At 44.6% G+C, this 72,089-nt stretch overlaps 2 protein-coding genes across 2 annotated transcripts; both read left to right on the forward strand.

Annotated features, from left to right (window-relative positions):
* Nucleotides 1-778: 778 nt before the first annotated feature.
* LOC129712211 (POU domain class 2-associating factor 1) lies at nt 779-18,085 on the forward strand. The gene is made up of 4 exons (XM_055660468.1): nt 779-797; nt 7,452-7,573; nt 10,897-11,376; nt 16,889-18,085. Exons 1-4 carry the CDS (start codon nt 779-781, stop codon nt 17,177-17,179), a joined length of 912 nt encoding a protein of 303 aa, XP_055516443.1. The 3' UTR covers nt 17,180-18,085.
* Nucleotides 18,086-19,496: 1,411 nt separating this feature from the next.
* On the forward strand, nt 19,497-48,661 carry LOC129712212 (NF-kappa-B inhibitor delta). Its single transcript, XM_055660469.1, has 8 exons — nt 19,497-19,519; nt 25,765-25,870; nt 28,376-28,522; nt 37,200-37,251; nt 38,716-38,885; nt 41,457-41,576; nt 43,964-44,128; nt 44,777-48,661. The coding sequence occupies exons 1-8, from the start codon at nt 19,497-19,499 to the stop codon at nt 44,840-44,842; spliced, it is 849 nt and encodes a 282-aa protein (XP_055516444.1). The 3' UTR covers nt 44,843-48,661.
* The last annotated feature ends 23,428 nt before the right edge of the window (nt 48,662-72,089 follow it).

The following is a 72,089-nucleotide window of genomic DNA, read 5'->3' on the forward strand; positions in this document are numbered from 1 at the left end:
TCCCTAGTGTGTGTAGGGTAGCATTAATGCTGTTCGGCACGGACTCAGTGGGTCGAAGGGCCTGTTTCCATGCTGTATCTGTAAACTAAGCTAAACTAAACTAATCTTCCCCCTTAAACATATCCAGTGATGGCCTCCACACCAGACTGTGGCAAAGAATTCCACATTCACCATCCTCTAACTCAAGGGTTATATGTAGAATACAGCATTTCACTACAGTCAAATCTTAGATGTATATCTAAGAACCCATGACAATAAAGTATAATTTAATCATTGAATTGATTGAAAGGCAAAGTGGTGGAGGAACTCAGCAGGTCAGGCAGCATCTGTGGAGGGAATGGACAGATAACATTTTAGGCCAAGACCCCACTTCAGTCTGATGGAGTTGGGGGGGGAGTGGAGAGAAAGCTGGAAAGTGAGGTGGGTGAGAGATAAAAGCTGGTGAATGATAGGTGGATACAAGTGAAGGGGGTTGGTTGTTTGGCAGGGGGTGTAGTAAGTGGCAAAGTCTTCTTTTCACAACAACCCTTGGTCACTTACTCCACCCACTGGCCTATCAAACCCCCCTCACCTGTATCCACCTAGACTTTGCCCCTCTCTTCTCCAGTTTTCTTCCCTCTACTCCATCAGTCTGAAAGAGTCCTGACCCAGTTGTGTGTTGAAGTTGTCTGTCCGTTCCCTCCCAAGATGCTGCCTGACCTGCCGAGTTCCAGCGGCATCTGCAGTTCCTTGTGTCTCCATTTAGTGTTATGATTCAGACCACACAGGGATATTGGCAATGGAAATGAAGTGGGCAGGTGAGTGAGAGGAAATTGGCAGTGGGATGTTACTGCACCATTTGTTTCCTTAGTATCAACGAAAGACAAATGGATGCTTATTTTTTGTGTGTTGAATATGACACATTTCATATGACAGGTTGGCAGGGTGACACAGCGGTAGAGTTACAACACTTACAGCGCCAGAGACCCGGGTTCGAACCTGACGACGGCTGCCTATCTGCATTATACATTCTCCCCGTGACCTGCGAGGTTTTTCTCTGAGAACTTCAGTTTCCTCCCACACTCTAAAGACGTACAGGGTTGTAGGTTAATTGGTTTGTTGTAAATGTAAAAATTGTCCCTTGTGTGTGTGTGTGTGTGTGTAGGATAATGTTAATGTGCGGGGATCGCTGGTCGGTGCGGTCTCGGTTGGGCCGAAGGGTTTGTATCTCCAAACTAAACTAAAAACTCATTGTTAAACTAAACTGATTAAAGACAAATTTGAGGGGTGGTTGAAGGAAACAAGTTACAGCTTCCACCAAAACAGCAGTTAGGGGAATTCACATCATAGTATTTTGCTGCTCTTACAATCAGCAACCAGTCCCAGGTCTACGAGACCACAGAGGGTGTGGCCCCTAACTCAACCGTATCTGGCCCACCACACAAACTGCGGGCGTTGGGGGGAACTGTTCACCACCTCCTCCTCAAGGGCATTTGGAAAGGTGCATCAAACGTTGGCCTTGTTAACAACACCTACCTCCCAGAAACAAAAATGAAAGGAAAGGTTTCGCAAAGGGTGCAAGTTCACCATTTGAATAGCCTGACCCTGCAGAGCCCAGCTGGGAGGGGGGGGGATTTTGCAGCCAATGTAGTCAGAACCTTTTTGTTTTTATCCAGGGTGGAAATGTTTAACACTAGAGGGCACAACTATAAGGTTAGAGGGGGAAAGTTTAATGGAGGTGTGCAAGGAAGGCTTTTTTTTTTACACAGAGAGTCACGGGGACTTGGAATGCATTTCCAGGGGTGGTGGTGAATCTGTGGAATTCTTTGCCACCGAAGGCTGTGGAGGCCAAGGCAATGGATATGTACAAGGCAGAGATAGATAGATTATTGATTAGTACGGGTGTCAGGGGTTATGGGGGAAAAGGCAGGAGAATGGGGTTGGGAGGGAGAGATGGATCAGCCATGATTGAATGGCGGAGTAGACTTGATGGGCTGAATGGCCTAAATCTGCTCCTATCACTTATGACCTTATGACCTTTCCGCCCACTGATTCCTCACTCTGACTGTCTGGGAACTTGCCTTATAAAATCCTGTTTTGTTTGTTGTTGTAAGTTGGCACAATAAGTCTTATGGGGACCCTACCTGAGAAATCTGTATTCATTGAAGCTGGGAATTCCTACTGAGAAGATTAGAGTATTACATACAATTACAGTGTACGAGCACTGACTATTGTTGCTTGAATGTCATAGCTCAGGTGTGTTTAGAAATTAGATTTTCTTCCATGCTTTGGATTTCTGTGGATTGTAACAGAGAACTCACTGAGGACTTGGCAGGGTTATGATGTTCAAGCTCAGCTCAGCACCCTGTGTTTCATCTTGTTCACGTGAGTTGGTAGGAAACAGAGTGCAGAAAAAGTAGCAATGTTTCGATTCACACTTCCCACACGAGAGCCGTGCGTTCGGAGAGAGCGGTGAATAGATAACACTCCTAAAAAGGGTGGCTCTCGTCTTCTTTGGCAGGTGTGATTTCTAGCTGTTTGGGAACTATAGACTTTAGAGATACAGCGAGGAAACAGGCCCTTCGGCCCACCGAGTCCGCGCCGACCAGCGATCTTACAATCTTACGAAATTCTTAAGGGGTTGGACAGGCTAGATGCAGGAAGATTGTTCCCGATGTTGGGGATGTCCAGAACTAGGGGTCACAGTTTAAGGATAAGAGGGAAGTCTTTTAGGACCGAGATGAGAAAATCATTTTTCACACAGAGAGTGGTGAATCTGTGGAATTCTCTGCCACAGAAGGTAGTTGAGGCCAGTTCATTGGCTATATTTAAGAGGGTTAGATGTGGCCCTTGAGGCTAAAGGGATCAGGGGGTATGGAGAGAAGGCAGGTACGGGATACTGAGTTGGAGGATCAGCCATGATCACATTGAATGGTGGTGCAGGCTCGAAGGGCCGAATGGCTTACTCCTGCACCTATTTTCTATGTTTCTATCTCCCCCCCCCTGTACTTGAGCACTATCCTACACACTAGGGGCAATTTTACAACTTACAGAAGCCATGTTCACCTACAAACCTGTACGTCTTTGGAATATGGGAGGAAACCGGAGCACCCGGAGAAAACCCACGTGGTCATAGATAGAGGGTACATAGTCCCTTCGTCCCATAACATAGAAACATAGAAACATATAAATTAGGTGCAGGAGTAGGCCATTCGGCCCTTCGAGCCTGCACCGCCATTCAATATGATCATGGCTGATCATCCAACTCAGTATCCAGTACCTGCCCTCTCTCCATATCCTCTGATCCCCTTAGCCACAAGGGCCACATCTAAACTCCCTCTTAAATATAGCCAATGAACTGGCCTCAACTACCCTCTGTGGCAGAGAGTTCCAGAGATTCACCACTCTCTGTGTGAAAAAAGTTCTTCTCATCTCGGTTTTAAAGGATTTCCCCCTTATCCTTAAGCTGTGACCCCTTGTCCTGGAGGTCTGACATAACCTCTGACATCCCAACTAAATGATGGCAAAAATGAAATGTGCCACCTGAATCAATTCTCACTTCCATGTGGAGATAGTCCTCCTGTACTCTCCAGTGCCGTGGGTAAATGTCAGTGACAACATTTCAGGTCAGTGACATTTTATCAGAACTATTTCTCTGTATATGACCTTTCAGCAATGGTTTTTGAGGTTAGATAATATGAGGCACTTCTTCTGTGTTGGATGAGCAAGTACTGTATGTAGGCACATTTCCTTTGATATGTACAACTGTGAACCTTCAGCTGATCATTGGCACTGTGTGGGAAGAAGTGAAGGTAACCATGCTGCAAAATAGGGGAGTCTCCACCGCTCACAGCTCAATACAAAGGTTTGACAAACCACATTAAAAGCAGTCATCAGCTTCTTCAAAGGAGGTTATATGCAATTTCCAACCAAACTGCTGCTTCATAAATCCTTCACTCCCACATCTATCTTGCTACTATGCTGCAAAACAGAGGCATGCACGGAGGCACGCAGTGGGAGCGACACGGTGGCGCTGTGGTGGAGTTGCTGCCTCCCAGGTTCGATCCCGACTATGGGTGCTGTCTGTGTGGAATTTGTACCTTATCTCTGGGTTTCTCCAGGACCAGGGGCCACACAGTTTAAGAATAAGGAGTAAGCCATTTAGAACGGAGACAAGGAAACACTTTTTCTCACAGAGAGTGGTGAGTCTGAGGAATTCTCTGCCTCAGAGGCCGGTTCTCTGGATGCTTTCAAGAGATAGATAGGGCTCTTAAAAATAGTGGAGTCGGGGGATACGGGGAGAGGGCAGGAACGGGGTACTGATTGGGGATGATCAGCCATGATCACAGTGAATGGCGGTGCTGGCTCGAAGGGCCGAATGGCCTACTCCTGCACCTATTGTCTATTGAGTTGGTTTTACTCCAGGTAAGCTCCGGTTTCCTCCCACACTCCAAAGACGTGCAGGTTTGTAAGTTAATTGGCTTCTGTAAATTGTCCCTAGTGTGTAGGATAGAACTAGTGTACGGGGATCGCTGGTTGGTGCGGACTCTGAGGGCCAAAGGGCCTGTTACTGCATAGTATCTCTAAACCTGGCAGTTCAGGCAGATGACATTTCAGGTCGGGACCCTTCTTCAGTCTGATTGCAGGAGGGGAGAAAGTTGGAGAAGAGAGGTCTATCAATTCTGAAGAAGGGACTCGATCCTAAATGTCACCTGCCCATTCCCTCCACATATGCTGCCTGACCGACTGAGTTCCTCCAGCACTTTGTTTTATTGCTGAAGATTCCAACATCAGCAGTTCCCTTGTATCTCTTGCAACCCAGCAGTTGTTAGGAAGGTGTGTAATATTTTAGATTTGCCTACCTGAAGCCATCAATAATGGAATCAAAGTTAGACACAAAAAGCTGGAGTAACTCAATGGATCAGGGAGCATCTTTGGTGAGAGAGAGAGAGAGAATAAAAGATAGATCTTTGTCACCAGTGAAGTAAGAGATGGCTCGAGATTTGGCTATGTTACTCCAGCACTTTGTGTCCATCTTTGGTATAAACCAGCACCTCATGGCACATGTCAAGGAAGGATAGAATAGAATAGAATGGAATAGTTTCTTTATTGTCATTGTAACATGAACCATGTACAACGAAATTTAAAAATGTCAGCCAGTCAGTGCACCATTCAAACATTTCTAAAAGCTAACGATACATACAAGATAAAATATTAAAAGATAAACAACTAAAATAAATATCATGAAAATAGCACGCATAAACACCCAACCCTCCATCCTTCTGTCGATTTCACAGTGTACCACAGTCCCTTAGTATGTATCGCCCCTGCGTTCCTTGGCGGCTACATTTAGTGCCTTTATAGCAGTGGGGTAAAATCTGTTTTTTAGTCTGTTCGTCCTTGTCCTTGTAGATCTGTAGATTATTATGTGTAGGAAGGAACTGCAGATGCTGGTTTACATAGAATATAGACACAAAAAGCTGGAGTAACTCAGCGGGTCGGGCAACATCTCTGGAGAAAAGGAATACACCAGATGATGTTTCGGATTGAGACCCTTATTCATTCTGTTCCTTTTCTCCAGAGATGCTGCCTGACCCGCTGAGAAAGTCCAGCTTCTTGTGTCTATCTTCGCTTTAAACCAGCATCTCCAGTTCCTTCCTACACATAATAATGTAATAATTCCTGCTTCATCTTTCGATAATAATTTAAAATATGGCCTTGCAAAGTAAAATGACAGAAATCGGTGCTTTTTTTTTTTTCTTGGGTGATTAAGGTTTCAGATCTTGCGGAGATTACAGTCACGAACATCCTACAGCTGTGGGTGGTGGGTGCAAGGACAGTAAACAACGGCAGTGAATCACTTGAAGCGTGCGTGTGTTTGGTGGTTTCTCACTTAGTCAGCTGCAGGTGCTGTTGTGGGGTGACCCGGCATTGGTCGGCTGGAGGAGGCCAAGGCAGCTGAGGTGGAGGTGATTCACCCAAGAATTAGAACATTCTGGAAATATTCAGGCAAGGTGTGTGGTCAACGCGGTCAAGTATCAGGGCAACGTCTTTTCATCAGAACTGGGGACAGATTAAAAATGAAACCAGGGGTAAGCCATTTAGAACGGAGACTTTTTCTCACAGAGAGTGGTGAGTCTGTGGAATTCTCTGCCTCAGAGGGCGGTGGAGGCAGGTTCTCTGGATGCTTTCAAGAGAGAGCTACAAAGGGCTCTTAAAAATAGCGGAGTCAGGGGATATGGGGAGAAGGCAGGAACGGGGTAATGATTGGGGATGATCAGCCATGATCACATTGAATGGAGGTGCTCTCCACCTTCGGACAGAGTCTGAAGAAGGGTTTTGGCCCGAAGCTTTTGCCTATTTCCTTCACTCCGTAGATGCTGCATCCGCTGAGTTTCTCCAGCACGTTTGTCTACCGACGGACCCCCTGTCTGTCTCACTCCTCCCTCTCTCTTCCACAAACCAGCTATCATCTCTCTCTTCCACAAACCAGCTATCCTTCGCCTCCATTCTCAGTCCTGGCGCAGGCCCTCAACCTGAAACGTCAACAATTTATGAGGACGTTACCCAGAACTTGAGACCCTGGCCTATAGGGGAGAGGTTGAGCAGGCTGGGACTCTATTCTCTGGTGCGTAGGAGGATGAGGAGTGATTTTAAAGAGGGCTCTTAAAAATAGCGGAGTCGGGGGATATGGGGAGAAGGCAGGAACGGGGTACTGATTGGGGATGATCAGCCATGATCACATTGAATGGCGGTGCTGGCTCGAAAGGCCGAGTGGCCTACTCCTGCACCTATTGTTTATTGTCTATTTTATGGAGGTATGTAAAATCATGAGAGGAATAGTTCAGGAGCACGCTCTGAGTCTCTAGCCCAGGGTAGGAGAGGACCGAACGAGAGGGCATAGGTTTAAGGTGAAGGGGGGAAAGGTTATGGGAGACTTTTTCACACAAAGGGTGGCGGGTGCATGGAACGAGCTGCTGGAGGAGGTTATTGAGGCAGGGGCTATCATAGCATTAAATAAGCAATTAGACAGCTACACGGATAGGACAGGTTTAGAAGGATCTGGGCCAAGTGCAGGCAGGTGGGACTAATGTAGATGGGACATGTTGGTCGGTGTAGGCAAGTTGGACTGAAGGGCCTGTTTCCATGCTGTATCCCTCTATGATTAATTCTTGTTCGCCTCTGCTGCGTCCCTCCGGCCATTAGTGTGTTGCTCCTGATTCTGCATCTGCAGTCTCTTGTGTCTCTGACAGTGTCCCACCCGTCTTCTTAACAACACGAGAATCATAAAGGAACACGGTGAATATCCGACAATAACTGGTCTAACAAAATACAGTGCCAAGAGGGAAAAAATTATTTGGCTCAAAGAGGTTGTTGGCCATCTCTACACATTGTAGAGCGTGTTCATGGGGTTATCAGCACATGATATTTTAAAAATGTTCACACAAGATTTATCGCTTCTACTTTTCCAGCTTCTTCTGACCAGTCACAGCAGCGACCTTATTTAGGTGTCCGTGTGAAAGATCCCGTAAAGGAACTGCTTAAAAGAAAGAGAAAGAACGTTGAGAACACTAATACATCTCCCAGCAGCTCGGTGAGCATTTTAGTCATTATCGCATTGATTTGTTAATATGTGCAGTAGGTTCGTTTCCAGCATTTAATCGGGCCCGTGTCATGAAATTACCGCTCGCTGAGGTAGCACGTAGATGCAGTGTTAGGGTTGCAGCCCTGTAGCGCTGGGGACCCGGGTTCAAGTCAAGTCAAGTCAAGTTTATTTGTCACATACACATACGAGATGTGCAGTGAAATGAAAGTGGCAATGCTCGCGGACTTTTGTGCAAAAGACAAACAACAAAACAACCAAACAAACTATAAACACAATCATAACACACATATTCTTTTACATAATAAATAATGGAAGGAAAAACGTTCAGTAGAGTTAGTCCCTGGTGAGATAGGCGTTTACAGTCCAAATTGCCTCTGGGAAGAAACTCCGATCCTGACAGATTCAGATTCAGATTTAGATTCAATTTTAATTGTCATTGTCAGTGTACAGTACAGAGACAACGAAATGCATTTAGCATCTCCCTGGAAGAGCGACATAGCAAACGATTTGAATAAATAATAATAAGTGTCCAGAGGGGGGGGGGGGGATTGGCGGTCACCGAGGTACGTTGTTGCACCGAGGTACGTTGCTGACAACGGAAGCTGTCTGCACGGAGTCTGTGCATTCTCCCTGTGACCTGCGTGGGTTTTCTCTGGGTGCTCTGGTTGCCTGCCACATTCCAAAGACGTACAGGTTTGTAAGTCAATTGGGCATCTGTAAATTGTCCCTAGTGTGTAAGGTAGAACATGTGTGTGGGTGATCGCTCATGGGCGCAGTCTCGATGGGTCGAAGGGCTTGTTGCTACGCTGTATTTCTAAACTAAAGTAAATTAAACTTAAATTTAAACGCCACGGACAATTCTCTTCTCAACCTCTGTGATAGACAATAGACAATAGGTGCAGGAGTAGCCCATTCACTGTGATCATGGCTGATCATCCCCAATCAATACCCCGTTCCTGCCTTCCCACATATCCCCTGACAGCTATTTTTAAGAGCCCTACCTAGCTCTCTCTTGAAAGCATCCAGAGAACCTGCCTCCACCGCCCTCTGAGGCAGAGAATTCCACAGACTGAAGAGAGCAATCCCAGCTTTTCCAACCTAGCCTTGCAACAGAAACATATATCACTGGGACTATTCCAGTGAAACCTTCTCCGCCATCTCTTGAACTTCAGGCCCTTTCTATAACGTATGGTGACCAACATTGGATCCAACAACCTTCAGACTCTGGGGCGCAGTCCTGACATTGCCAGTTACAGAACATAGCAAACATAGCCAGATAGTTACAGATTAAATATCGTTTAATTTCTGTCACCTGCTCCGAGCTAACAACGATCTATTCTACAATTTCCTTGGCCCGCATCTCTTTCGATGTCGCATTTTCACCCTTCCTTATCTTTGTGTCTCCCTCTCCCCCGATTCCCAGTCTGAAGAAGGGTCTCGACCCGAAACGTCACCCATTCCTTCTATCCAGGGATGTTGCCTATCCCGCTGAGTTACTCCAGCATTTTGTGCCTGTCTGCAGTCAAAGTCAAAGTATCCTTTATTGTCATTCAGACCTTTCGTTCTGAACGGAATTCCGTTGCCTTGCAGTCATACATATATTTAAAATAACAAAAACACACAATGAACACAAATTTAACATCCACCACAGTGAGTTCACAAGGCACCCCCTCACTGTGGTGGAAGGCAAAAGTCTTAAAGTCCTTGTCTCTTCCCCTCTTGTTCTCCCTCTGTGAACCAGCATCTGCAGTTCCTACCTACAAAAAAAAAAAATACTGATCGCATTCCTCAGATCAAAATATCTTGTATTTACAGCAACAACATATATGATCATTTTTCTAATTGTGTATTTTTTTTTATGCCAAGCAGATGGTTTTGCCACGTCTTTCAATGACATGCTATTCACAAATAGGTAAGATTCAATGTACATAGTTAATGCATAAATAATATAACTTGAGAGCAAGAAGCTCCTAACAATTTATGGACAGTACATACAGTAAGTCATTGTTAGTCCATTTAAAATTGGCATTGTTTTTATCGCCAGAGACAGCGAGCTGGCATTATTTTAGTTATTTTGTGTTTATATCACATGTGCCAAATATTATGACATAAAACGGTAACTATGGTCATTTGCTTTCTTTTGGCGGCTGTCAATGAATAGAACCGGCTGCCAGCTCTTTTTTTTTATCACCGGGTATTGTGTTAAATAGAATCACCATTAATAAAATGAAAAGAAACTGTAGAATGCTGGTTTATACCAAAGATGGACACAAAATGCTGGAGTCAAAATACGGGTCAGGCAGTATCTCTGGAGAAAATGGATAGGTGACATTTGGGGTCGAGACCCTTCTGGGTTATTCTACCATTCGGTTTACTCCACCAAATGAGTTCCTCCAGCATTTTGTGTCCATCATTTTTAATGATGTCTCCATCAATGTTGCTGATGGGACTGTACTGAGTAATGGACACTTTTGTGGGAAGGTACTACTTCTAGATTGTGCCCTTTGCCTTCACCAAGAACTCCTCGAGCTCCTACACCCGACAGGGTGAGGAATCTTTCATGGATTAATTGGGCATAGGTCTGCGTTAGGTTATTGTATTTTGATTGGAGCTGGTGTCAGGGTTATGGGGAGAAGGCAGGAGAATGGGGTTGGGAGTGAAGGATAGATCAGCCACGATTGAATGGCGGAGTAGACCTGATACCTCTGCTCCTAGAAGTTGGCCATTCCCAAAACTGCACTGGGGTATGTTAGTGTATACAAGTTGATAAATTCACAGGAGCAGAAGTAGGCCATTCGGCCCATTGAGTCCATTCCGCCATTAATTCAGGGCTGATCTATCTTTCCCTTTCAACCCCATTCTCCTGCCTCCCTCCCCCCCTCTCCCCGTAACACCTGACACCCGTACTAACCAAGAATATGTCAATCTCCGCATTAAAAATGCCCAATGACTTGGCCTCCACAGCCGTCTGTGGCAATGAATTCCACAGATTCACCAACCTCCTCTGATCCTAGACTCTCCCACTAGTGGAAACATCCTCTCTGCATGCACTCTATCCAGGCCTTTCACTATTCAGTAAGTTGCAATGAAGTCCCCCAACATCCTTGAAAACTCCAGCGAGCATACAGCAATAATCAATCTGCAAGTCTTAATGAGGTTCCCTCTCATCCTTCTGAACTCTAGCGAGTAAAGGCCCAGTGCTGGCAAACGCTCACCATATACTAACCCACTCGTGTTCAAGAAGGAACTGCAGGTGCTGGGGAATCGAAGGTAGACAACATTGCTGGGGAGACTCAATAATGATGGTATAGAATTTTACAAAGCATAGAATGCATAATTTTTGGAACGTTTGTTGGCATCAGTGTTCACTGCCAATCAAGGCTGAGAATGTGTGTGTGTGCATTTTTAATTTCTTGCTGCTATTTTCGTTCCTATCTTCAGGACATCCGGGGTTCCATGAGACAGATGCTGCTTCATCACCAGTGCAACCTGCTGAGGAGGGAAGCTTTCACACTACATGGCTGCCTCAGCCATCCTCTGCCAGCCTCCAGCCGGTGTCACAGTGGTCACCTTGCCCCAGCTACCCCTCGCACGATGCCGTCAACTCACCGTACATGCAAGACATGTGCATGCAAGCTGCCTGTCCCAGCTACACAATGCTGGGGCCCCCCTCGGTCATGTCGTACAGCCCGCAACCATTGCAGAGCAACTTCCCAGGGAACTGCCAGGTAGGATACGTCTTGGGGTTTCCATGCACTCACACCAAGGGTACAATGAATAGGGAACACCTTTAATGCCTTGCAATCGTAGAGTCGTGTAGTGCACAAACAAATAAGTTAAGTGTCATTGTGTGGGAAGGAACTGCAGATGCTGGTTTAAACCGAAGATAGACACAAAATGCTGGAGTAACTCAGCGGGACAGGCAGCATCTGTGGAGAGAAGGAATGGGTGAATTTTCGGGTCGAGACCCTTCTTCAGTGTCATTTATGTATAATTTGTTTTTGTGCGATTGTCTGGGCTTATGCACTGGTGATGCTGCTGTGAGCAGGGTTGTCACTGGACTAGTAGTTCAGCGCCCTTGTAAACCAGACCTGACTTGACTGAACCTGATGGTCAAGGGACTTCTCTGCAGGATGAAAGACAATTGACATGTCAATGACCATCCATCGCAGCTGGAAAGGATAACGATAAAGGTGGCGCAACCCGGTATAGCGGCTGCCGCACATCGCCAGAGTCCCGGGTTTCGATCCTAACCTCAGACGCTGTCTGTGCGGAGTTTGCATGTTCTCTCTGTGACCGCGTGGGATTCCTTCGGGTGTCCCAGTTTCCTCCCACATCCCAAAGACGTGCGGGTTTATGGGTTAATTAGTATCTGTAAAATAAAAAATTCAAATTATCTCTAGTGTGGGAAGTGAATGAGATTGTGGGGTCATTGTTCCATTCCCTTTGAAGGAAAATTGATTAAAACATAGTCATAGAGGCATACAGTGCGGAAACAGTCCCTTCGGCCCTACTTGCCCAACATGTCCCTTTCCCCTCCCATCCTGTCCTATCCTTTACCTGTCTAAATGTTTCTTAAACATTGCAATAGTCCCTACCTCAACGACCTCCTCTGGCAGCTCATTCCATACACCTACCACCCTTTGCATGAACGTTTGTCACAGTCGATCAAAGTTCACCACATGCCTCTCTGTGTGAAGATACTTTTATTTTCGTGACATCATCTGACCATCAGATGGCAGTGTTAATACAATCGTATTTCTTAAAACAAACCATATGCCTTCCCCTCTGAGCCTCTGAGTATGAATGAAACGTACGCAAAACTCAGCCAAAAAAAGTTCACCCGTACAACTGAACTATGTAGCAAACCCTTCATATAGTTTCTCTGCCGGCTCTTGTGAATGGGGTGACTCAGGGTGCTGGAATCTCATCAATAGACTGTGATAGGGATGCCTGCAGTGCATCAGATCAAGTCAAGTCAAGTCGAGATTGTCAGTCACATCCACCAGCACGCCGAACTTCAGGTACAATTAAAAAAATTGAACAAAGGCACATTGGACTCAGACAGCAGAGTAAAAACCGAAGCTATCCATAAATCATGCACAAAATCTACCGCACCTTGAAAGGAAATTTGTGCAAAAATACACAATTACGAAACAAGTCCATGGCAGTGCGAAAGGAAGATCAAGAGGCTGATAGTTCCAGGACAGGAGCTGATGGTGTGTGATTGTACACTTCTGTCCCACAAGCCCAGTCATTGAGTTTAAGTCAGTTCAAGATTCAATTTAGGAGAGGAATCTTGGTACTTGCAATCATTGACTTCACCTTGTGGTTGATACCAGACTGATTCCTGGGATGTCAGGACTTTCATATGAAGAAAGACTGGATAGGCTCGGCTTGTACTCGTTAGAATTTAGAAGATTGAGGGGGGATCTTATAGAAACTTGCAAAATCTTAAGGGGTTGGACAGGCTAGATGCAGGAAGATTGTTCCCGATGTTGGGGAAGTCCAGAACAAGGGGTCACAGTTTAAGGATAAGGGGGAAATCGTTTAGGACCGAGATGAGGAAAACATTTTTCATACAGAGAGTGGTGAATCTCTGGAATTCTCTGCCACAGAAGGTAGTTGAGGCCAGTTCATTGGCTATATTTAAGAGAGAGTTGGATGTGGCCCTTGTGGCTAAATGGATCAGGGGGTATGGAGAGAAGGCAGGTACAGGATACTGAGTTGGATGATCAGCCATGATCATATTGAATGGCAATGCAGGCTCGAAGGGCTGAATGGCCTCTACTCCTGCACCTAGTTTCTATGTTTCTATATTGGCCATGTTGAAGCATTACCAAACAACTGTCAGGCACTGCAGGTGAACCACAAACGCAACTGATTCTGTGCAACTGAAGATGCCTTCTAATAATCTACTTCCTCATAGAAAGCAAAGTGCTGGAGTAACTCAGGAGGTCAGGCAACACCTCTGGAAAAACATGGGGAGGCAATGTTTTTGTGTTGGGATGCCTCTTCTGTCTGAAGGGCCCCGACCATAAACAACACTTATCTATGTCCATCAGAGATGCTGCCGGATCCCCTCTGAGATACTCCAGCACTTTGTGACTTTAGAGATACAGTGCAGAAATGGGCCATTCAGCCCAACAAGTCTGATTATGACCAGACTGTGATCACCCGCATACTAACACTATCCTGCACACTCGGGACAATTTACAATTATACCCAAATCAATTAACCTACAAACCTTTATGTCTTTGGATTAGAAACATCGAAACATAGAAAATAGGTGCAGAAGGAGGCCATTTGGCCCTTCGAGCCAGCACCGCCATTCATTGTGATCATGGCTGATCATCCCCTATCAATAACCCGTGCCTGCCTTCTCCCCATATCCCTTGACTCCAGTAGCCCCTAGAGCTCTAAATCACTCTTAAATCCATCCAGTGACATGGCCTCCATTGCCCTCTGTGGCAGGGAATTCCATAAATTCACAACTCTCTGGGTGAAAACGTTTTTTTTCTCACCTCAGTCTTAAATGACCTCCCCTTTATTCAAAGACTGTGGCCCCTGGTTCTGGACTCGCCCAACATTGGGGACATTTTTTGCAAATGGGAACATTTGGGATTGCGGGAGGAAACCGGAGCACCCGGAGAAAACCCATGTGGTCACAGGGAGAACGTACATACTCGCGCAGACAGCACACTTGGTCAAGATTGAACCCAGGTCTAAGGAGCTGTAAGGCAGCAACTCTACCGCTGAGCCATTGTGCTGACCTTAAATGCAAGAATCCAGCATCTGCAGCTCATTATGTCTTCCTGATCTGACTTCATTGAGAATCATGAGCTCAGGTATTATGCCATGCCTTCTGTAACACACAGAAGCACTCGGCTCGGGCTTCACCTAACCAACTTGGACCATGGCTGCATGTTGTAACTCAATAAGCTTCTGTCCTGCAGTAGGTTGCAAGCTTGGTTTAGTTTAGAGATACATCGCGGAACAGGCCCTTCAGTCCACCCCAGTCCACACTGACCAGCGATCCCCGCACATTAACACTATCACTAAGGACAATTGTTTAAATTGAGACCAAGCCAAATTAACCTACAAACCTGCACGTGTTTGGGGTGTGGGAGGAAATCGAAGGTCTCGGAGAAAACCCACGCATGTCAGGGGGAGAACGTGCAAACTCCGTACAAACAGCACCCGTAGTCAGGATCGAACCCGTGTCTCTGGAGCTGTAAGGCAGCAGCTTTACCGTTGCGCCAGCGGGCCGCCCTCTGGGATGAAATGAGAATCGTATTATTTTCCTCTCCATTTCACCTTTCACTTTTCGAGATGCAGACACAGCGTGAAAATAAGTAATTTGCCTCCAAATGTTGGTGTAGATGTCTTTCAGAACCAAAAGGAGGGACCAGTGTAGTATAGCATGTTACCGTGGTGATAGAGATGTCAGAAGGAGAAAGCACGGTCTGATTAGTACAAAACAACATTTGCTTACGCCATATTGAAACAGTGATTGAAAAGCTGCTGAGTTTAACTCCATCATAGAAACATAGAACATAGGTGCAGGAGTAGAGGCCATTCGGCCCTTCGAGCCTGCACCGCCATTCAATATGATCATGGCTGATCATCCAACTCGGTATCCTGTACCTGCCTTCTCTCCATACCCCCTGATCCCTTTAGCCACAAGGGCCACATCTAACTCCCTCTTAAATATAGCCAATGAACTGTGGCCTCAACTACCTTCTGTGGCAGAGAATTCACACTCTCTGTGTGAAAAATGTTTTGCTCATCTCGGTCCTAAAAGATTTCCCCCATCCTTAAACTGTGACCCCTTGTTCTGGACTTCCCCAACATCGGGAACAATCTTCCTGCATCGAGCCTGTCCAACCCCTTAAGAATTTTGTAAGTTTCTATAAGATCCCCCCTCAATCCCTGCTTATCATTTCAAATAATGTCAACATGTATCATCACTTAGCTCCTTTTCACTGTGGAAAATGTCGGAGCAATTAATATTGATGCTAATCAGTACGAGTAGCTGCTCTGCTGATATGCTGCAGGTATAAAGATAATAATGCATATTGGTAACACATTTGTAATTTAGAAGCTGCATATGGAAAAATAAATTATCAATCTCAGTCCCGGGACATCAAAATAGCCGTGCAGACCAACCAGGTGCCTTTGCCTTGAAGACACTGTTTTAATGTAGGAAGAACCATGGTCTGTTTACACACAGCCGGTTCCAACGCATGGTCAGACTGCCTGGCTATTTTGTGATGGTCATTGAGTATTTCGAAGGTTCTTGGGGTGGTTGGGTGTGGTGGGCGAGTGAGAGGGAAGGATTTTGCTCTCTTAGGTGAAATAATGCCAGGGGAATTCCTACATCCATCTCAGAAGGCAAGCAGCCTCTCGTTTTACACAAAAGTGCTGGAGAAACTCAGTGGGTGCAGCAGCATCTATGGAGCGAAGGAAATAGGCGACGTTTCGGGCCAAAACCCTTCTTCTCATAGCCTCTCGTTTTATTGCCTTGCCTGACCAACATCACCCCCAACAGCACGCCCCTGGTACTGCAATGGCTCAACACCAGATTGTTGCAACCTGCATCCCCCCCCCCCCCATCCCCCCCCCCCCCCCCCCACCACCCTGTTCCTTTACTCTCATCCCCTCATTTTCCATTTTCATATGTTCACGTCATAGAGGCAGGATTAGGCCATTCGGCCCATCGAGTCTACTCTGCCATTCAATCATGGCTGATCTATCCTTCCCTCTCAATCCCATTCTCCTGCCTTCACCCCATAACCCCTGACACCCCCCATACTAATTAAGAATCTGTCAACCTCCATCTTAAAAATACTCAATGACTTGGCCTCCGCATCCGACTTTCCTCCCCCTGCCCCCTACCTCCCATATCCCTCCCTCTGGACCCAGTGATAACTGAGCCCTGATCATTAATCCGACAGAGGGTAATCAGTGATAGACACAAAAAGCTGGAGTAACTCAGCAGGACTGGCAACATCTCTGCAGAAAGGGAATGGGTGGCGTTTCGGGTGGAGACCCTTCTTCAGACTGGGAAACGAGAGATATAAATGGTGACATGGAACAAATGAATGAAAGATATGCAAAAATGGCAGAGATAGACAAATTCTTGATTAGAACGGGTGTCAAGGGTTATGGGGAGAAGGCAGGGGAATGGGACTAGGAGGCAGAGATCAGCCATGATTGATGGGCCGAATGGCCTAATTCAACTCCTGTAACTTATGAACGTGTGAACTGTCAGTTGATCAAACTGTTTTTGTTTCTCCACAGTCGAGGGCGCCCACACCAGCTGGTCTTCCGCAAATGGATCTCTCAGGCCAGCAGCAGTCCCTCAATCACTCTCCTTGGTGTCAAACGCTCTCGGCTCTACCTGCACCAGGGACGCCCTGTCCGGCAAGCCCCTTGCCGTCTCTGCCGCCCCAGTTTGTGCCTCTGAACATTTCCAGCCCTGAGCCTGGACTTCTGGAGCTGGAGGATGCCAGGAGAACCATTGCCAACATGCCCATTGAGAAGCTGCTGCAACAAGATGAAGACAATGACACGTATGTTACTTTGTACTAGCAGCGGGGAGCCAGAATGTCTAGGTTGAGTAGTGGTAGTGCAGAGAGCCACAGCTATATGGCCATAGAGGAGGGTGCTAGAGACGGCTTGCAGCTTGTAACTCCTACTGATGACATGAATTCTTGTCACAAAAGGGCACAAGGTGCTGGAGTAACTCAACAGATCAAGCAGCATCCCTGGAGAACATGGATAGGACTTCAATCTGAAGAAGGGTGTCGACCTGAAATGCCACCTATCCATGTTGAGTCTCAAGAAGGGTCTTAACCCGAAACGTCACTTATCCATGTTCTTCAGAGATGCTGCCTGACGTGCTGAGTTACTCCAACAATTCCTGCCCTTTTGTGTTTTAATCAGAATCTACAGTTCCTTGTATCTATCTATATACATACTTATCACATTGCTTCTCGCAAGTTTAGGTGGATGGAAGAGTATGAATATTGACTTCTGTGACTACAAGTAATGTTTGCTTTTGGTCTCTCTCCATCCCTCCCCCTTCCTAGTTCTCCGATCAGTCTGACTGACCTCCTGATTAAATTTTATCTCTGTATGCGTTCGTTGTCAACTTCTCATAGCTAGCAATGATCTATTCTACATTTTCCTTGATCTGCATCTCATTTCATGTCTTGTTTTCACACCTTACACATCCTTGCCTCTGTGTCTTCCTTTCCCCTGACTCTCAGTCTGAAGAAGGATCTCGACCCGAAACATCACCCCTTCTATCCAGAGATGCTGCCTGTCCCGCTGGGTTAAACCCCTGTCCCACTATACGGGTTCATTCCACGAGTTCTCCCGTGTTTGCCTTGAATCGAACTCGGAGATTTACGGTAATGGCCGCTCGTCGGTACTCGGGGCTCTCGTGGACATTTTTCAATGTTGACAAATCTTCACGAGTCTTCCCGAGCTTACCGCCTTAGCGCGTCTTCCCGAGTACCTGCCGTTAGCGTTACGAGCCGCTAAGAGACGCCCCCGAGCTCCGACGTGCCCGCTACGTACATACTACGTGCTTACCACGAGTTTGATTTTTGTTTTAAACTCGGGAGAGCTCTTGAATGAACTCGTACAGTGGGACAGGGCTTTTACTCCAGCATTTTGTGTCTATCTTCGGTGTAAACCAGCACCTGCAGTTCCTTCCTACACATTGGATCTCTTGATGTTTGTTACTATATGTCAGCCCCATGTTCCTAACTTTCTATTTGACAACAGTTCATTTATCAATTGGAGCCACGCTTAAGACTTAAGGCAAGACCATCAGCTGTGTGCCATGGTCTGTTTGCTCAACACTGATCTGTCGACAGTGACAAGACCTACTCACTGCATTTTTGTTAATCATCTGTCGGGTTTAATTTACCGAAAGACTGCTTTAAGGAAGCGGCCTGCTGTACAGTTAATGATCTGTCACGGGCATTGAAAAGCCAAGTCAAGTCAAGTCAAGTTTATTTGTCACATACACATACGAGATGTGCAGTGAAATGAAAGCATTTACTAACCCATCATATTTGGCATTCAGCACAAAGACATACATTTAAAACATCCCAAAGGTACATTTCCACTATCACTGGTCTTGGTTGAGTTGAAAATGCATGTCACAGGGTGACCATATTTAGCATTGATTTTAATAGTGGGAGCCTATCAATGCAACACAATGCTTTTAGTGTAGTTTAATGCAGCTTGGTTTAATGGGTTTAGTTTAGTGCAGTTTGGTTTAGTTCAGAATTACAGCTTGGAAACTTATTTGCAGTAAGTGATTATTTTTGAATGACAACTTAGACATTAGCAATATATTTTTTTAATTATTCCAGATTAAACCTCTGCTAAACTCTGGCTACAGTTTAAATTGTTTACATATCAGCCCATGGTCATGTAACATTTGCTGAGGCACTTCTTATAATCTTGCGTTAAAATAAATTAAATATTTTTAAAATAATTCCAAAGAAGTCAAATGCAAATATGTGAAAGTTTCATAACTAGACTCACTGTTGTTGATCACAAAATGGAGAAGTCTTTAGTGAGTCATGTTTGTATCACACGGAAGCAGGCCCTTCGGCCCAAGCCATCCATGCTGACCAGGTTTAATAGCTGAGCTTAACACAAAGTACTCGAGTAACTCAGCGGGACAGGCAAGAGTCAAGACTGTACCAAAATAGAGCAATAATATTTTTACATGCTGCAGCATAGCAGATATGTAAACATAGACCTCAGAGTACTCATCGCACATGTAGAGGCTATGGATACGTAGGTGCTGTTTCCGGTCGGGACACTACAAACGCTGACAAAAAGTGCTGGAGGTCCTTGGCTGATCAGTACCGACTATGGAGGGATGTCGACAGAGACTATTACAAGGTGGGATCTTACCTCACTCTGAAGAATAATCCCGACCCGAAAAGTTGCCCATCCATTTCCCTCCGCAGATACTGCCTCGCTCATGAATTTCTCCATCCAGCACTTTGTTTGTGATTTTAAATATTTCTGGTCCATGGTATGAAGTGTCGGCGTTATATCAGGGTCGCCAAAAGATTTTGAACATTTCAAAATCCAGCGGCGACAAAAAAATGTTGCTACACTTGAAAAAAACAGCGCGCGCCAGTACGTCATCACGCTGCGTCTCTCCGCAAATGTTTCAGTGACCTGATACGCCAGTCAATTATACCGGCAGTCGCCGAAAAAATCGCCAAGTGGGACAGGGACATTAAGAACAATTGCTACTGAGCCCATTATTCATTCTGAAATTCTAAAGGGCAGCCCAGTGGCGCAGCGGTAGAGCTGCTGCCTTACAGCGCCAGTGAGCCGGGTTCGATCCTGACTATGGGTGCTGTCTGTACGGAGACTGTACGTTCTCCCTGGGACTGCGTGGGTTTTCTCCGGGCGCTCCGGTTTCCTCCCACACTCCAAAGACGTACAGGTTTGTAGGTTAATTGCCTAGTGTGTAGGAGACAGTGTTTGTGCACTGGTTGGTCGTTGATGGGCGTGGATTCTGTAGGCCAAAGGGGCCTGTTTCCACGCTAAACTAAACTAAACTAAACTAAATTGATGGCTTTGGGTAACCAGTGTAATTAAAGGATATGAGAAGTTAAATCACGGGCACATTTTCACGGAATAGGCAAACTGATTAAGAGATTAGCCAATACCCATTCCTCAACACCGTTACGTGCCTAATGTCCATAATGCTGGGGTTTTTTTTAATGTTCCAATTTTTTTCACTGAATCTGATGTTCCCAACTTGAGATCATCACTCTGCTGCTCCACGAGCCTAGCTTGCATTTTTGGGGAACAATGGAAGGTCTTTGTTCTGAACATTTGTGAATGCAATACAATCAAAAGGGACTTTTGCTTCAACTTATCTAAATCATTACTGATATATTCCTTTTAAAGATTTTATAGTTGTATTTATGTTTCATGAAAGATTGCCCCTTGTCATGTAGACCAGGTGTAAAAGCCAATAAATGGTGTGTTATTTTGTGGAATATGTCAAATAAACACACAGTTACACACAACCTCCCTGCAGTCTCATGAATATTTGGCACAAAGAGGAAACTCTAAGTAAATCATTATGTAAAATCAATGTCAGCAGATTTACAACCTGAGCTGGCGCAGTTTTATTCAGAACTCGTTTGTAGCAAAAGCAGCAGCCGAGGAAATTTCAATTTAAGCAATTGCATTACTCCAGAATAGAAGGATGGTATGGAGTAACTGGGAAGCCACTGTAAATACCTGTGCTAAGGAACTGCAGATGGTGGTTTACACCGAAAATAGGCACAAAATGCTGGAGTAACTCAGCGGGACAGGCAGCATCTCTGGAGAGAAGGAATGGGTGACGTTTCGGGTTGAGACTGAGAGTCAGGGGAGAGGGAAACATTGAGATAAGGAAGTGTAAAATGTATCCTTTATCCTATATTTGCACACTGCGGGCGATTTGATTGTATTCATGTTTAGTCTCTCACTGGATAGCATGCAAATAAAAGCTTTTCATTGTACCTCGGTATATGTGACAATACTGAACTGAACTGACCTGAACTGACCAGACCTGACCCGACCTGACCTGACCTGACCAGACAATGGAAATTAGCCCTTCCTAACATGCCAAGCAAAAAGGACAATGCCCAATGGATTATCAACAAGCTACCATTAAATGCTGAAGATAGACACAAAATGCTGGAGTAACTCAGCAGGACAGGCAGCATCTCTGGAGAGATGGAATGGGTGACATTTCTGGTCGAGAACATTCTTCAGAAGGGCTGGCACCAAACAGTACACAGTACTGAGTCTGAAGAAGGGTCACCCATTCCTTCTCTCCAGAGATGCTGCCTGGCCGTTGAGTTACTCTGGCGTTTTATGTCTATCTTTGATGTAAACCAGCATCTGCAGTTCCTTCCTACCAATCAATGGCATTTGTTTGAAAGCCCTTCTAGTTGAGCTCATGACGATGGAGGCAAGGGCTTCAGTTTGTGGGACATTGGCAATAGCATCTGACATGGGCTCTACTTAAACGGGGTTGGAAGGAGTGACCTAGGAAAGAAGGAGCAAGTATTGTCGCCATGACCTGACAAGTTGTGATGAGGGAAATGGAGTTTGGAGGGATACAGACCACACGCAGGCAGGTGGGACTAATGTAGCTGGGACATGTTGGCCAGTGTGGGCAAGTTGAGTCGAAGGGCCTGTTTCCACACTGTATCACTCTATGAATCTATGACTATAAAAATACAAGTTAAATTTGAAAAGTCCCACAATGATTACTGATAAACTGAGTGTGAGAGAAAGCAATGGAATTTAATAATTATAGGAAAGCATTAAACAAACTCACTTCTAAGAAATATGGTGATAATCTAAGATTGAAAGATCTGTGTTAGAATGCACAGAGGGACAAAGGAGCAGTGATCTCTCATTCACCAGGACCTCGGCTAAAACGCCCCTGCCCTCCTGTGCCAAATTAAAACAGCTACTGATTGAATAGATTATCTAACTTCTTTTTCAACACTTAATCAGCAGTAATCAAGCACAATGGTGCAACATTAGAGCGGTCACGGTGGTGCAGCGGTTAGAGTTGCTGCCTTACAGCGAATGCAGTGCCGGAGACCCGGGTTCGATCCTGACTATGGGTACTGTGCGGAGTTTGTACGTTCTCCCCGTGACCTGCGTGGGTTTTCCCCGAGATCTTCGTTTTCCTCCCACACTCCAAAGACATACAGGTTTGTAGGTTCACAAAAAAGCTGGAGAAACTCAGCGGGTGCAGCAGCATCTATGGAGCGAAGGAAATAGGCCTTTGTAGGTTGATTGGCTTGGTGTATGTGTAAAAGTGTCCCTAGTGGGTGCAGGAGAGTGTTAATGTGCGGGGGTCGCTGGGCAGCGTGGGCCGAAGGGCCTGTTTCCACGCTGTATCTCTAAACTAAACTAAATTGGAGTTGCTGCCTCACAGCGTCCGAGACCTGGGTTTGATCCTGACCTCGGGTGCTGTCTGTATGGAGTTTGCACGTTCTCCCTGTGACTGAGTGGGTTTTCTCCCAGTGCTCCAGGTTTCCTCTCACACTCCAAAGACGTACAGGTTTGTAGCTCAATTGGTTTTGATAAGTTGTAAAATTGTCCCTAGTGTGTGTGTGTCGGTTAGTGTAAGGGCTTGTTTCTGCACTGTATTTCTAAACTAAACTAAACTAAACTAAAGCTTCCACATTCACCGAGTTCCAGAGATTCACCGAGATCTGAAAGAAGAAACTCCTATGTACCTCAGTCTTAAATAGTTGCCCTTTATCTTGTAGCTATGTCCTCTCATTCAACACTGCACTAAACATGCACTAAAGGTAATTCTTGCATAAAGTGTTATTCTTGCCATAAACATTATTCCTGCACTAAGCGTTATTCCCTTTATCATATATCTGTATACTGTAGATGGCTCGATTGTAATCATATAATCATATAACCATATAACCATATAACAATTACAGCACGGAAACAGGCCATCTCGGCCCTACAAGTCCGTGCCAAACACATTTTTTTTCCCCTTAGTCCCACCTGCCTGCACTCATACCATAACCCTCCATTCCCTTCTCATCCATATGTCTATCCAATTTATTTTTAAATGATACCAATGAACCTGCCTCCACCACTTCCACTGGAAGCTCATTCCACACCGCTACCACTCTCTGAGTAAAGAAGTTCCCCCTCATATTACCCCTAAACTTCTGTCCCTTAATTCTGAAGTCATGTCCTCTTGTTTGAATCGTCCCTATTCTCAAAGGGAAAAGCTTGTCCACATCAACTCTGTCTATCCCTCTCATCATTTTAAAGACCTCTATCAGGCCCCCCCTTAACCTTCTGCGCTCCAGAGAATAAAGACCTAACTTATTCAACCTATCTCTGTAACTTAGTTGTTGAAACCCAGGCAACATTTTAGTAAATCTCCTCTGTACTCTCTCTATTTTGTTGACATCCTGCCTATAATTGGGCGACCAAAATTGTACACCATACTCCAGATTTGGTCTCACCAATGCCTTGTACAATTTTAACATTACATCCCAGCTTCTATACTCATGTCTTGTCTTTCTGCTGACTGGTTAGCATGCAACAAAAGCTTTTCACTGTACCTCGGTACACGTGACAATAAACTAAACTGACTTGCTAAGACTATCTCACTGGTGGAGATACCATCACATTTACTCTCTCAAGCTTCTTCCTCTACGTTTCAATAAAATCGCTCTTTCATCTGAACTCCAGAACAAGACATCTAGACTTTTTTTAAAGCCATTTTTGATTTTTTTTTTTTTTTTTTTTTTTTTTTTAAAACAACCCTCTCACCATGGGAATGAACCTCCTCAATCTCTTCTGAACTACTCCCAATATTAGTATGTCTCTAATTAAATAAGGTAGGCACCAAAACTATACACAGTACAGTCTGAAGAAGGGTCTCGATCCGTAACCTCACCTATTCCTTCTTTCCAGAGATGGTGCCTGACCTGCTCAGTTACTCCAGCATTTTGTGTCTATCTTTCGCTGTAAACCAGCATCTGCAGTCCCTTTTACACAGTAGATAGTACTCCAGGTGCAACCTAGCCCAACAAATTATACAATTGTAACAATGCCTCGTAATTCATCCATGATTGAATGGTGGAGTAGGCTTGATGGTCCAGATGGCCTATTTCTGCTCCTATCACATAGGAACTTATGAAGGAGATAGGAAATACTTCTAAAATAAGGTAATGCTAGTGTCATCTCTCCAAAGCATAATCCTTCACTCCCATCTCTTATTGATGATTCTTGAATCTATCCTTAACTTGTGGTCCTAGGAACATGTGATGACCTTCTTTGTGCCTTTGGTCATCAGTGCCTTTAGGAAGTTGCAAGGAGGTGCATTAGCGCTGGTCCATCTGAACCTTTCAGCAGGAGATCCTTCTTCTGAACCTTTCAGCAGGAGATCCTGACTTGGTTTATACTCTCTAGAATTTAGAAGATTGAGAGGGGATCTTATAGAAACTTACAAAATTCTTAAGGGGTTGGACAGGCTAGATGCTCCCGATGTTAGGGAAGTCCAGGACAAGGGGTCACAGCTTAAGGATAAGGGGGAAATCCTTTAAAACCGAGATGAGAAGAACTTTTTTCACGCAGAGAGTGGTGAATCTCTGGAACTCTCTGCCACAGAGGGTAGTTGAGGCCAGTTCATTGGCTATATTTAAGAGGGAGTTAGATGTGGCCCTTGTGGCTAAGAGGATCAGGGGGTATGGAGAGAAGGCAGGTACGGGATACTGAGTTGGATGATCAGCCATGATCATATTGAATGGCGGTGCAGGCTCGAAGGGCCGAATGGCCTACTCCTGCACCTAATTTCTATGTTTCTATGTTTCCATGTGGCTATCAAACTTTACAATTCCTCCCCCTTCTGTCATGGGGGTGACTGAGACTGAGCCCCCCCCCCCCCCCCACCCCGTCCCCACCTCCTCAATCTTTGCACATCCCCAAAGCCCTGCCGCTCGTCACTTCATTTTCATGTTTCATGTATTTTGTGTTTTTTATGACTGTTGGCGAATTAATTTCCCTCCTGGGATAAATACTGTTTTATCGTATCGTATCCAATCATTTCACAAAATTCCTGTCATGACACCAGTAGGGATCAGCCAGGCAACCAATGGTACTCATTAACGCTGCGTCTCCACCCAATGCGCCGTGAAGCTTTAGTTTGGAAAAAACTGGATTTCCATCCGTTGTTCTCAAAAGTGGTAGCAAAATTAAAGCCCCGCCCCACGGTGCGAGTTCATTCCAAGAGCTCTCCCGAGTTTAAAAAAAAATCAAACTCGTGGTAAGCACGGAGAATGAACGTAGCGGGTACGTTGGAGCTCGGGGACGTCTCTTAGCGCTAACGGCAGGTACTCGGGAAGACTCGCTAACGGCAGGTAAGCACGGGAAGACTCGTGAAGATTTTTCAACATGATGAAAAATATCCACGCGAGCCTTGAGTACCGACGAGCGTCCATTACCGTAAATCTCCGAGTTCGAATCGGGGCAAACTCGGGAGAGCTCTTGGAATGAACTCGTACCGTGGGACAGGGGTTTTAGCAATCCGTCTAACCTGCAACTGTATGAATTGTATGATTATTCTTTTGCAGAATCCTCCACATCTATGCAGCAAAAGGTATGCGGGAACATGCGTACGCAGCCGCTGAGCGGATGCACGAGCTCAGAAGACTTGACACAAAAGAACACCGGGGAAAGGTATAAAAATCTTAATGTGCTCTCTTCAGTTTGCCTGTCTAGAATTTCTGGAAATACTGTTCAGAGTGAAAGTGTATTAAATTATGGGAGGATAGACAAAAATGCTGGAGAAACAGCGGGTGAGGCAGCATCTATGGAGCGAAGGAATATGCAACGTTTCGGGTCGAGACCCTTCTTCAGACTGATGTGGGGGGGTGGGGGGCGCCACAGACTCACCACTCTCTGTGAGAAAAAGTTTCCTCATCTCCGTTCTAAATGGCCTACCCCTTATTCTTAAACTGTGGCCCTTGGTTCTGGACTCCCCCAACATCGGGAACATATTTCCTGCCTCTAGCGTGTCCAAACCCTTAATAATCTTATATGTTTCAATAAGATCTCCTCTCATCCTTCCAAATTCCAGAGTATACGAGCCCAGCCGCTCCATTCTGACAGTTCCGCCATGCCGTGAATTAACCTTGTAAACCTACTCTGTGACCAGAAATTAATTCATATTTGACGACAGTTAAGAGATTTTCGTGTTCGTTTTCTAGATCTGCACAAAACGTAAGAGTCTTCAATTTACAACAGAAGTCTTTAATGCTTTACTCAATGCTGGCAACAAGACAAGTCAAAATGGCTGCGCGCACACACACACACACACACACACAGGAGAAAACTATATACAAAACATCTCCCTTTGTCCTGTGCAGTGCCATCTGCTGCACGGGAGGAGCAACGAGTCCTCCCACCCCACATAGTCCACCAAACATCACACTCCCCCTATCCAGTTTGAACGTCTCTATTCCTGAATGAGTCGCCTTGGGGGAATACCATGATTGCAACCGGACCACAGGCAGATCGGCGGGGAGTTCATCTGGTGGAACTACGTCGAGCCTGAGGAGGGGCAAGTCAGGCACTCCAGTATCCACACGATTTGGCACTGGGGTGTCCGACTGCTTGGTTCTGGTCGGGTTCTGCGCAGTCTTCGCTGGAGGAACGCGGCTTCTTAATTGGTCATCATGCCGTCGGCATTGTCCTTCTTGTCCTTGGACAGTGTACATTTTTGTCCAACCTGACCCATAACTCTTATACGGCGCGCACTCAGCCAACGAAGTCAAAGAAGTCCAAATTCGCCATTTTGAGTTGTCTTGCTGCCAGCATTGAGTAAAGCGTTAAAGACTTCTGTTGTGTGGGGTGGGAGGACCCGTTCTTCCTTCCATGCAGCAGGGGGCGCTGCATGGGAGGAGCAACATGTCCTCCCACCCCCACGCAGTCCACCAAACATCACAGAGATGATACAATTAGAGCATCTAAAACAGTTAAAGGATTTTATGGGGTCGATCAAAAGATGTTATTTCTTCCAAAGGGGATTTCAGTTTCAGAGGGCTTAACATGGTGTAATACTGTACAGAAAACATGTCCAAAAATAATTCTTCACAGAAATGATGATGAAAGTTTGGAATTCTCTTCCCAAGATGTTACTGAGGGTAGGTGCAGTGAAAATTCCATAACTACGATCGATTGTATCTTCAGATTATTCAGAGAAAAGAAATTTCAGACCAAATAAATGGTAAAGATACAAATCTGCTTTGAATTAGCTGGATGGCAGAAAAAGGTCATAGGAGCAGAATTAGGCCATTCGGCCCATCAAGTCTACACCACTAACATTCAATCATGGCTGATCTATCGCTCCTTCCTAATCCCATTTTCCTGCCTTCTCCCCATAACCCTTGACACCTGTACTAATCAAATAGGCTGGCGATGTTGACTGGTCCTGAAAACATAGAACATAGATCATAAACACTAAAACATACAACATTGAACACCTTCATAGCAAAAGGATTTGAGTATAGGAGCAGGGAGGTTCTACTGCAGTTGTACAGGGTCTTGGTGAGACCACACCTGGAGTATTGCGTACAGTTTTGGTCTCCTAATCTGAGGAAGGACATTATTGCCATAGAGGGAGTGCAGAGAAGCTTCACCAGACTGATTCCCGGGATGTCAGGACTGTCTTAAGAAGAAAGACTGGATAGACTTGGTTTATACTCTCTAGAATTTAGGAGATTGAGAGGGGATCTTATAGAAACTTACAAAATTCTTAAGGGGTTGGACAGGCTAGATGCAGGAAGATTGCTCCCGATGTTGGGGAAGTCCAGGACAAGTGGTCACAGTTTAAGGATAAGGGGGAAATCCTTTAAAACTGAGATGAGAAGAACTTTTTTCACACGGAGAGTGGTGAATCTCTGGAACTCTCTGCCACAGAGGGTAGTTGAGCCAGTTCATTGGCTATATTTAAGAGGGAGTTAGATGTGGCCCTTGTGACTAAGGGGATCAGAGGGTATGGAGAGAAGACAGGTACGGGATACTGAGTCGGATGATCAGCCATGATCATATTGAATGGCGGTGCAGGCTCGAAGGGTCGAATGGCCTACTCCTGCACCTATTGTCTATGTTTCTATGTTTCTCTGTTTGCTGCTATTATTTATGCACAACTTCTCCACGCCAACTATGTTGTTACATTCCTAGACACCCCTGATGGTCGCTGTGGTGGCTAACCAGCCGCTAATTGTCCGAGATCTGATTCTGCTCGGTGCTGACCTGAATGCTGTAGATGACAAAGGGTTAACGTTCCTCCATCTGGCTGCTACTTATGGCCACGTGAACGTCATACAGGTAAGCATTTCTGCTGGCTTTAATAACCCAGGCTATTTACCAGAGCTAATGCTATCCATTACAGCGGCGAATGCGTTCACCCAGTGCACTCATTCACCGCGTGTCACGGGGTGGGGCTGTAGTATTACACACTTACCATTGTGGATGTGTGGAAACTGCATCGTGAATGTGCATTTTGTGTAAAATCACTCACTTTATTGTCGGAGAGTTGGTTTCCTTCAGTTGAATCACTTAATTTTGCAAACAGGATTTTTTTTTTGGGATGGTTTAAATATACAGCGCGGAAACAGGCCCTTCAGCCCACTGAGTCCACGCCTACCAACTTGCCCCTGCTGACCAAGATGCCCCATCTACTCTAGTCCCACCTGCCTGTGTTTAGCTCGTATCTCTCTAAACCTATCCTATCCATGTACCTGTCCAAATGTATTTTAAATGTTATTATAGTACCTGCTTCAACTACCACCTCTGGTGGCTCATTCCATACACACACCCCCCGTGTGTGAAAACATTGCCCGCTGATTTCTGTTAAATCTTTCCCCTGTCACATTAAATCTGTGTTCTTTGGATGTTGATTCCCCTACTCTGGGTAAAAGAGCCAGTCCGTCGACTCTATCTATTCCCCCCATGATCTTATACATCTGTATAATAACCATATAACAATTACAGCACGGAAACAGGCCATCTCGACCCTTCTAGTCCGTGCCGAACACGTATTCTCCCCTAGTCCCATATACCTGCGCTCAGACCATAACCCTCCATTCCTTTCCCGTCTATATAACTATCCAATATCCAATATTTGAGATAATATCACCTCTCATCCTCATGCACTCCAAGGAATAAAGTCCTCGCCTGCACAGCCTCTCCTTGGAGCTTGGGTTATTGAGTATCTGAATTCTTTGCACTTTGTGGGTTTTGGTTTAGGTTTAGCATTGTCATGTGTACTAAGGTAAGGTACAATGAAAAGCTTTGCTATCCACACAGATCAGATATACTATGCATAAATACAATCACGTTAAATGACAGTAAAGGTGTGGATGTGCAGTTTATCAAGGAGTGCAAGTACCTTGGAGTTTACCTGGACAGTAAACTAGACTGGTCCAGGAACACTGAGGGACCTGTATGGGAAGGGACTTTCTGAGGAGGCTCCGTTCTTTCAACATCTGCAGTAAGATGCTGTCCTGGGGGTGGAGTTGGATTAATGGGAGGTTGGTCTTGGAGGGAAGGATGCTCCTCAAGCTGCGGAGCATCCTGGACAATACAGCCCATGACACACTGGTCCACCTGAGGAGCACCTTCAGCAACAGACTGGTTCCACCAAGATGCAGCACAGTTCGCCACAGGAGATCCTTTTTCCCTGTGGCTATCAAACTGTACATCTCCTCCCACTTAAGTCGTGGGGTAGACTGACTCCCCTCTCCCTGCCCAATCTTTGCACATTAATATTAATAATAATATTAATAATCTTATTTATATAGCACATTTTTAGTCAACTTGCATTGACCCCAAAGTGCTTCACATAATTACATTACATTACACACAGGCAAAGGTGGGTGAAGTGTCTTGCCCCAAGGACACAACGACAGTATGCACTCCAAGCGGGATTCGAACCGGCTACCTTCCGGTCGCCAGCCGAACACTTAGCCCATTGTGCCATCTGTCGTCCCCAATCCTAGACTTGCCACTTTAATTCCATGTTTCATGTCTCCTTGTTGTATGACCGTTTGCAGACCAATTTCCCTCCTGGGATGAATAAAGTTCTATTGTATCGTATCATAGTAGATAGTGCAAAGGGTGCTTAATATAGTTGTGTTCTATACAGAGTGCAGAATATAGTTCTCGGCATTGGAGTGACATGAGTTCCATGGACAAAATCGAATGCCCACTGTGGGGCAGAGGTGAATGGGACAGTACTCTAACTTATGAAAGGATGGTTCAGAAGCCTGATAACAGAGGGGAAGAAACTATTCCCGAGTCTGGTGGCGCGCACTCTCAAGTTTTTGTACCTTAGTAAGCAGATTATGAGGTTATTTGCATAAGGACTGATTGAAATGTTCTCCTCTGTAAATAACCTGAAGAACACCTGGGTTTCCAGTAGCAACAGAAATTCATGAAGTGGCTGCCAAGAGATTGTGTGTTTTGAAACCAACATCACTTTGGAGCTTTAGATGGCGTATTTTAATGGTTGAAGGGTTTTGTTCAAGTTTATTGTTGGCAGCTTGGTGTGTGAGGGCCAAGTTAAGAAAAGCTGCGGAAATGTGAGATGGATAAAAAAAAAAAAAAGTATATCTTTCTATTGATAGCTAGCTAGTCTATGAGATCCAGGTCGCGTCTGAACTGGTCTGGAAGCACACAAAACACGTGATGGACTTTGTCCTGGAATAAGGGGCAAGTAAGGGCAAGCTGTTTGTGAAACCAAGTTGACGTATATAATCATCAACTTTGTGATAGTTAAAGCAGAGATCTGTTGGTGCAGAGCGAGTGCATTGACAATACACAACTAAGAAACTAAACATGCTGGACCTCACCTACAGGTTGTGCAACATCTGTGAGAGAGACAAACAGAGTTCATGCTTTTGTGAAAGGCAAATTACAGCTTGGCCAACTTTACGTTCAGACTTTAGGCTTTATAGAGGTACAGCGTGGAAACACGCCCTCAGCCCACTGAGTCCGCGCTGACCAGCGATCACCCCGTACCCTAGCAGCATCCCACACACACACCAGGGGGCAATTTACAATTTCAACAAAGCCAATTAACCTACAGACCTGTAAGTCTTTGGGTTGTGGGGAGAAAACCAGGGCACAGTGGGGAAAACCTATGGAGAGAATGTACAAACTACATATAGACAACACCTGTAGTCGGGATCAGAACCTGGTTCTCTGGCGCTGTGGGGCCACTGGGGTTGATTAGTGGAAGTGTTTGAAAAGAAGTTAGATGCGTTTTTTTAATTGGTAGGTGTATTAATTTGGCACAGGAGGGCTGATGCTTATCACCCATGGTCATGATGAATGGGAGGCATTCCTGTTCATTTGTTGCTCTGGGCATTCTGTTACAGATTTTAATCTTAGATTACCACCATATTTTCTAGAAGTGGCTTTGTTCAATGCTTCCCTATAATCAGTAAATTGGAGTGTGGGAATAAACTGAGTGTGGGAGTCTTCTTCCGTGTCCATATTCCATGTTTCAAATGTTGACATCGCTGTCATCGTTAGTCCTGAAAAGGACGCAAGCTTCCGGCGACAATCAATGGGAGCCATCACTTGTTGCAATAGATGGTGGTGGTAGCAGAATTAGCTCAGGATACTTAGTGTCCAGCCCCAGTACGTGGACGCTTCAGCTATGGAAGATGGCGAGGGAGAGGCCACAACTGTGATTCTAAGCTATGAATCAACTGAACTGTGAGTCTGCAATGTACTTGCAATAAATGATTTGTTAGCCCTTAAAGAACATGAAATGAGTTGTTTGGCCTGCCCTGTGCTTGAAACTGCAATGGAAATGGAAATGAAATGAAAATATTTGTAAATGAAAGAAAATTGTTCCCACTGATTAATGGCTACCGAAGGGAAAGGGTTTAATTTTAAAAGAACCAGAGGCTACACAAATAAACATTTCAGAGATCGATCGGTATGATGCCAAATCTATTTCCTGGAGGGTGCTGCCAATAACAGAGAGAAAGAGGCAAATGTCCTTTAACACTCCAATGCTTCTGGGTGCATGTGTTGTATTTCTGGAGCTGCAAGAGCACTCCTGGGTTGTGGTGTGGCGTCTGAACTGGCACCTTCCACATCCATCTTGATGAAGATGGTCAGGTAGTAAAAGACTCTGCATTCCATGTAAATTGATCGAATGATTAATTAAACCAGAGCATTCTTTATAAATAATGGATTTTGAACAGACTTGTAGGACACATTCCTTTGGAAGTTAACGCAAGCAGGGACAGATTTCTAGTTGGCAACCATTTCCTCCGCAGTTAATATTATCGTGAACCATTCTCTGTCGGTGGAATGAATGGTTTCACTGGGAGCATTTATTTGTCTAATTTATTTTATATTTTATTTGCTTTATTCATTTTCGCAAAGTTGCAGCAGCACCGAGCAATAAGCAACTGACACCAGCCCCAACTTCTGTATCTAGCCCCCATATTATTGTTCGTTGAGAAATTTTAAACATGGGTCACTTTGCTAATAATATTTTGAGGCTGGGTGAGGTGGGTGTGGGGGGGAGGGGGGGGGTGTGAAGCAGGTATATCACCACTTTTTTCTTTCTTTCTCTTTTTGTCCTTTTATTATTTTTTTTTCTATTCCTCTCTTCTTTCTTTCATTTATTCACTCTTTGACCTCACGCTTTCTCTTTCTAGCTGTTTCTCCTTTTCTTCCAACTATGGCTAAAAAGTTAAAGTTGGAGCTGTACAATACCTGTATAATTTTATACGCCGTTGGTTCTATGTTTGTACATTTGCTTCTAATAAATAAAAAAATATTTTTTTTTTTAAATGAAAAAAAATTTGAAGGCATTTGAATATAAGAACACAAAGAATAATAGGAATATATGGAACGCAAGGGCGATGCACGGTGATGCAGTGGTAGACTCTCTCCCCCTATAGCTGCCGTGCCAACTGTGCCTTTAAATATAATCAGAGACATTAAGCATAATGATGCAGTGGCATTAAGGACGAGGCCACTCCTTCTTCTCCCCTCTCCCATCTGCAAAGAGGTACAGAAGTGTGAAAATGTACACCTCCAGATTCAGGGGCAGTTTCTTCCCATCTGGGGAGGCACGGCGGCACAGCAGTAGAGTTGCTGCCTTATAGAGCTTGCAGCGCCGGAGACCCGGGTTCGATCCCGACTGCGGGTTCTGTCTGTACGGAGTTTGTACGTTCTCCCCGTGACTGCGTAGGTTTTCTCTGTGATCTTCTGATTTCTACCACACTCCAAAGACATGCAGGGTTTTAGGTTAATTGGCTTGGTGTATGTGTACAATTGTCCCTAGTGGGTGTAAGATTGTGTTAATGTGCGGGGATCGCTGGTCGGTGTGGACCCGGTGGGAGGAAGGTCCTGTTTCCACGCTGTATCTCTAAACTAAACTAAACGAGACTACAGGACAAAACTCCTCAACCATTCAATAGGATCATGGTTTATCGACTTTTTCCTGTAAATCCACTCACATCTTGTCATTCCCTTCTTCAAACTGAAGAAGAGTTCTGACTGGAAATGTTGTGTGATCATTTTCCTCCACAGATGCTGGCTGACGTGCTGAGTTCCTCCAGCAGGTTGATTTTTAATTATGATTCCAGCATCTGCAGCCTCAATTGTCTGCTTTGGACCAAAGATTGGAACATTTTCCTGGGGGGTTTTTTCTCCGTCCTTTCTTATGTTATGTGTTATAAAATACTCCCAATCCTCATACCCACTATAGATTTCACAGCATGATCTCATCAAATCATTCTGCACCGAAACAGGCCCTTCGGCCCAACTAGCCAGTGTTGACCATGATGCCCCATCTACACTAATCCCAATGCCTGCATTTGGCCCACATCCCTCTAAAGGATATCGGCAACATTTCGGGCCAAAACCCTTCTTCAGAAGAAGGGTTTCAGCCCGAAACGTTGCCTATTTCCTTCGCTCCATAGATGCTGCTGTGCCTGCTGAGTTCCTCCAGCATTTTTGTGTACCTTCGATTTTCCAGCATCTGCAGTTCCTTCTTAAACACTCCCTCTAAACCTTTCCTGTCCATGTACCTGTCCCTGTGCCTCTTACTGTATATACCTTGCCTTAATTACCTCCTCTGGCAGCTCATTCCATATAACCACCACCCTCTGAGTGAAAATGGTGCCCTTCGGGTTCCTATTAAACCTTTCCCCTCAAACCTTAAACCTATGTCCTCAGTCTAGACTGTGTGTTCAATCTATAGATTGGGAAGAACTATACCATGTCTTTTTTCCCCCCTCTCCAACGCTGGAAGATTGCATTTTGTTGAAACACGTTTCAATTTGTTGTGGTGCATAAACATGCAGACCAACTCAGCTGCAAGTCTCTGACTCGCTGCCAAAAGCAATCCTCTGTTATTGGAACCAATGCCTTCAAGTGCCAAGAATGATGTTTTTGCAGCAATAAGGTTTGATATGAAGCCAAGTTGATATAGTTCCCTCAAATGTTAAAACGGACAGTAGGTTAAAACTAGACTGTGTTTCGATCCGATGATATTGCACAATTTTTGTTAAAAAAAAGGTACAGTAACAGAAGGGACCTAATTTTAAATGAATCACACACACACACACCTTCAGGCTCAATATTATAGCTCATAACACTTCCAATTACCCTTGTCACTGCTACCTGCTTACTTCAGCCAACGCCCAGCATATAAATGACTTCAATGGAAGTTTGTCATGTCGAGGCTAATCAAATTTCTGGAATAATAACTCATTGCTCTAATTCTGGCTATATTTCAATTTTATTGTCGTCTTAGTTCTCATTAAATCTATTATCGGTGATCTGGCTTCTTTAAGTTTGACTCACTGTAACCCCGTTGTCAGCTGTCATTGCCCAGGTAAAGCATGGTCACAGCTATGGAAAGCCCCAAACATGTCCAATAATTGCTACATTTTACAATGCATGAGATTGCAACGCTTGTTTTATTGTGGTGAGTGTGATACTGGTCTTTTAGTTCCCTTAATCATAGTCAAACAGCGCGAAAACAGGCCCTTCGACCCAACTAGCCACACCAACCAACATGTCCCAGCTACACTAGTCCCACCTGCCTACGTTTGGCCCATATCCCTCTAAACCTTTCCTATCCATGTACTTAACTAATTGTTTCTTAAACATTGCAATAGTCCCTGCCTCAACTGCCTCCTCTGGCAGCTTGTTCCATACACACTCCACCCTTTGTGTGAAAAAGCTACCCTTTGATTCTTTTCCTCTTCACCTTAAACCTATGTCCTCTGGTTCTCGATTCCCCAACTTTGGGTAAGAGACTACCCAATCTATTCCTCTCGTGATTTTATACACCTAAATAAGATCAACTCTCATCCTCCTGTGCTCTGCGGAATGGAGTTCCAGCCTGCTCAACCTCTCCCTGTAGCTCAAGCCCTCGAGCCCTGGCAGCATCCTCATGCATCTTCTCCGAACCCTTTCCAACTTGACACTGGTGCCCAGAACTAAGCGCAAGACTCTAAATGCGGCCTCACCAACGTCATGTTGCACCAACTCCAACATGACCTCCCAACTTCATCTACACCCAGCATTCTGACTTGTGTGTTTTCATCGGGTTCTCAAAAAAACACACTCAGGATGTTGTGTCAGGAGATGCCAGCATTGTCAGAATCCTCTGTGGTAATCCAACCAATACATTTATTTGTGGTATCCCGTTTTAAAGTGTCATTCAATCAGCAAATGCAAGGGATTAAGAAACAAGCTGTGAATTGCAGATCCGTGGAAATTTGACAGCATTTCCTCCAGCATTTTGTGTCTATCTTCAGCTAATATAAGAGGTGGGATTATATTCGCTTTTGGCATGGGCAGAAGCCTGGTCTGGAATTTATCCCCGGAGCAGCAAAGAGAAAACAGCATGAATGGAACACTAAATTACAAGTACATTTATATTTAGAAGACTGGAATACAAAAACAGAGATGGAATGCCGAGCATCCATAACGCGCTGGTCAGGCCACATTTGGAGTACTGTGTGCAAATTTGGGCCGCATATCTGAGGAACGATGTGCTGTTTCTGGAGAGAGTCCAGAGGAGGTTTATTAGAATGATTCCAGGAATGCGTGGGTTAGCATATGATGAGCACTTGACAGCACGGGGCCTGTACTCGCTGGAGTTTAGAAGGTTGAGGGGAGACCTCATTGAAACTTACAAAATAATGAATGCATAGATTGAGTGGATGTGGAAAGGATGTTTCCACTGGTGGGAAAGTCTAGGACCAGAGGTCGTAGCCTCAGAATTAAAGGGCGCTCTTTTAAAAAGGTGAGGGGTAACTTATTTAGTCAGTTAACCGGTGGAACTCATTGCCACAGAGTCAGTGTGTATTTTTAAGGCAGAGATAGACAAATTCTTGATTAGAACGGGTGTCAAGGGTTATGGGCAGAAGGCAGGAAAATGGGATTAGGAGGCAGAGATCAGCCACGATTGAATGGTGGACTAGACCCGATGGGCCGAATGGCCTAATTCTACCACTATAGTGTGAACTTGTGCAGACACAAGGAACTGCAGATGATGGCTTATATAAAAAAAAAACACTGAGTGTTAGAGTAACTCAGCGGGTCAGGCAGAACCAGAGGGGAGAAAGTTGGTAAACAAAGGTGAGTTGAAAGGGTGGGGCAAGAGCTGGCCAGTAATAAGTGCATTCAGGTGAGGAGGGGTTCTTGGCAGGTGGGTGGAGATTGGAACAAGGGGTGGAGGTGAAATGGAGACCGAAGGCCGATGGGGAAAAACAAGGGGTCATTTTTGTCTGCCATGGTCATGATACCTCGAAGCACATTCCTTCCTACCTTGCGAGAGGTGTGGGATCAAATCTCAGGGAAATGCGATTACATTCTAGTTACAGCAGAAAGCCTCATCATATTTCTGGGGTGTGAGGATGTGTAGTTTGTATTCTGCCTGTCTCTGCAGAATGTACAAGGAAGTGTCTTTTGACTTATCATTTGTGATCTGAGTCAACCCTGTCTGCTTTTGCAGATGGTCACAGCAACGGGAACAATGGTGGACTTAGAGGCACGGGACTTTGAAGGTACGTAATTGCTGCTCCGTCATTCATGGTTTGGCTTCATCGGCTGTGTGAAACCCACATTGCTGTTCAACGAGGTATGATCCTGGTTAGAAACGCTTCCAATGCAATGCAGATCTACAACCAAATAACAAACCACGTTCTGGAGATGCTGGAATCAAAGTGCTGGAGGAACTCAGCGGGTCAGGTCAGGTCAGGCTGCATCAGTGAAGGGAATGGACAGACAACATTTTGGGTCGGGACCATCTTCAATGGGTTTTGTTTTTACAGACGTCCGTTAATTGATTTTATCTGTAATTTGGAGAATGCACAAAGATCACAGGATTGGTAGCCATACCTCCACAGTATTGTAATGAATGGCATTAAAAGTACAGAAGGCTGAATGTCATAGAATTGTACAGCAGGGAAACAGGCCCTTCAGCCCAACTCTTCCGTGCCGGCCAAGATGCCCCATCTAAACTAGTCACATTTGCCCAGGTTTAGCTCGTATCCCGAGAGCGAGAGAGGTGGTCTTTGGGATGTGGGAGGAACTGGAGCACCTGAAGGAAACCCACGCAGTCACAGGGAGAACATGCAAACTCCACACAGACAGCACCCGAGGCCAGGATTAGCGATTGAGGTGACTAACTTGCAAGGTCACAAATAGATCAGTTGTGTCGACCTTACAAGGAAGTGTCCAATTCTGCTTAAAAAAACAAATCGTTTTTAAAAAAAAACCATTCAAGAGATATCCTTGTTGCTCCACACACCTCAACCGACAATGCAGCTTCCCTACAATTGGAGTCTTTGTTTTAACGTAATGCCATCTGTGATGTTATCTAATCTGCGATAGTTGACCGATTGTAGCCATCTTAGGCTGCCAAAAGCAATTCTATTAAAATATAATTCCTCCTACCATCCGGGAGGCGCTACAGGTCTCTCCGTTGCCGAACCAGCTGGTCGAGGAACAGCTTATTCCCGGCGGCTGTCACTCTACTCAACAACGTACCTCGGTGACTGCCAATCACCACCCCCCCCCCCGGACACTTATTATTATTTATTCAAATCATTTGCTATGTCGCTCTTCCAGGGAGATGCTAAATGCATTTCGTTGTCTCTGTACTCTACACTGACAATGACAATTAAAATCTGAATCTGAATCTAACGCTCCCAGCCAGCTCGCACTTGTCTGCAGGTGCTGATAATTAGTGGCAATTAAATATTGATGCGCAAGACATTATCAGATTGTGGAAACCTATACAACCTCTCCTCCTCCAAGATATCACTGGGAGCGTAACAATGGCTAAATAATTCATGGCACAGTGAAAGCCAATAATTGCCCCAACGTCGTCAGTTTTCCATCACATGCTCGAACATGCGGCTCAGTCGGTTTAGTGGTTTTGATGTTGTTGTCATGTTCATGGTTTTGTTGCTGTTTGCCTGCCTGCCTGCCAGCCATGGAATTAACCTCCCGTTCTTGTGTTTCAGGTCTCACCCCTTTGCATTGCGCAGTTATCTCTCACAACTCCGTTTATCGGGAACTCTTTTATGATCCTGACCTGATACCACAGAGGCAAGATGAGCTGCAGAGTAAAGCTAAGCAACTGGAGGCCTGCATACGGCAACTGATAGAAATGGGAGCCTTAATAATCAGCCAGGTAACTTGTTTAGAAGAACTACCCAACTAAAAAAAAAAGATAGACTCAAAATGCTGGTAAGTAACTCAGCGGGTCAGGCAGCATCTGTAGAGAAAAGGAATATGTGATGTTTCGGGTCAAGACTGACAATAGACAATAGACAAGCAGGAGTAGGCCATTTGGCCCTTCGAGCCAGCACCGCCATTCAATGTGATCATGGCTGATCATCCCCAATCAGTACCCCGTTCCTGCCTTCACCCCATATCCCCTGACTCCGCTCTTTTTAAGAGCCCTATCTAGCTCCCCCTTGAAAGCATCCAGAGAACTGAAGAAGGGTCTCGATCCGAAACGTCACCCATTCCTTTTATACTTGCTGGCACTTGCATGGGGAAGTTTTCTCAAATATTATGTTGTTAATCTGTATACACTCCAGCCAGGCTAGAAACAAAGGTTTCTTCACTGTTTTCCAAACATTAGCCTTTTTGCAGTCATCATAACATGGGCAATTTACATTGATTGCCAGTTTTATTTGGAGAGGTGTCTCTAAATATTTTTTTTTTAAATGAGATTTTAAGTTTGCTGCAAATGATGATGGGGATAGATGTGTGAATACACAAAGTCCCTTTCCCAGGGGAGGGGAATCAAGAACTAGAGGGCATGAGTTTAAGGTGAGAGGGGAAAGAATGAATAGCAACCTAAGAGGTAGATTTTTCACACTGAAGATGGTGGGTGCATGGAATAAGCTGCCAGAGGAAATAGCGAAGGCAGACACTATAACAGCATTTAGACGACTCTAAACGACCCATTGGGTCCCAGTTATGGTGACCCGTGGACCCATTTGGCCCCCGTTGTGATAGAAACATAGAAACAGAGAAAATAGGTGCAGGAGTAGGCCATTCGGCCCTTCGAGCCTGCACCACCATTCAATATGTTCATGGCTGATCATCCAACTCAGTATCCGGTGCCTGCCTTCTCTCCATACCCCCTGATCCCTTTAGCCACAGGGGCCACATCTAACTCCCTCTTAAATATAGCCAATGAACTGGCCTCAACTACCTTCTGTGGCAGAGAATTCCACAGATTCACCACTCTCTGTTTGAAAAATGTTTTCCTCATCTCAGTCCTAAAAGATTTCCCCCTTATCCTTAAACTGTGTGACCCCTTGTTCTGGACTTCCCCAACATCGGGAACAATCTTCCTACATCTAGCCTGTCCAACCCCTTAAGACTTTTGTAAGTTTCTATAAGATCCCCTCTCAATCTTCTAAATTCTAGAGAGTATAAACCAAGTCTATCCAGTCTTTCTTCATAAGACAGTCCTGACATCACAGGAATCAGTCTGGTGAACCTTCTCTGTACTCCCTCTATGGCAAGAATGTCTTTCCTCAGATTAGGAGACCAAAACTGTACGCAATACTCCAGGTGTGGTCTCACTAAGACCCTGTACAACTGCAGTAGAACCTCCCTGCTCCTATACTCAAATCTTCCTGTATCTAGCCTGTCCAACCCCTTAAGAATTTTGTAAGTTTCTATAAGATCCTCCCTCAATCTTCTAAATTCTAGCGAGTACAAGCCGAGTCTATCCAGTCTTTCTTCATATGAAAGTCCTGACATCCCAGGAATCAGTCTGGTGAACCTTCTCTGTACTCCCTCTATGGCAAGATATACAAGATGAGACTTTTAATTATATAGAGATTTAGGCAGGTACATGGATAGGAAAGGTTTTGAGAGATATGTGACTAGTGTGGGCATGTGGGACTAGCGTAGCATGGTCAGCATGGACAAAATGTTCCTGTGCTGAATGACTCAATGACCCAACTATTCTAGGAATGTTGCACCAGAAGGTTTAATTGTTCCTGGGTACACAAAATTGTCGGAGAAACTCAGCGGGTGCAGCAGCATCTATGGAGCGAAGGAAATAGGCGACGTTTCGGGCCGAAACCCTTCTTCAGACTGTTCCTGACTAGTGTTAACAAGTTCTCCCTGCATCATTGCCTTGGTACTGCACAAGATTTGTACTCGGGATGGCACCTGAAGCCACAACCTCTGGGAATTGAGTAGGTTACCATCAAGGCTTTTTCACCCAAAGGGAAGACAAAATTGCTGGAGAAACTTAGCGGGTGTGGCAGCATCTATGGAGCGAAGGAAATAGGCAACGTTTCGGGACGAAACGTTGCCTATTTCCTTCGCTCCATAGATGCTGCAGCACCCGGCTGAGTTTCTCCAGCAATTTTGTTTACCTTTGATTCTCCAACGTCTCTGAAGTTCTTTCATTCACACAAAGGGTTGTGGGTGTATGGAACAAGCTGCCAGATGAGGTAGTTGAGGCTGGGACTATCCCAACGTTTAAGAAACAGTTAGACAGTTACTTGGATCGGACCGGTTTGGAGGGATATGGGCCAAGCGCAGGCAGGTGGGGCTAGTGTAGCCGGGACATGTTGGCTGTTTCCACACTATTATTACTCTGTGACTCTAATGGTGAGGCTGACGCGTAGCATTTGCAACAATGCACTGAGACGTGTAGTGTTGCTCTGAACCAGGAACATCCTCAGCAACAATTGTCCAAGTCAACTGTTCTCCTTTCTCTAAACAGGAGGTGAAGAGCAACAAGACCGTGGTGCACTTTGCCGTTCAGGAAGGGAACCTGCTGTTACTGGATTACTTCCTCAAACTCAGTGACATCTTCTGCTCACCCGAATTTATCAACATGAAGGTTTGTGATGTTAGCAACGTCCACTCGTAACATGATATGACTATAGTGGGACAACACTTTGGTTAGATTCTTTAATAGTTTAATGTTTAAATAAAAGACTTGTAATTTATATTTTGGCCAGCGCAGGTGCGGCCTCTCAACGCCAGAGACCCGGGTTCAATCCTGACCTCGGGTGCCATCTGTGTGTGTGTTTGTGTGGAGTTTCCATGTTCTCCCTGTGACCGCATGGGTTTCCTAATGGCCCTGTCCCACAGTACGAGTTCATTCCAAGAGCTCTCCCGAGTTTAAAAAAAAAAAATCAAACTCGTGGTAAGCACGGAGAATGAACGTAGCGGGTACGTCGGAGCTCGGGGACGTCTCTTAGTGGCTCGAAACGCCGCTAACGGCAGGTACTCGGGAAGACTCGCTAACGGCAGGTCAGCACGGGAAGACTTGTGAAGATTTTTCAACATGTTGAAAAATGTCCACGAGAGCCCCGAGTATCGACGAGTGGCCATTACCGTAAATCTCCGAGTTCGAATCAGGGCAAACGCGGGAGAACTCTTGCAATGAACTCGTACCGTGGGACAGGGCACCGGTTTCCTCCCACTTCCCAATGACGTGTGGATTTGCCTCCGGTTAGCTTGGAATCTGTTCTCCACCCAAGGTGTTTCAATAGACAAGAGGTGCAGGAGTAGGCCATTCGGTCCTTCGAGTCAGCACCGCCATTCAATGTGATCATGGCTGATCTTTACCAGTGGGCATTTATGTGATATCCACTTATGATGGGTCTGAAATACTGAAATTACATCAAGGCCACACCATGCCAGATTTCCGCAATGTTAGAGTGAACTAAGAGGTTTTCCCATGTCCATAGTTTAGTTTCGTTTAGAGATACAGCGTGGAAACAGGCCCTTCGAGCCCACCGATCCCCGCACACTACACACTCTAGGGACAATTCACATTTATAACAACAACCTACAAATCTGTACATCTTTGGAGTGAGGGAGGAAACAAAGATCTAGATTAAAGGTATCTGTTCCTGACTAGTGTTAACAAGTTCTCCCTGCATCATTGCCTTGGTACTGCACAAGATTTGTACTCGGGGTGGCACCTGAAGCCACAACCTCTGGGAATTGAGTAGGTTACCATTAAGGCTTTTTCACCCAAAGGGAAGACAAAATTGCTGGAGAAACTTAGCGGGTGAGGCAGCATCTATGGAGCGTAGGAAATAGGCAACGTTTCGGGACGAAACCCAAGGGTTTCGACCCGAAACGTTGCCTATTTCCTTTGTTCCATAAATGCTGCCTCACCTGCTGAGTTTCTCCAGCATTTTTGTCTATCTAGATTAAGGGGCTCTACCTGAAACATGGTCGTTCCATTCCCCTCCGCAGGTAGACACAAAATGCTGGAGTAAGTCAACTGGACAGGCAGCGTCTCTGAAGAGAAGGAATGGATGACTTTCCGGGTTGAGACCCTTCTGCCTCCTCAGTTGCTGCTTGACCTGCTGAGTTCCTCCAGCAGCTTTTCTTTTCCCTTGCTATACATTCCAGCATCTGCAGTCCCTTCTGCCACCAAAACCTAATGACTGCTGCAAGGCTTGTTCAGGCAACTGAGCCCAATAACTTGCCTCAATTATTTCCGAGGTGATTAAATAGCTTACATTAAACATTCATGCAAGTTAGGCTCATGCAGGAGCAATAGGAGCAGGGAGGTTCTACTGCAGTTGTACAGGGTCTTGGGTGAGACCACACATGGAGTATTGCGTACAGTTTTGGTCTCCAAATCTGAGGAAGGACATTATTGCCACAGAGGGAGTGCAGAGACGGTTCACCAGACTGATTCCTGGGATGTCAGGACTGTCTTATGAAGAAAGACTGGATAGACTTGTTTATACTCTACTCTAGAATTTAGAAGATTGAGAGGGGATCTTATAGAAACTTACAAAATTCTTAAGGGGTTGGACAGGCTAGATGCAGGAAGATTGTTCCCGATGTTGGGGAAGTCCAGGACAAGGGGTCACAGCTTAAGGATAAAGGGGAAATCCTTAAAACCGAGATGAGAAGAACTTTTTTTTCACACAGAGAGTGGTGAATCTCTGGAACTCTCTGCCACAGAGGGTAGTTGAGGCCAGTTCATTGGCTATATTTAAGAGGGAGTTAGATGTGGCCCTTGTGGCTAAGGGGATCAGGGGGTATGGAGAGAAGGCAAGTACGGGATACTGAGTTGGATGATCAGCCATGATCATATTGAATGGTGGTGCAGGCTCGAAGGGCCGAATGGCCTACTCCTGCACCTAATTTCTATGTTTCTATAAAATACAAAGTACTTGAGAAACTCAGCGGTGTTAAGTAAGATTTAGTAACTTAACATATAGAAATGACAATTTATTTTTTGCTTTCTCCTAGGCTCATGGTAATACCGTTTTGCACATGGCTGCTGGTCTTCACAATGAGAGAAACCAGGAGAAAATAATTAAACTGCTTTTGTACCACGGGGCAGACCCCAGCATCCGAAACCTGGAGAATGACCAACCCATCCACCTGGTGCAGCCAGGGGAACTGGGAGATCAGGTGAGGAAGAGGATTAGGGTGGCACGGCGGTAGAGTTGCTGCTTTACAGCCCTTGCACTGCCAGAGACCCAGGGTTCGATCCTGACCACGGGTGCTGTCTGGGTGGAGTTTGCACGTTCTCCCCGTGACCGCGTGGGTTTTCTCCGAGCTCTTTGGTTTCCTCCCACATTCCAAAGGTGTACAGGTTTGCAGGTTAATTGGCTTGGATTAAGTGTAAATTGTCCCTGGTGTGTGTAGGGGAGTGTTAAGAGTGGGGACTCATTAGGGTTAAGATTCCCTTTGGGAATATCGTGCTCATCCCTGCTCTATCTAACTCTCTTTTGAATGCATCCAGTGAATCGGCCTCCACTGCCTTCTGTGGCAGAGAATTCCACAAATTCGCAACTCTCTGTGTGAAAAGGTTTTTCCTCATCTCAGTTCTAAATGGCCTACCCCTTATTCTTCTTACGACCAAGTGCACTGCAATGCTGCCACCTGTTTGGCTTAAGAACCCTGTGGAAATATACCCTTCTCCCAGATGCACCTTCTATTGAAAGCAGCAGGTCTTTGACCTTGACATTGATTTGCTTATTGTCTATGCGGCACTGTAATTCAGCATGAGAAATGATTTTATTAAAGCTTATTGTGAATATGTTTGTGCATTTACAGATAAGGCATCTCTTGAAGAAAGGACGGGTTGGCTCGGGGTCAAACCCCCGCAATGCCACATCCTAGGAATATGGTTCATTCTGGACTCGGACCTTCCCGTCTTCATCACTCCTGTGGAATGAATGTGTACCTTATATTAGGAATGGTTTAACATGTACTCACCTGCTAAGCTCATGACTTTCACTGCTGATGTAATGTTTCACATCCAACATCGTGAGATAACCATCTTGCATTCTCTTCCTCGTCCAGTATTCCCACAGACTTGTGATTCTTACAGTATTTTGCCATTTCTTTAACTCCTTTCAGAAGGAGATCTCCACCTCCTTTACAACCAATGAAGTGTCCCTTTTAGTTTGGTTGGCAGACAGTAGCAGAGTATTTCAAAGGACAGATGTGTTTACTTATTCACTTATCGCCCAAATACAAGACATCAACGAAGATAGTATAATTGTACCTGAGCTCTTAGCTCTAGCTACTGAGAATTCGAGTGGCACGGTGGCATAGATGTAGAGTTGCTGCCTTACAGCGCCAGAGACCCAGGTTCAATCCTGACTAGGGGTGCTGTCTGTACAGGGTTTGTACGTTCTCCCCTTGACCGTGTGGGTTTTCTCTGAGCTATTTAGTTTCCTCCAAAACTCCAAAGCCGTTCAGGTTTGTAGGTTAATTGCCTTCGATAAAAATTGTAAATTGTCCCTAGTGTGTAGTGTGTGTTAGTGTAATGGGGATCGCTGGTTGTCTAGGATTTAATGGGCCGAAGGGCCTGTTTCTGCGCTGTATCCCTAAACTGAACTGATTGACTCGTCGATGAGCAAAGGAACTGATCAAGAACTAGCTTTTTCTTTACCAAACAAAGATCAAATATTGATTCTTAATTTTCTATCGGGTGTGAGCCAGAACAGTCTAACGTACCACTACTGAGCTTGGTGAGGGCATAGAATTATTCCGATGCCTCATTCCTGAATTGCAAAGATGTGCACACATTGCAAAGATGTGCATAAGGACATGACAAGAACGCAACCACATTCTTGATCATTCTCAGTTTTCTGAACATGTTCTTGCATCAGTAAGTCTCAGCTCTTGAATTCCATTGCATGGTAAACTATGCTTGAGGATAACACTCTATTAATATTGATTGATTGAATTTAGTTTAATTGAGAGATACAGCATGGATGGAAGGACCACAGAGTCCATGCCGACCATCGATCACCCTAGTTCTATGTTATTCCATTTGCCCATCCCTCCACACACACACTGGGGACAATTTACAGAGGCCTGTTAACATTCAAACCCACACAGATAAATCAGCTGGAATGGATGCAAGTCCTGGTTACTAATTAATACATGTCCAGTAACATCTCATGGTAACAAAGGTATTAGTATTCCAACTATAATACCCTCCCTGGTGTATCAAATGTGTTATCCTGAAAACTGGATATTTTGCACAATTACAGATATTATTGCCCAGAATATAGGTGGTGAATTTAGCAAATTAATTCGATACACTGCCTTAACGATTCCTCCTTGTATTACAAACACTTTATTTTCAGCCGGTGTGTTTCACTGATAAATAAGTACATTCAATTCCTTTCAAAGTTCAAAAAAAGACTTTCAATTACAGGTAATGTGAGACTGCCAGAAATCGCTTCATGACAACTTCATACAACGGTCCCGTTTAAATCATTTCAGAAACTTTCTTAAGCCAGATGAGAAATGTGATATGGATTTTCTCAGCTCATACCGCCAATGTTCTATCTTTACACCACTAATATTTATCAGCTCCATAACGGGGCTTTTCCGATTTTGGGCAGATGCCAAGAATAGTTTTACAGTTTGAGATGGTTCAAGAGAGCGTAGCACACCAAAACATCATTGGTAGGTTTGGGATACCTTCATCCATTATGTGGATGCTTATAAACAATTGGGTCTCAAGCAAGGAAAGATTGGTCTCAAAACTTGTTTTCCTTGTTATTAGATTTCCAATTTATCTGCCTTGTTTTTGGTTCATTATTTATACATGGGACCATATTTTCTACAACTTACGCCATGAATTTTCTCTTTGTCAATGTATTTGGGGACTAAGCAGCGCCCTTTTCTACAGATCTGTGACAGATGTGTGGATCAGGTTAAAGCGGAACTTTTAAATTATAATTTCTGTGAAATAGATCGTTGATTGTCAAACAATCTGAGATGTGAATAGGTTGGAAGGAACTCCGGATGCCGGTTTACACCGAAGATCGATACAAAATGCTGGAGTAACTCTAGCGGGTCAGGCAGCATCTCTGGGGGGAAAGGAATAGGTGACGTTGCGGGTTGACAAACTTTGTCAGTCTGAGAAGAGGGACAAAGATCAAATAAATGACAGGAATGCAAAAGGATCCATTGTTCAACTGTCTCCACAGCCAGCAATGGACCATTGTGGGCTCCACCTTTCCTTGATCATTGTTGCCGGCTTTGATTTGTCCTTTTGCAAATCTTTCATACATTTGTTCTTTGTTCCTCTTCATACCTTTAGTTTCTCTAAGACGAGACTCTCAGTCTGAAGAAGGGTCTCGACCTGAAAACGTCACCTATTCCTTTTCAGCATTCCAGAGATGCTGCCTGACCCGCTGCGTTACTCCAGCATTTTGTGTCTATCTGAGATATGAATATATATTTTGTATTTTGTTTTGTGTAGATCTGATTTAATTACACTGCATCAGTGTGTTTTGCTTGCAAAGGCTGTTTTGCTTGCCTGCATTTTGCTTTAGGATATCGGAGAATTCAGGTTTAACACCGTACAAGTCCGTTGTGCTTTATGATTCTTTAAAACAATATAACGGCAAGCAACGAATAATCTGCCATGGCAACATTGGTATAATTTTGCAATAATAGATAAAATTGGGAACTGGCTCGTAAATCTGCAGATAAAGAAAAGTGTAAAGTAAGCTTTTAGTCTCAATTCCCCTCTGTCCATCCTGAAAAAGATGGGCCGATTAAGCTGCTTCAGTGCCATGAAATCCCAAGATTTTAAATTTTCTCTGATGTTTCCAATTAATCTTTTGGAAGGTGTTTTTATACTTCCAAAGTCGTTCCTCTCAGCTCCAAATTGTTTCATGGAGATAAGCTCCATGGATGTATCCCGTGGGTATTCCTTGCCATAGGTCCAGAAGAGAAATGGGACATTTGGTCAGCCTCTTCCGTTCTGCTCCAACGTATGGAAACAAGATGCTTATTATTATTTGTAAAACAACTCGACTTTTGCTCTGATCCTCAACGTTGAACGAACCCTGCCCGGAAATAATGTTGTCAGGAATCAGTTGAGTAGAAAGTTGTCTATGTTGAATATCATGTAGTTCAAGTTCGAAATAACCAATTTCAGTGTGACCAAATGACCAATCTAAATCTGGTAATGCCCACAAATGGCCAATGAGGGCAGGAGTGGGTGCACTTGTCAAGTTACTAATTAAGTTACTAGTCATTTCAAAATGAGCTTTGTTCTATTTCTAACCTTTCTGAGAATGCTATATATTGACACCCGATCTCAGAACTAAGCTATTCTTCCAATAACTAATTTCAGGATAATACAGTCATCCCAGGCATGTTGTGTCTTTTAGAAACATAGAAACATAGAAAATAGATGCAGGAGTAGGCCATTCGGCCCTTCGAGCCTGCACCGCCATTCGATATGATCATGGCTGATCATCCAACTCAGTATCCCATACCTGCCTTCTCTCCATACCCTCTGATCCCTTTAGCCACAAGGGCCACATCTAACTCCCTCTTAAATATAGCCAATGAACTGGCCTCAACTACCCTCTGTGGCAGAGAGTTCCAGGGATTCACCACTCTCTGTGTGAAAAATGTTTTTCTCATCTCGGTCCTAAAAGATTTTCTCCTTATCCTTAAACTGTGACCCCTTGTTCTGGACTTCCCCAAAATCGGGAACAATCTTCCTACATCTAGCCTGTCCAACCCCTTAAGAATTTTATAAGATCCCCCTATAAGATCCCCCCCCCCTCAATCTTCTAAATTCTAGCAAGCACAAGCCGAGTCTTTCTTCATATGAAAGTCCTGACATCCCAGGAATCAGTCTGGTGAACCTTCTCTGTACTCCCTCTATGGCAAGAATGTCTTTCCTCAGATTAGGTTTGTAATTTGGTCACACTGAAATTGGTTATTTCAAACTTGAACAACATGATATCTAATTTGGTGTTAGCCCAGCAGTATTTGCAACTGTTGCTTGCCACAGATGAATAAGTTTTGATCATTTGTGTACAATGATGTTGCAAAGCGAATCGGACATTGCCCTTGGATTTGAGATATCATCACCTTTTCTTGTATTTATTCCTGAATCCTGGAAAAAAAAAAAAAAAATCTGTCATGGCAGGCTTTGCTATTTGCGTAGTTGGGAAATAGTTCAAACTTGAGTTTGTTATTCTTTATTAGAATATGATTTATTGTGAATGCACAATGTAACATTTTTGCTGGTTTAACTGGCCTTTCATCTGTATGCCTTTTAATAATGCATAATAAATTTGGGCATTTTTCAAGGAATTCCTGAGTACTGTCTGAAAATTCCTTCCCCTACCACCTCTCCGTATCTACACTTGTAAAATGCACCACGGTTCTTCAGCCAGACCGCTAAATATCACCTCCGAAACCTGTAGGTCTACAACCAAGAAAGGGAAGGGCACCGGCTGCAAAGGAGCAACATCACATTCCGGTTGCCCCCACCAACTCATGCATCATCCTGCCTTGGAAATACATGGGCACTGGGTCTGAATCATGGATCTCCCTGCCTAACAGGGAGGGAGTGGCACTGTGGCACAGAGTTGCTGCCTCACAGCGCCAGGAACCCGGGTTCGATCCAGACTATGGGTGCTGTCTGTATTGAGTTTACACATTCTCCCTGTGACCACGTGGGTTTTCTCCGGGTGCTCCGGTTTCCTCCCGCACTCCAAAGACATGCAGGTTTGTAGGTTGGAGAAACTCAGCGGGTGCAGCAGCATCTATGGAGTGAAGGAAATAGGCAACGTTTCGGCCCGAAACGTTGCCTATTTCCTTCGCTCCATAGATGCTGCTGCACCCGCTGAGTTTCTCCAGCTTTTTTGTGTACCTTCGATTCTCCAGCATCTGCAGTTCCTTCTTAAACACAGGTTTGTAGGTTAATTGGCCACTTTAAATTGTCATGAGTGCGCAGGTGCTCACTGTTCAGCACGGACTCGGTGGGCTGAAGGGCCTGTTTCCACGGCATATCTCTAAACCAAACGAAAACTAAGCAGAGGTGGAGGTATCCTCTCCAGAAAAAATATAACAGATCAAGAAAGTAACTCGACATCACATTTAGTTTATTGTCACATGTACTAAGGTGCAGTGAAAAGCACTTTTGTTGCATGTAATCCAGTCAGCAGAAAGAGTATACATTAATACAATCAAGCCGTCCACAGTGTGTGTATATATAGATACTGGGTAATGTTTAGTGTAAGGTAAAGTCCAAAAGGGATAGACAATAAATGCTGGCATTGCCAGAGACACCCACACTTTAAACATAGAAACATAGAAAACAGGTGCAGGAGTAGGCCATTCGGCCCTTCGAGCCTGCACCACCATTCAATATGTTCATGGCTGATCATCCAACTCAGTATCCTGTACCTGCCTTCTCTCCATACCCCCCGATCCCTTTAGCCACAAGGGCCACATCTAACTCCCTCTTAAATATAGCCAATGAACTGTGGCCTCAACTACCTTCTGTGGCAGAGAATGTCACAGATTCACCACTCTCTGTGTGAAATTTCTTTTTCTCATCTTGGTCCTAAAATGATGATGATGATGATGATGATGATGATTCAATTTATTGTCATTGTCAGTGTACAGTACAGAGACAACGAAATGCATTTTTTTTAGCATCTCCCTTGAAAGGGAGACACAGGGCGTCGCGGTGTGCCCGCGCCTGCCGCCGTAACATTCCATTACAGGCAAAGGTGGGTGAAGTGTCTTGCCCAAGGACACAACGACAGTATGCACTCCAAGCGGGATTTGAACCGGCTACCTTCCGGTCGCCAGCCGAACTCTTAGCCCATTGTGCTATCTGTCGCCCCTTATATAAAAGACTTCCCCCTTATCCTTAAACTGTGACCCCTTGTTCTGGATCATCTTTAATTCACTTTAATTTCATGTTTCAAGCATCTTGCAGATTACTTGAGATTAATAAAGTTCTATGGTATTGTGTGCGGGGCGATTGCTGGTCGGCACAGACTCGATGGGCCGAAGGGCCGGTTTCTGTGCTGTATCTCTAAAGTCTAAGGATTCCAAAAATAAAAGATTAAAATTGGATTGTGGAGGACTGGTACTTTTTTTTTGTTGTGTTTTGTGTTTCAGTTTCTTGCCAAATGTTGATCTTAGGCAAGATTTGTGTGAAGTCTTGCTTTCATTTTGTTCCATCTTTTCCTGCAAGGAATTTAATCCTCCCTCAATCTTCCATCTTCCTGTATATAAATTAACCCTCCAGTGTTTTCGTTTTTAAAATACAATGTGGAGGCAGGTACTTTGGCCCATTGAGTCTGCGCCGACCAGCAATCACCCGGGTAAACCATGTTTCTATGAACCTACAAACCTACACATCATTGGAGTGTGGGAGCATTCAGATGAAACTAACGTGGTCACAAGGAGAACATGCTAACTCAATACAGACAGCACCCCTAGTCAGGATCGAACTCGGGACTCTGGCGCTGTAAACTTAGGAAACCTGAACTTTGCGCCCTTTCCGCGCGGTTCCCGGAGGTTCCTGGAGGTTTTTGTCAGTCTCCCTACCTGCTTCCACTACCTGCAACCTCCGGCAACCACCTGCAACCTCCGGGAACCGCACGGAAACCTTGGGTGGGGCGCAAAGTCTCCAGAGGTTTCCGTTCAGGTTTCCTAAGCGGGACAGGGGCATATTAAGGCAGCAACCCTAGCGCTGTGCCCCATGCCAGCCCAGTGTACAGACGGTGTACTCATCTCAGTCTTGGCATTCTCTCCTGTCTCCTCCCAATTTGCCTATTTAGTAACTTTCACATTTATATATTACATGTCTGTTCAAACCACGAAAAAATGCGCTGTTCATACGGGGCCTGAACTGATAGTACAAAAGTCAGCCAGAGGACAGCATTTGTTATTCGAAAATAAATAAAAAATTCCTGCAGCAGAATTTCTTGAATATATTCCAAATGTTCTGAACTGAATTCCTGTGAATTTCACATTTTGAGATAGTGGGGGACATGTGTTTACATAATCCGCTGGGCTGCTGCAAGTGAGAATTTTATTGTTCTGCCTGGGACAAATGACAATAAAAACTCTTGACTTTCTCTCTCTCGGGCCAGTTACTTCCCTCTTTGTTTGAACAGAGCTGTTGGATTGTGCGAGGAGTGCTGCCTTACACCTGGAGTTAATATTGAATAATAACCGCCAGTGTGTGGAAATCTGTAGTTACATGCAGGGACTCAACAGTCAGCTGAGAAGTGTATTGTGCTTTGTCAGTTGGTCGTGCTATCTTCTATGATGATTGCAGCTTCCTTGGAACTGTGTGGATTTAACAAAGCGTCAATTGTTTATGTTAACCACAAAAGCAAACTCCACACTGTTGTCACAACACCACCGAACATTCCCGAGGCAGAGTCGGAGTCAGTGGCCATGTTGCATCAGGTGGTGAGGTGCTCTGTGAGGTCCAGCATTGAACGTTGCTCCTTGCTCCTCCTACGCTGATACACAACAGCATACAGACACCCTGAAACATTTGCCAAACACTTCAATTCTCCTTCCCATTCCCACACTGTTATTTGCACTTTATCAGTTTATTTATTCATGTGTGTATATATTTATATTATGGTATATGGACACACTTATCTGTTTTGTAGTAAATGCCTACTATGTTCTGTGTGCTGGAGCAAAGCAAGAATGTCATTGTCCTATACAGGGACACATGACAATAAACTCACTTGAACTTGAACTTGAACTTGAACTTGAACACTGACCTTTCTGTCTATGACTCTAATGTATTTATATTACATCTTTAAATAAATTGCCAAACTATTCATCTCCTTACCCTTTTAAATAACAATGTTTTACATTGCAATTTTATATTTTAGGGCTAAACTGTATCAATGAAAAACACAGCCCAAGCAACACAGTTCACACTGTCTTGTGAAGTGTCAAAACTTCAAAGAGGTTGTTTGTTGCTAATCCGCCAGCAACTGCACTGCCCTGATGTATATAAACCAAAAATGTATTTTCACACCTGTTTTGCATAACACATGAAATAAATAAAATTCACTGTTCGAGATTATATTCATAAAAACAAAACAATCTTATCTAGGTCATGCATAGACTTTTATGCATAAAGTTACTTACTGCTCTTAGAAAATGTTTGCTGGTTGCGTGAGAATTCTGGATGTATAAATACTGGATTAATGGGAGTTCATTGTAGGTTACAAGCTGACTAGAAACATAGGCAGAGTGCTTGAAAACCAGGAACAGACATTGTCTCTCAAACCGATGGACATTAACTGGGCTGCTCCTGGATGTAACATATAAGATTGTTAAGGGCTTGGACACGATAGAGGCAGGAAACATGTTCCCGATGTTGGGGGAGTCCAGAACCAGGGGCCACAGATTAAGCCATTTAGAACGGAGACGAGGAAACACTTTTTCTCACAGAGAGTGGTGAGTGTGGAATTCTCTGCCTCAGAGGGCGGTGGAGGCAGGTTCTCTGGTTGCTTTCAAGAGAGAGTTAGATAGGGCTCTTAAGGATAGCGGAATCAGGGGATATGGGGAGAAGGCAGGAACGGGGTATTGATTGGGGATGATCAGCCATGATCACATTGAATGGCGGTGCTGGCTTGAAGGGCCGAATGGCCTACTCCTGCACCTATTGTCTATTGTCTATTGAAGGGAAAGATTGCATCCAGAAACTTGCACATGTCACATGGCTGCTGACCATTGATCCTTAATCCCTATCAAGGAATATCAGGTGTCCAACTATTTATTATCGGAAACCTGAGTTTATATATTGAGCTTTATTGTCACATGTGAAAAGTCACGGTGAAATTCTTCACTTACATGCCCAAGGTATGCAAATAGTGGCCCATAATGGGCACTAACAAAGTTACAAACCCCCCGCGCTAGATCCCCCTTTGTTCTCCACCCCTCCCGCTGCTCACGGTAGTCCCCCCCCAACGCGGGGTCCCCACTGTTCCTCCCCCGACAACGGCGTCCTCACTTCCTACGAGTCCATCCTCGTCTATCGCCATCATTGACCGCCACACCAACCTCTCCACTTTCACCGCCAGGTCCTCTCCGGACATCTCCGTGACGCCGAACCACCAGGCCCCAGCTGCGGGCAGTTGGCTGTGGGCTTAGTTGACCCACCTCCGACCCGCTAGGGCCCAGGCTCAGCATCTTAGCGAATAATCATTGAAATGGGATGGAGAATAGATGTACAGATTGATCAAAGCCCATTGGCTTGGCAATAGGTTAATGATTCTAATGAGTTAACATGTTCTGGTTTTTAGACACAAATAGCTGGAGTAACTCAGCGGAACAGGCAGCATCTTTTAGTTTATAGTTACCCTTGGGCCCACCGAGCCCGCGCCGACCAGCGATCCCCGCACATTAGCCCTATCCTACATGCATTAGGGCTAATTTTACATTTATACCAAGCCAATTTACCTACATACCTTCACGTCTTTGGATTGGGGGTGGAAACCGAAGACCTCGGAGAAAACCCACAGAGGCCACTGGGAGAACGTACAAACTCCGTACAGACCTGTAGTCGGGATCGAACCCGGGACTCCAGCGCTGCAAGGCAGCAACTCTACCGCTGCGCCACCTTGAGAGAAAGCAAGACCCGAAATGTCACCCATTCCTTCTCTCCAGAGATGCCGCCTGTCCCGTTGAGTTACTCCAGCATTTTGTGTCTACCTTCGGTTTAAACCAGCATCTGCAGTTCCTTCCTACACATGTTCTGCTTTTTTTATGGGGCCAATAAATATTTGCTGCCAAGAGCCACTCCCTGCTTCTGTTGGATGGCTCCATCACTCTTACAATGTCTTACAAACTTCATTCCATGTCCGAACAAAAAAACACATTCCTCCATTGTTTCCGTCATTTAATCGCCCGATCATTAAAAATTAATTAATCCTTTTCCTCTTTCTATTGTTTTCTTTTTCTTGTCTTGCTTACTTCCTTCTCATAACATAAAACTAGAGTTTGTACATAGAATGGATTATGGTATTACATAGTTGGCACCTAAAATTAGGTTCCACTGGACTGTTTTGTACTGTATTAACTTCTAATAAAATAAACAAAACGAAACAAACAAAAAAACAAAAAAAAAAAAGAATTAATCCTACACACTTTGTTTGGAGCCACGTGTTTGCGAGGCTTAGAGTTCACCTAATGCAAACATAAGTCCTTTGTGTTTATAATTAAAAATGGAGCATAGATAGGAACAGAGAGTGACAATTTTGGGAAGCAACTGCAGACCCTGGTTTAAACTGAAGATACACAACATGCTGGAGTAACTCGGCGGGGCAGGCAGCATCTCTGGAGGGAAGGAATGGGTGACGTTTCGGGTAGAGTCCCTTCAGATAGTCACAATGTATTTGTCAGTGGTAGGTGTATCCAAATCAAGAAGACACGGGTTTAAGATGATAGGGAGAAGTTTTAAAGGGGAGTTGAGGGGAATGTTTTTTACACAAAGAGTGGTTAATATTTGGAACTTGCTGCCTGAGGAGGTGGTGGAGTCTGATTCAATCATTACGTTCAAAAGCTATTTAGACAGGGACTTAAGTAGTCAAGGCATAGAAGGATTTAATGCGAGCAAATGGGATTAGTGTTGATGAACGATCAACAGTGATGGATGGGTCAAAGAGCCAGTTCTATACTGCACAACTCTCCAATTCCACATTTGGCAGCAGAAAAGTCCCAAAACATTAGATCCGCAGACTCTCCCATAGCCCACAGACATCTTAAAACTCCCTTTTGAAACTGAAGATGCCTGGAAGCTGTTCGTTCCTCAGCCCAGCTGGAGGTCAAGAGATGGTAATTAGCTTGGCAATGCTTTGAGCCAAACATTAGTTCCAGGTGCGCCACACTTGCGGAATGTGGCCGACCTGCTGCCGTCTTAAATGCCACAGGTTATATCAACACAACAAAGCTTTAGATGCTTTCAAAACAAGTAGTTGCAGGTTATCTTTCACGGGGGCGGCACAGTGACGCAGGTTCGATCCTGACTATGGGTGCTGTCTCCAGGGGCGCTGGTTTCCTCCACACATTCCAAAGATGTGCAGGTTTGTAGATTAATTGGCCTCTGTAAATTGCTCTTAGTATGTTGGATGTGAAACGGGGATAACGGAGAAACAGGTGAGTAGGGGTGAATCGTAAGTTGGGATGTTCCTCCCACACACCAAAGGTTTGTTGGTTAATTGGCTTCTGTAAATTCTCCCTTGTGTGTAGAACTAGAGTACCGGTGATCGTTGGTCAGCACAGACTCGATGGGCTGAAGGGCCTGTTTCTACGCTGTATCTCGAAATACAATCAGAAAATCCCAAAACACTCTTCAGCCATTAATCTTTGTTGATGCCAGCTCACCAAAATCCTTTATCCCAACTCTGAAACTAGGACTTGAATACAGTCTCTCAGTCTCTGGACTAAGACTCCAGAACATTTGAATTCGAATGACAGTACTATTTTTTAAGCACTGAACAGGGAGGCCTTGGGGGAAGGGACAAAGACATAGTGTTAGGGAGGGAAGGAACACTGGTGCGGGGGGGGGGGGGGGGGGGGGGGGCATTGTGGCGGGACGGGAGTGTATACTTTGTAACTTTGTCAGAGCCCTTATGTGGTGACTATTTGCATACCTTGGGTCTTCAGAATGTCACTGTGACCTGTCACAAATGACAATAAACTATTCATTCATTAATTCATAGCCGTAGGAATTCACCACAGAGCTACTTGGCATCCTCCATAAAGACTCTTGGGCTGCCCTCTCCTTGGAGATCGTTCCAGGTGGCAGCTACAAATTCATGCTCATTCTCAATATACTGCTCACTGCAGCAGCGGAGAAGTTATCCGAGCTCTCGATCAGGCAGCACCTATACAGTGAAGGAATAGGTGACATTTCGGGTTGAGACCCTTCTTCAGTCTGAAGGCACGAAGAGGTACAAGGAACAAATGAGTGAAAGGTATGCAAAAGGAAAAAATCAAAGCCAGCAATGAAGATCAAGGAAAGGTGGAGCCCACAATGGTCCATTGTTGGCTGTGGGGAAGGTGAAGGGTCTTAACACAAAATATTACCGATTCCTTTTCTCCAGAGATGCTGCCTGACCTGCTGAGTTACTCCGGCATATTGAGTCTATCCTCAGCATAAACCAGCATCTGCAGTTCCTTCCTACACATCATTGCTCAAGCTGGATAAGCAGAATGGCACACTCTAATCCAAGTGCATTCTCACCAATGACTTGTACAATTGTAACAACACCTTTGCAGGGTGATGGAGGTAAATGTGAGGAGTGGATCTTATGTGCAACTCTATTAAGGAGCAGATCCATACTCAGCAAATGCAACGGAGAACTCTCCATGATGTGAATTTTGTGTCTTAAAGTTAATCTGATTTTTATAATTGTTTGATTTTTATAGAACACTAGACCATGTGGGAGCCGTTGGGCCTCGTTGCCCCAACGCAATATTCCACCACTCACCCGTTCCCCCAATGTAACCCGTTGCCCCAACGCAATATTCCACCACTCACCCGTTCCCCCAATGTAACCCGTTGCCCCAACGCAATATTCCACCACTCACCCATAGCCCTCAACTGCGCAGGCTCGGCTCATACAATCTCCCCTCCCCCCCTCCTCGTCACCCTCCCTCTTCTCTCCCCTTTCCTCCTCCCCTCCTCCACTCCCTCCCTCTCCTAACAACAATGTAACACATCTCTCATTGCACTGGGTGGAACACTGTTGATTGGCAGCTTATGTAAATCAGATCCCATTGTGATGTCATTGTTGGGTGGAACACTGTTGATTGGCAGCTTATGTAAATGAGATCCCATTGTGATGTCATTGTTAGGTGGAACACTGCTGATTGGCAGCTTATGTAAATGAGATCCCATTGTGATGTCATTGTTGGGTGGAACACTGTTGATTGGCAGCTTATGTAAATGAGATCCCATTGTGACGTCATAGCTGCAAACTGACAGAATCTGCCAGCAATTGCTCTCAAAGTGGGGGTTTGTAAAGTTTTAAATGTCAATAACTTGTGAAATATAACATCAACCTGAATGAAACTTGACACAGACCACCACAGGACAATAGTGGGAAAGGTGGTGCAAAAACTGTAGCATTGTCATGTACCATTTTGGCATAGTTCTGGGATCATTCGAACAGACACGCACGCTCACACACACACACACACATAGAAATAAACAAGATAAGTTTCAGTATAGATATAGAGAGATAGAGAAGTACAGGACAGGAATGGCCCCATGATGTTTGTGCCAAACATGATGCCAAGTTAAACTGATCTCATCTGCCTGTACATTTCCAATATACCCCCATTCCCTGCACTTTCATGGGTCTATCTAAAAGCCTCTTAAACACCACTATCGTATCTGCCTCCACCACCACCCATGGCAATGTGTTCCAGGCCCACACTACTCACTGTGTAAAACAATTGCCCCACACATCTACATTAAACTTTCCCTCTCTAACCTTATAGCTCTAAAGTTGCACATTTCCACATAGGAAAAATGTTCTGCCTTGTCTACCTTATCTACGCTTCTCATAATTTTATATACTTCTATCATGTCTCCCCTCAACCTCCAATTTAACCCCCTCCCATTCCCAATCTGACCTTTCTGTCCTGGGCCTCCTCCATTGTCAGAGTGAGGCCCAGCGCAAATTGGAGGAACAGCACCTCATATTTCGCTTGGGTAGTCTACACCTGCTTTCTCTCTCTCTCCAACCCTGTCCCCCTTCCTAGTTCTCCCCTCCAGTCTCCGACTACATTCGATCTTTGTCCCGCCCACCTCCCCTGACATCAGTCTGAAGAAGGGTCTCGATCCGAAACGTCACCCATTCCTTCTCTCCAGAGATACTGCCTGCCCCACTGAGTTACTCCAGCATTTTGTGTCTGCCCTCAACCTCCAATGTTCCAGAGAAAACAATCCAGATCTACCCAACCTCTCTATGTGGCTAAAACCCTCTAATTCAGGCACCATTCTTCTCACCCTCTCCAAAGCCTCCACATCTTATCTGTAACGGGGCAACCCAAACTGCATGCAATACTCAATTTTCGCCTAACCAAAGTTTTACAGAGATGCATTGTTGTTCGATGAATCACTGAAGCATAGCACATGATTATATATTTTTTTTATTTTCTGAAAAATTCATTAAAAATGTTATCTTTTCAAAACACACGTTCAGTAGTACATCAGTTCCGCGCAAGCGTAAGAATTTTATTCCTGTGAATAAAACTCATACAACATGAAGTAAAAAGGTTTAAAAAATACATTTTTGTTCTGAAAAATATATTCTCTTGGCAGTTAAAACAAATGACATATAGTTAAATGGAAAAATAAATTCAGAATAATTTGAATAAAAACTATTCCCATATTATTTTGCCCTGTGAGATGAAACAATCTAATCACTGACCAGCACATGTAAATAGCTGGAAAATATGGAAAGGTGCCGTTTCTATTTTAATAAAGCTGAAATTTTAAACTGTGTGTCAAAGGGATTGGTTGCAAGCAGGCGACAGTTCTCCCCTTCGCCAATGGAAATTTGGTTAACCATTCAAGCATCAAAAGGATTTATTTTTTTATTTCCTTCCTAAAGCAAAATGAACCTGGTTGGTTGTTTTTTCCACATGATGTGCATGGTATTACAATGTTCACTTGATTGATCCATGATTTTGACCACATCATTATAAAATCCCCACCATCTCATGCTTCAATGGAAATTGAAGGTCGAGACTATTGACCGACAGGCAATAGAAATAACATAAATAAAGCAATCTAGAGCTACACACTCAGATAGTGTCAACCAATCCATTATCCATCATTCACATTAGTCTGAAGAAGGGTCTCGACCCGAAACGTCACCCATTCCTTCTCTCCAGAGATGCTGCCTGTCCCGCTGAGTTACTCCAGCACTTTGTGTCTACATTCACATTGGGCCATTGGAAATCAATTTGGAGCTAATTGCAGTTTTAGTTCAGTGACCAATAAATAAACTCAATTACTGAGTATCAGCTTTGCATAATATGTACTTGGTATCAGCATGCAAACTTTAAATTTCATGTGCAGTTGTCAGTCAAATGGAAACATAACAGCCGAAAAATGTCTTTGATTATCGAGTTGCTGTATTTCTGTAAGTGATACAATGTTAAAACGAGCGCTCCAATGCCAATCTGGAACACCACGGAAACAGAAGCAACACTGGGAAGTTGCTCAAGCGATGAGAGTGGAGCAAGATGATGGAAGCAAGTCAGAACAATGCTGTGCTGCTAAAGCCGGGCACTGCATGTCCAAGAGTAAGCTGAGCCCATTAAAGGCAGGTGAAGCCTGAGCTTGGTTTAGGTGGTGAGCAAGGGGGTAGACCTCACTGCACACGTCAATATGAGACAAGGATACAATTTATTTGTTGTCATTTGTACTTCATTGAGGTTCAAACGAAATTTGGTTTCTGCAGTCATACAAACAGTAGAAGAACCAAGACACAACACAATTTACACAAACATCCATCACAGTGAATTTCCTCCTCGCTGTGGTGGAAGGCAAAGTCTTATCTCTCCCCATTCTCCTCCCGATGTCAGAGTCAAATATTTGTGGTAGTCCTTCTGACCAAACCAATCTGCAATCACATTTGTAACAATCCTTCTATATCCTGTATCCTGTATCTGTGCTGGATTGTAACCATGTATAGCTCACTCGCTACACACTACAAAATGCTTTTCACCGTTTCTTGGTGCTTGTGACAATAGCAAACTGAATTAAAAAAATATCTAAATCTTCTCTCAGATACATAATGATGAAAATGGTTTGTAATAAATGGGCTTTCAATTTGTTACGGGTATAACAAAACATCAATTACTTTAAAGTAGCTTGCATTGACATTGTAATCTTAAAATTGGTTGGTGTGGCTCCTGAAGTGTTGTGTGGATTAAATGATTAGTCGCCGATTGCTTCAGGGTATCATATAGTAGCTCAATGGGTGAACTTTGGCAAAGCAATAAAAGTCATGGCAAACAGCAAAGTCAACGTTTGAGATAAGAAAAATGTCACACACCTGATCATATGAATACATTTCTATGAAAAGAAAAGGTATTGGAATCAAGTAACTGTTGGTTGAATTCTGAAATAAGCAAGAGTAGTTCTTTCAGGTAAATGAACTGTGGTGATTCAAATCACTTCTCCATCCACATCGGGAATGGGATTATTAGTGCATCGATTGGATGGATTGTCAGATCACTGGTTACATTCATTTTTAGGATGGTGGGATTTGCTGACTGCTGCATATTTAACATGTAAATGCTCTTCACTAACAATAAAAAAGCAGAAAGCATTGCAAATGTGTGCTGCATGTTCCCACAAAAGCTAAATTAAAATATCCCAAAGCTCACAGTAAATGTCAAGTTGATGTTGATAGGATCATGTTTTTGAGGAAATTCTTTGTGAGTTGGCAAGGACCCTCCTTATCTGTGTGGCTCAATAGGTTTATCCAGTGGTTAGCAAAGACATACAGGCTAGGAAGACCCGCATATTAGCAGAGTAGCTATTATTCTTCATCTCAGTGCCCTGTTTTGCAGATCAGATAAAATAATTAACTAATGTCTCCAAAATCTAACGTGATGATATTTCCGTGACCACCGACAGATGTGCCATGGAAAGCATTTTATCTCTGCATGGTTTGGCAACAGCTCCATCCAAGACCGCAAGAAAGGACAGAGAATTGTGGACGCAGCCCGGACCATCACACAGGCCGGACAACCTCCTTTCCTCAATTCCATCTACACTTCACACAAGGCCACCAGCAAAATCAAGGATGAGTCCAACCTAGTCAACTTCTCCCCTCTCCCATCAGGCAAGAGGCACAGAAGTTTGAAAACACACACACCTCCAGATTCAGGGGCAGTTTCTTTCCAGTTGTCATCAGCCAATTGATCCATCCTTTCACCAACTAGGTCAGACTCCTGAGCGACCATCTACCTCTTTGGAAACAGTGGGACTATCTTTAATCAGACTGCACTGGATTTTATCTTGCACTAAACGTTATTCCCATTATCAGGTATCTGTACATTGTGGACGGCTCGATTGTAATCATGTACCCGCTGGCAGGTTAGCATGCAACTATAAAAGCTTTTCACTGTAGGCGAATACCGTGACAATAAACTAAACAAACTAACTAACCACCTAAGGTAGAACAGGCCACCAGGAGACATAGGGAGCAGCACAGGGTACTAACCCCCTTGCAAAAATGTATTATAAATGGATGGGGTATGAAAAAAAGTTACAGAGAAAATGAATGAAGAAAAGTTAAGGCAGCAGGCAGTAATTCTACTACTCTGCGTTTGGATGGATGGCCACACTGGTTATACATTATTGTTCAGAAGAATCTCACATTTAAACACAACTAAAATTATTTACAGGCGCATAAGAAAGAAGATTGCAAAACATTCCTGATAATTGTTTCAATAGTCCAAACATTCACTCAGGGCTCCCCTCCAGAGATCGTCTGTGAGAAACCCCGATGAATAGTCCCTGTAGTCTGGGATTGTGAAGGTCCCATTTTCAGACGCCGAGCCCATCTCCATGTTGTCTGGCATGCAGGAAAAGATGGAGCAGATAGCCGACGTGCAGCTGTAGTGTTGGTGGGTGAAGTACTCTTCCGAAGTCGGGTAAAAGGACTTGGGTTCCAAGTGCAAAGGTGGGCAGAAGTCTTGCGGAGACAACGCAACACGCTGGGTGGAATATTCGTAATCCATTGAAGCGTAGGCAGGAGATCCTGCAATCTAATAGGAACGGTACAATTATAAATGTGTACACTCGAAGAGTTTTATGTCGCCAATTGTAATGAGCTCTCATACCTGTACACGGGAGACACAAGGAACTGCAGATGCTGAAATCTTGAGCAAAAATTACAGAGTGTTTAGTTTAGTTTAGTTTTGGTCTCCTAATCTGAGGAAAGGCATTCTTGCCATAGAGGGAGTACAGAGAAGGTTCACCAGACTGATTCCTGGGATGTCAGGACTTTCATATGAAGAAAGATAGACTCGGCTTGTACTCGCTAGAATTTAGCAGATTGAGGGGGGATCTTATAGAAACTTACAAAATTCTTAAGGGGTTGGACAGGCTAGATGCAAGTAGATTGTTCCCGATGTTGGGGAAGTCCAGAGCAAGGGGTCACAGTTTAAGGATAAGGGGGAAATCTTTAAGGACCGAGATGAGAAAAACATTTTTCACACAGAGAAACATAGAAACATAGAAACATGGAAATTAGGTGCAGGAGTAGGCCATTCGGCCCTTCGAGCCTGCACCGCCATTCAATATGATCATGGCTGATCATCCAACTCAGTATCCCGTACCTGCCTTCTCTCCATACCCTCTGATCCCCTTAGCCACAAGGGCCACATCTAACTCCCTCTTAAAAGGAGTGGTGAAAAGTGGTGAATCTCGGGAATTCTCTGCCACAGCAGGTAGTTGAGGCCAGTTCATTGGCTATATTTAAGAGGCAGTTAGATGTGGCCCTTGTGGCTAAAGGTATCAGGGGGTATGGAGTGAAGGCAGGTACGGGATACTGAGTTGGATGATCAGCCATGGTCATATTGAATGGCGGTGCAGGCTCGAAAGGCCGAATGGCCGAATGGCCTACTCCTGCACCTATTTTCTATGTTTCTATGTTTCTATACAGTGCTGAAACAGGCCCACCAAGTCCGCACCGACCACACTAACACTATCCTACACATACTAGGGACAATTTACAATTTTACCAAGCCAATTAACCTACAAAGCTGGAGTGTGGGAGGAAACTGGAGCACCCGGGGAAAACCCACGCAGAACGTACAAACCCCAACACTTTGTGTTTGTTTCTCTGTACAGTTCCGTTCTATGATATAAGCTTGGCTGATAGTTCAGTGCCGTAACTAGTGCAATAAGTTCTTCTGAACACAAAGTCCCTACTTCATTACTCAAGTGAGAATTAAAAATCCAGTGCCACAATTTAGAGGAAACAATATGAGTCTACTGGAGTATGAGCACTGAAACAATAGATATGTGTGTCTCTAAAGTATCTCTAAAGTTTAAAGTCCAAAGAGTGGATGGAGCCTTGAGTATTGCGAAGAGCTGGAGGGGAATAGAACTGGTGTGAATGGGTGATCGGTGGTTGGCATGGACTTGTCAACTAATCATCCAATCAATCAATAAACCAACTAATCAATCAATCAATTCAATTATCCAGTTTAATATTTATCACTTAGCCCCTGACCTCAAAAGAAATGAACAAGTCAAGCATGGAAAGGTTCTTTCACAACTTTGAACGTTTACTGTCATGTTTCAGCAGAAAACCTATTGAAGGAACTGTTCCAGAGCCTCTTGACCCAACGCACTGTAGACCATTGCTCTCCACAGATGCTGCCTGGCTCAGAGAGTTCCTCTAGCAGATAGTTACAAAGTGCTTGAGTAACTCAGTGGATCAGGCAGCGTCTCTGGAGAAAAAGGGACGTTTCAGGTCAGAATCCTTCTTCCACCTTCCTCCGGCAGTTTGTTTTTTTTGTTCCAAATTTCGACATCTGCCAATCACCTGTCTCTCTATTTATCTATATTTCAAAAACTAAACATTAATCTGCAAAGCTCTTGCGGAGATGCAGAGGAGTAGGAAGTAGGACTAACTGCGAGGTAACTTCTAAGGAGTTAGATATAAAGGGAATGATAAATTACAGAAAGGCTTCCAAGGTTGGCCAAGGTTAGGCAGAAGAAATGTGTAGGAAGGAACTACAGATGCAAGTTTACACAGAAGATAGACATAAAATGCTGGAGTTAATAGCGGGACAGAGAGCATCTCTGGATCGAAGGAATTGGTGATGTTCTAGTCCAACCCCTTCTTCAGACTGAGATTCATAGAAACATAGAAACATAGAAATTAGGTGCAGGAGTAGGCCATTCGGCCCTTCGAGCCTGCACCACCATTCAATATGATCATGGCTGATCATCCAACTCAGTATCCCGTACCTGCCTTATTCATGGGAGTGGGAGACACAGAGATAAGGAGGGGTAAAGTGTGTGAAAACGAGATCAAAAGAAATGGAGTTCTAGGGGTCTATCTATGGTTGGGCAAGCCCTGATCATAATGTCCTGACTAATTAAAAAGGCGACAGACAATTCATTGCAAAGTTACTCCAGCACTTTGTGCCTATCTCTGGAAATAAACCAGTATCTCTTAGGTACATGTGCAGGAAGGAACTGCAGATGCTGGTTTACGCCGACAGACACAAAAAGCTGGAGTAACTAACTCAGCGGGCAGGCAACATCTCTGGAGAGAAGGAATGGGTGACGTTTCGGGTCGAGACTTTTTTTGTGTGTGTGTGTGTCTATCTTCGGTTTAAATCAGCATCTGCAGTTCCTTCCTACAAATTCAATTCAAAGGACGACCTGAAGTTGAGAAAAAGGAAAATTATTTGTTGTTACATTTTGAACATTGCTTTATTTTGGGTGAAGTGAGATGCCAGAGAGAAACGTCGTTGAAGGTGAATACTAAATAACTGTGTCAAGGGGGTCGTATAGCAGTGGGCTGGGAGTGCAAAGAGGTGTTTACTTACCACAGCTGAGTGACTGCAGTGGGCTGGTGTCTGGTAACAGGCGGGGGGGCTGCAGTAGCTGGAAGTGTAAGTATTGTCAGCGCAGAGGTCAGACAGGCACGTTTCATACACCTCGTCATACAAGATCGTGTTCTCTCCGTGCGAGGTATTCTCCGGGAACTGGCTGCCTTCATAGAAACTCGATTCACACCCGTTAGGTGGAAGGTTGTCATACTGAGGAGCTGGAACCACAAGTTTAAAAAAATCAAAAAAAAACACAGATCGATTTAACAACAATTTCTTCCCTGGCAAGCAGATTTGGAAGCGGTTGACAGACAAGTTGATGAATGCGGATTTGGAATTATTTCAAGTTCAGGGTGAAAACTGCAAACTGCAAGCGGTGTCAATCGGAAAATTAAAAAAAAAACAGGGAAATAAGCAGCGTGGGATTCGTGTGGAATGAAAAAAATTACAATTTCTTCAAATCGCATCGAAGATTGGACGCAAGCCTCGTTGCACAAGGAAGGGTGGAATTCTTTTAAGGAACAGAAAAGAACCAGGCGTCTTTTGCTTTGGCTTTGAGAGGATAATGTGTGATTATTCGCCGTGGAGTGAGCTCTGTAGAGCGGGCGAGCGAGCTGACGGACTGTAATACATCTGGAGTGTATCAGTGCCTAGAAATATCTGCGATAGGTTTGGGTTGATTTAGGTCCTTGCGTTCAGTGACCTGGATGTGAGCGGGGTTACTTTAAAATGCTGTTGGCTCGAATGGAATCCGCTGCCTTTCAGATGTGTTTGGAGCTGTGGGGGGTGTTTTTTTGCGTTGGTTTGGTTAATTGCATTGATTGAGAGATACAGCATGGAAACAGGACCTTCGGCCCACCGAGCCCAGGCCGGCTATGTGTGTTATCCCACTTTCTGATCCACTCCCTCCCTGCACATCAGGGGCAATTTCACAGAGGCTCAAATTAACCTACGAACCCGCACGTCTTTTGTGGATGCGGGAGGAAACCCAGGCGGCCACAGGGAGAACGTGCAAACTCCACACAGACAGCAGCCGAAGTCAGGATCGAACGCGGGTCACCGGGGCAGCGGCTCCAGTAGCTGCACAACTGCGCAGCAAAGATTGTTTGGGTCTCGCGACGAGCCAGGAGTATTCCTTAAATGTATAAGGAAAAAAATGCTGTAAAACCTCAGCGGGGAGTGAGAAGACTTAGCCCCTAGACCAATGCTGCCTCAGCAGCTCCGATCAAAGGCCATCTCTCGCCATGGATGCTGCCTGACCTGTTCATTCCGACAATCACCTGCAGAATTCCAGCATCGTGTATTTCTGGTCACTGGTGACTTATTTTAAAGCTCCCTGTCTTCATTCGGTGATAATTCTGAACAAGATACAGGAGTCGCCTCACAAACTGCCCCATAGAATAGATTTCCAACGGGCGGGTAGCGTGTGGCGTGTGATCAGTTACAATCTTTACTGCTGCTTTCTCAATAAAGATTTTTATTTTGGATTTGGGGGGGGTGAAAGAAATGGGGGAGGGGAGATTTGGATTTTTGTCATTCACGTCTTATTTAGGTCTCCCACGCTTCTGCCCCGCTGCTTGAGCATTTGAATTGAGTTGGTGTTGGTGTATATTCGACTACAGCAGGTGAACACGCTCTGGGAAACACGCTAGCCCACTGGCTTTTGTGTGTGTGTGTGTGTGTGTGTGTGTGTGTGTGTGTCACTCAGGGGTGAAATATGAGAGTTGGCGAGATTGCTGCATCTGTGAGCCGCCGTTTGCCTGACAACAACACAGCGAGAGAGGAAAGCCTTCAGCCAACAACAGCGGAGAAGCAGCGGTCACAGGATTTTCGCGTTGAAACCGTGCCTTCCCATTTGCAGCTGTGATGACGACCTTTTTAAATGGAGTCACCTCTGCTAGTGAGATCGCTGGATGGCGGGCGACCCCTGTGTCTGATTCGTTCTAACTTATGCATCTGCATTCCTCTCTCTCTCTGTTTGTGTACCTGATTGGCGGATTGACTGACTTATGTACTGTCTGTACTTTAATATGAAAGGAGTGGGTGCATTATCTTTAAAGGCTGCAGGTTGAAATTGTTTGACCCTCTTTTGGGAGAGGCTAGTGCTGTGTCTTGGGTACCCTTGTAACTGACCTGGATGTGAGAGAGCGGCTGGCTCGGCGATCTCTGGACTGTTGGCTCCGGTAAGCTGAAAAATATAAATAAAAGCAATCCCAAGTGAAGGGGGTGGGCTTTAGGCAAGAGGTGTGGGAGCATTAAAAAAATTACCAGCCTCAACCCGAGTAGCCAGGGATGAACTCGGATTTCTTACACTGATATCAATCCAATGCATTGCAAGTTGAGACACAGAGTGCTGGAGTAACTCAGCGGGTCAGGCAGCATCTCTGTAGACAGGTCCCGAGCCGAAATGTCACCTCTACACGTTCCCTAGAGATGTTGCCTGATGACCCGCTGAGTTCCTCCAACACTTTGCGACTTTATTTTTTCCCACCAGCATCTGCAGTTCCTTGTGTCTCCATTGTGAGTTATGTTCGTGACATTTCTGTGTATGGCAGAAATGCGTGGATTTGCGTCCAGATTTTTGTTGGAACGTTTTTTTTTTCTCATTGTTGACCCTGGCTATTTATTTGCAGGCCGGTAACCAAAAGAAGTAGCAAGCGATGAGTTACGGTGAAGATAAGACACAAAGAGCTGGAGTAACTCTGCGGGCCAGGTTAGCGTCTCTGGAGAGAAGGAATAGGTGGCGTTTCGGGTCGTTATAGCGCAGTTGGGGGTTGGGTGGGAGTTTGTAATGAGGTTGATGTATAGACAGACTCGAGCGTGAGAGATGGCACAGTCAAGTTGGTCAGAATCTCACTTGCCTGGGTTTCTTCCCACACACGTGACTTAAACTCAAGCCTGTCTGGATCGGATTTCAATTACATCACCCGGGACAGTCCCAGCACCAGATAGCTCTGGTCTTTCTAATCATTTTAGCCCTGGAGATATTCTCGCAGTTTAACCGCGCTATCAGTTTAAACAGTGTGAGTGTGTGCTGCGAATCTTCTAATTGCCTGGGCTTTCAGATGGGTTTCACTCCACTGCACGACCCCAGGACCCTGGTGCTGTGGGCAGGGGGGTTGGGATAACGTGTAGGTAGACTGCATGCCTCTATCCCGGGTGTGGTCCGGTCGGGGTTTTCACAAACTGACGCTATTGAGATTCGGAGCGAACTCGCGCCCGCAATGCACTTGTTTGAATAGATAGATAGATGCTTCTCCAACATGACAGACGGGGGTCGGTGGTGAGACGGTCCGGGTCTGAAGAAGGGTCTCGACCCGAATGGTCACCCATTCCTTCGCCCCGGAGATGCTGCCCGTGTCCCCCCCGAGTTACTCCATCATGTTGTGTCTATCTTCAGACCTGCTCATAAAGTCAAGTGTTGAATGTGGCAGAGACTCATTCAGCCGTTGCACAGGGATTTTGGGAAGCGTGTGTTTACACGAGTGTTCTCTTCTCTTGGCGACCTAGGTCGCGGCGAGTAGACCCGGCAATGTCACAGGGTCCAGCGGCCCTCTATCCCCCCCCCCCCCCCCCCCCCCCCCCCCTGCTTCATTTCACTTCGCTCGGGGCATCTCACCCCCTCTCTCTGCTGTCAAAGTATCTCGATGCTGCCTGGGTCGCTGAGTTACTCCAGCATTTGTGCAGATTTGTAAACCAGCATCTGCAGTTCCTTTCTACACGTGGGTAGTATCTGGAGGCTGGCGACAGGGGATCTAGGAGCATGCAAGTTGGGTTCTTTGAGGACACTTTCACTCCCAACAATGTATTACTCCGGTGTATGAATCATCTGCGTTTAAATCTGTCGCTATTTAAATCGCAAGATTGAGGTAACCCCACAAGGGTCATCGGATTACATGCACACTGTGAATCATAGAGTCATACAGCACTGATACAGGCCCTTCGGCCCAACTCGTCAATGGTGACCAAGATGCCCCATCTAAAATAGTCCAATTTTCTGCTTTTAGCCCATGCCCATCAAAACTGTTCCCATCCATGTACCTGTCCAAGAGTCATTTAATTGATGTCAAAGTGATGTCTACCTCAACTACCTCCTTTGGCAGCTCGTTCCATATACCCACCACCATTTGAGTTAAAAAGTTGCCTCTAAGGTCCGTACTAAATCTTGCCCCACTCACCTTAAACATATGTCCTGTTGGTCTTTTATTCCCCGAACCTGGGTAAAAGACCCTGTGCGTTCAGCCTATCCATTCCCCTCGTGATTTTAAACACCTCTACACTGTCACCCCCCACAGCTTCCTGCACTCCAAGGAGCTCAAGTAGTCGATCCTTCAAAACTGAAACACCAGAACTGACTGAAGTCGCACATTTTATGGAGTTGGAAATGTTATATCAATCAGCTTCAGTTTTTATCTTCAACTTAGCGTTGAGTGTTGCTACAATAATTATATCTAGTGTTAAAATGCCCAAGCTAAACACCTTAATATGTAGACAAAGTGTTTAAGAAGGAACTGCTGGAAAATCGAAGGTAGACAAAAATGCTGGAGAAACTCAGCGGGTGCATCTATGGAGCCCATTTCCTTCGCTCCATAGATGCTGCTGCACCCGCTGAGTTTCCTTCCTTCCATAGATGCTGCTGCACCCGCTGAGTTTCTCCAGCATTTTTGTCTACCTTAATATCTAAATCAGTGTTGCATTTCTATCCGATTTCTTCTAGAAAGCAGGCAAATGTTTCAGGTGCATGCCATTTGTGTTTAGTTTAATTTAGTTTAGTGAACTCACTGTGGTGGATGTTAATTTGTGTTTACTGTGTGTTGTTATTATTACATGTATGGCTGCAGACAAGGACATTTCGTTCAGACCCGAAAGGTCTGAATGACAAATAAAGGATTCGATTCAATTCAATTAAAAAAAAAGCTTTAGTTTGAGCTACATGGAAAAGCTTTTGTTTACATCTAATCGAAGAGAAGGCTATACATAACGACACTCAAGTGCAGAGAAGGTTCACCAGACTGATTCCTGGGATGTCAGGACTGTCTTATGAAGAAAGACTGGATAGACTTGGTTATACTCTCTAGAATTTAGGAGATTGAGAGGGGATCTTATAGAAACTTACAAAATTCATAAGGGGTTGGACAGGCTAGATGCAGGAAGATTGTTCCCGATGTTGGGGAAGTCCAGGACAAGGGGTCACAGCTTAAGGATAAGGGGGAAATCCTTTAAAACCGAGATGCTGAGAACGCTTTTTTCACACAGAGAGTGGTGAATCTCTGGAACTCTCTGCCACAGAGGGTCTTGAGGCCAGTTTCATTGCATGCTATATTTAAGAGGGAGTTAGATGTGGCCCTTGTGGCCGTTGGGGGATCAGAGGGTATGGAGAGAAGGCAGGTACGGGATACTGAGTTGGATGATCAGCCATGATCATAATTTAAAAAATGGCGGTGCAGGCTCGAAGGGCCGAATGGCCTACTCCTGCACCTAACTTTCTATGTTTCTATGTTTCATCCACAGTGTAGAAAAAGGATAAAGGGCACAACATTTAACGCAAGAGAATAAACCAGTAAAGTCCAATTAAAGATTGTTCAAAGGCCTCCACTGAGGTAGTTGGGAGATCAGGACCGCACTCTAGCTGATTAGAGGACCATTCGGTTAGTGACTGATAACTGCTGGGATGATACTGTCCCTGAAACTGAAGGTAGGCATTTTCACACTTCTCTACCTCTTGCCTGTTGGGAGAGGGGAGAAGAGGGTGCGACTAGGGTGGAGACTGGTCCTTGATTGTGCCGCTGGCCTTGCTGAGGCAGCGTGAAGTGTAGATGGAGTCAATGCAAGGGAGGTGTGTTTGCCTCCTATATTACAAAAATGACTGAATTTCAAAGATGCTGCTTTAGTTTTCATGTTAAAAAAACATGCTCAATAAATGTCTTTCTTTCTCAAACTGACTAACTTAAGGGGCCATTGAAACCGAAACATGAACTAGTTAAAAACATTACAGAAAATCCATTTCCCCAGAAGCAAAATCAAACCCCACATGCTCAATAACTACAGTGGAATATATTAGTATGTTTTGAAACTTTGACATTTCAAATGGATTTTTACTTTATTTCATGCATGATTCAATCTGTGTTTCGAAAAGTTTGTGGATAGGAATAATGCAATAATTTGAATTCATCCAACTTGCACAACAGCCAAATGCGTATTGGATACTGTTAGAGTATTGTGCACATCTCTGCAATGGAAACATTTCCTACAAGAGGATTCTATTACTTCTCTTCACTGTGTTTGCCTCTAGTTAAAGTTACTTGGAGACCAACTCATAATATTGTCCCTGTGTTATAATATCTGTTAGAAAACATCAACAATTGAAATAATTTCAATAATGACATCCTAGTTACCAGAGATTAAAATGTTACAGGTTTGCACACTGATAGTGGAGTCCCCAGTGTCCAGAATTATCAACCTTCTCACAGTTTCATGAGCATTGGAA

The sequence above is a fragment of the Leucoraja erinacea genome, chromosome 32 (genome assembly GCF_028641065.1).
Source record: "Leucoraja erinacea ecotype New England chromosome 32, Leri_hhj_1, whole genome shotgun sequence".
In the NCBI taxonomy this organism is placed as follows: Eukaryota; Metazoa; Chordata; class Chondrichthyes; order Rajiformes; family Rajidae; genus Leucoraja; species Leucoraja erinaceus.

What these genes read in the sequence shown, in the direction of transcription:
- LOC129712211 (XM_055660468.1), top strand. An exon ending in ATACATCTCCCAGCAGCTCG is followed by an intron (nt 7,574 to 10,896) that starts GTGAGCATTTTA and finishes ATGATGGTATAG; the next exon opens with AATTTTACAAAGCATAGAAT. An exon ending in CAATGAATAGGGAACACCTT is followed by an intron (nt 11,377 to 16,888) that starts TAATGCCTTGCA and finishes GTTTCTCCACAG; the next exon opens with TCGAGGGCGCCCACACCAGC.
- LOC129712212 (XM_055660469.1), top strand. Translation starts at nt 19,497, where the DNA reads ATGTCGACAGAGACTATTACAAG. An exon ending in GCCACGTGAACGTCATACAG is followed by an intron (nt 28,523 to 37,199) that starts GTAAGCATTTCT and finishes CTGCTTTTGCAG; the next exon opens with ATGGTCACAGCAACGGGAAC. An exon ending in CAGGGGAACTGGGAGATCAG is followed by an intron (nt 44,129 to 44,776) that starts GTGAGGAAGAGG and finishes GTGCATTTACAG; the next exon opens with ATAAGGCATCTCTTGAAGAA.